The sequence below is a fragment of the Diaphorina citri genome, unplaced genomic scaffold, assembly GCF_000475195.1.
Source record: "Diaphorina citri unplaced genomic scaffold, Diaci psyllid genome assembly version 1.1 scaffold1208, whole genome shotgun sequence".
Lineage (NCBI taxonomy): Eukaryota > Metazoa > Arthropoda > Insecta > Hemiptera > Psyllidae > Diaphorina > Diaphorina citri.
Window position 1 is genome coordinate 1 of NW_007378637.1, and position 59,632 is coordinate 59,632.

The 59,632-nt window shown below is 41.0% G+C and overlaps 1 protein-coding gene across 1 annotated transcript; it reads right to left on the bottom strand.

The window, feature by feature from the left end:
- Nucleotides 1-36,453: 36,453 nt before the first annotated feature.
- Nucleotides 36,454-54,202, bottom strand: LOC113469741 (the record flags this gene model as incomplete). Its single annotated transcript, XM_026827608.1, has 4 exons — nucleotides 54,163-54,202; nucleotides 48,227-48,607; nucleotides 36,841-36,903; nucleotides 36,454-36,516 (listed from the first exon to the last, which is right to left on the bottom strand). Coding segments are annotated over exons 1-4 (525 nt in total), but the record flags the coding sequence as incomplete, so codon positions are not given.
- Nucleotides 54,203-59,632: the final 5,430 nt, after the last annotated feature.

The following is a 59,632-nucleotide window of genomic DNA, read 5'->3' on the forward strand; positions in this document are numbered from 1 at the left end:
CACTAGGTACTTTATCTATATTCTGCTACCTTTTTACTCGTATCTATTTCCTACAGCTACATAGATAATATTTATATTACTTATGTATGTTCCTGTGGTTTTCAGTACATCCCTATACCTGCCTCGGTAGTTAATAGGTACTTTTATACCTAGGTAGGTAAAATCTAGGTCAGGGGTTTCCACCTAGCGGCCCGGGGGCCACATGTGGCCCGCCAGACCATTTTCGTGGCCCGCGAAGCTTTTTGGGATCTGTACAAACTTACCTAGAAACTGACCCTCTTTAGTGTTCAGCTACAATTAGGAGAATACTTTTTGAAAAATTTTGCCTGCGGCGCTCAAAATTCGATCGGACTACATTTCTCAAAAGTTGGGAGGGAGGGAGGGATTCCTTCAATGCTCCCCTATGTACAAATGTGCCCCGCGAAGTACCTCCCAATGTAGCATGTGGCCCGCATACACATGGAAGTTGGAAACCCCTGGTCTAGGCACTCTAGCCCTAGGCAGAAGTAAGTAGCTACCTATCCAATGAAAGATACAAATACCTCGAGATGACCTTACTAGATTTTTCTAGCGCTTATGAGACTCGAACCCGAGCCTCTAGCTTACGAGTTCAACGTTCTACCGCTGAGCTACTGGGGCTGGCCAGAAGTTAGATACCTACCTATTTATGTATAGTATAGATAGAATACCTACTTACATGAGAAGTGTAAGTTATCTACTCTTGCCTACAAATGGTAGGTACAAGTAGGGGTTGAAGGTAAAATTTTAAGAATGGGGGTAAATTATGCGAGAATCGAACCCCGCTGATCACGAGTCAAAAATTCTACCTCTGAGTTACTTGGGTCCGGTCAATAGATAGAAACTTACCTATTTAAATTTTAAGAATGGGGGTAAATTGTGCGAGAATAGAACCCCAGCCCCGCGAATTACGAGTTCTACCTCCAAGCTACTGTGTCTGGCCAATAGATAGAAACTTACCTATTGATATAAAAAGAGTAATTACTCTTCCCTACGAGTAGTATTATAGGGGTTGAAGGTAAAATTTTAAGAATATGGGGTTAATAATTTACCCGAGAATGTATGTGAGGCAATAAATTACAATTTAACCCGTCTGCACTCTTGCTCACCCTTAACCCTTAACACTTTTCATTTCACTTCCCCTCCTGTAGTACCTAACTAGCTGTGTTTGTCATTCCGACGCGGGTACGATGCGAACTCGACGTGAACTGGATGCGTGTTTTTCATTCCCCCTCCCCTCCTGGCGTATCTATCTCTTCGTGTGAACGCCGTGTCCTAAATTCCGGAAGCGACTCTCCATCAGCATCAAGAACAAAATTGTTTTGTAATTTTTCCGCTAGATGTCATGTTCGTTGAGTCGAATTCATGGAAATTTTCTGGAATAGTCATGGAATTCCATTCCGGGAAAAGCGTATAAACCCTGCCAAAGCAGGAGTAGGTACCTACACTTACCGAGAGGTAGCTCATTCAATTTCGACTTTCTTTTTGTTAAGTTTTAATTAATTTTGTTTATTTTCGTCTTCTCCTTCTTCTTCGTCTTCTCTTTCTCCTTCTTTTCTTCTCCTTCTTTTTGTTGAAGTACTTCTTTCTAACTTTAGACCAGGGCACCCTACCCTACCTCCAGTTCTTTCAAACTTTCTCATTCTCTCTTGAAAACGAAAATTCAATTCAAAATTATTTTCTTTATTTGTAGGTAAGTAGGTACCTACCTAGCTACCGATAAAGTCATTTCAAATTCTCAGGAAGATTTCTTTCTACCCATATTTAGGGAGATAGATAGGTAGGTACCTATTTGTTATTTTCGTCTTCTCCTTCTTCTTCGTCTTCTCTTTCTCCTCCTTTTCTTCTCCTTCTTTTTGTTGAAGTACTTCTTTCTAACTTTCGACCAGGGTACCCTACCCTACCTCCAGTTCTTTCAAACTTTCTTATTCTCTCTTGAAAACGAAAAACGAAAATTCAATTCAAAATTATTTTTCTTATTTGGAGGTAAGTACCTACCTACCTAGCTACCGATAAAGTCATTTCAAATTCTCAGGAAGATTTCTTTCTACCCATATTTAGGGAGATAGATAGGTAGGTACCTATTTGTTTTGTTCTCTTTTACCTACCTACCTACCCACCCACCTACCTACCCACCCACCTACCTATGAATTTTGCTTGTTTTAGGGTAGGTACCAAAAAATAGTGTAGTACTAATGCCCACCCACTCACGCTCAGACTAGAGGAGGAGAACTATCGATAGTTTTGACTATCGAACGTTATCGATAGTTTTTTTTCTGCACATTTTTCGTTTGTTTTGGTCGTTTTAGAAGTGAAAAGTCAATGCAAATAGTCAGCCTTATATTATCCTTACTTTTTGTTCAAGCTTTTTTTTGTAGGTACCTATATTGTGTAAAAAAAAAGTAAAAAATGTTGAAATAAAACCCTGTGACCTAAAGACCTAATAATTTTCTTTAAATTAGGTTAGGTTAGGTCTTTTTGGGGGATAAGACCTTTAGAAACAAGGAAAATATATAATAAAAACTATCGATAGTTTTCAAAAAACTATCGATAACTATCGATGGCGCCGACTATCGATAGTTCTCCTCCTCTAGCTCAGACCGTTTCGTCCGTTTCACAGACCTCGGGTCTGTCAGACAATCGGAGCGTGTGTGACGGAAAAAGGTTGAGACCATGTCTCTCAGACTCTCTGTGAGACCCAAGCACCCAAGTCTGTCAGATAGTCAGAAGGTGTTTGGCAGAAAAAGGTACCTATGTCTCTCCTCAGACTATCTAACAGACCCAGGTCTGTGAGACCGCGGTCTGGCAGACCGTCTGATCGTGAGTGGCAGGCATCACGGTTCCAGTCAATGTCGATCGACTTCAGTCAATCAATCAGTCAACACTCAACCTTAGTGGAGGCGTACCTCAAGGTTCAAATCTAGCACCTAGATTCTGTTGTTGTGTAGGTAGGTAGTAGGTACTATTGTGTCAATTTTTTCTTGATTTTTTTTTTTCTCATTTGGTGGTCTCTTCTTCCGAAAGAGAGCAGATATTGGTAAACTAACTAAAAAAAATACATGCGTATTTTCATAATTTTCCTTTTCAAATATGTATCTATATCTACCTAAGTACTAACTTTTGAGCTGAATTAATAGTTAACCAGGTTAACCTACTTCTAACTTTTTTTTTTACAGATAGTTGGTATTTGTTTTGGTCTCTTTTACCTACCTACCTACCTACCTACCCACCTACCCACCCACCTACCTATGAATTTTGCTTGGTTTAGGGTACCAAAAAATAGTGTAGTACTAATGCCCACCCACTCACGCTCAGACTAGAGGAGAAGAACTATCGATAGCACTATCGAACGCTATCGATAGTTGAGGCTTGACTATCGATAGTTTTCCATTCTGCACATTTTTCGTTTGTTTTGGTCGTTTTAGAAGTAGACAGTTTTCATGTTGATGGCTACATAGTCTTATGGGCCTGTTGGCTTGTTCACACTTAAACTTTAAGTTTAATGAACAGGCCCATAAGACTACTATGTAGCCCTCAACATGAAAACTGTCGTATACTACAAGTTGCAGTCTAGATGTGAAATCCGCCTTACCCTACCCCATGCTGAAATCTTGGATACGACCCTGACCCTCCTACTGTGTTTACCGTTCCTGTATCATTCCTGTCCTGATATTCCTAATCCTCATGATATATTGTGTTTTTCCTTCTTCTGTGCTTTTCCTCCTGATTTCTTGCTTTTTTTTACTTTCCTTATCCTATAGGAAAGAAAGTAATGTAATCGGGCCAAATTTTCGAAGGTCAGTTTTTAGTGCCAAAACACGTTTTGAGGTCCCTAGAGCCTAAATCCAAAGTTTCAGCCATTGGTCCGTGTGTGATTTTTAGTGCCAAAACACGTTTTGAGGTCCCTAGAGCCTAAATCCAAAGTTTCAGCCATTGGTCCGTGTGTGTGTCTGTCTGTTTGTGTGCCTGTCTGTAAACAAAATATCTCGAGAACGTTAAGAGCTAGAGACTTGAAATTTGGTATGTAGTCTACAAATGTGAAAAGAGTACAACACAAAACTTTTTATTAACGTAGGTGCTGCGTTTGGCTGTATTTTACCGCTTTTTGACGGTTTTCGACCGCTTTTTGGCGGTTTTCAGCTATACTGACCAAACGGTTAGAGATATTGTAAAAGTTACAATAGAAGAACACCCAAATAAGCATCATTCAATAGGATAAGTAAAGTCGTGTGATTTCAACCTTTAAACAGGGCCTTTCACAGGGGGCCAGAGCTCCTCAAGGGGCCCGGAGCCATCAGTTTTAAAGGGAAAATAAATTACGATTACCTAAGTAAGAATTCTTGTTGAAAAAAAAAAAAAAAAAAAAAAAAAAATTGTAGGGGGGGCTATCTTTGTAAATAGCATGATCTGTAACCCGGACTTGACTCGGAAGATGTACCCTAAATAATCCTCTATTAAGGAGTATTAAGGAGCGCCTTAAATATATCTGAAGGTGTTTATTAAGGAGCATGGGTCGGATACTAGCAGGAAAATAGTAGTAAAGACAATATAAACCAGTCTAGTTTGCTTGAAAGGAAGCTGACCTGTCTTGTAAAGCCCTAGGCCGGCCATTCACCATCAGGTAGACCTGACAGGCGCTTCTGTTCAGGCGTACCTGTCAGGTCTAACTGCTGAGGTCTTGATCGTCCCGAAAGCGAAGAGGGAAGGAAGACAGGAAAGGAGAAAGTCAGCCGTTCCGAGAACGAACCCGATTTGTTTGGGATAAAATCCGCCCCGGGCGGGATTCGAACCCGCGGCTTAGTGCTCGTAAGGCAGACGCGCTAGCTTCCAAGTAGGTAGGTAGTTAAAATTCAAAAATAATTAAAAAAAAAAAAAAAAAAAAAAAAAAAAAAAAAAACGAGCCTCTGACTTACGAGCTCAACGTTCTATCGCTAAGCTACTGGGGCTGGCCAGAAGTTAGATACCTACCTACCTATTTATGTATAGTATAGATAGAATACCTACTTACATGAGAAGTGTAAGTTATCTACTCTTGCCTACAAGTGGTAGGTACAAGTAGGGGCTGAATGTAAAATTTTAAGAATAGGGGTAAATTATGCGAGAATCGAACCCCAGCCCCGCTGATCACGAGTCAAACATTCTACCTCTGAGCTACTTGGGTCCGGTCAATAGATAGAAACTTACCTATTTAAATTTTAAGAATGGGGGTAAATTGTGCGAGAATCGAACCCCAGCCCCGCGAATTACGAGTTCTACCTCCAAGCTACTGTGTCTGGCCAATAGATAGAAACTTACCTATTGATATAAAAAGAGTAATTACTCTTCCCTACGAGTAGTATAGGGGTTGAAGGTGAAATTTTAAGAATGGGGGTAAATTGTGCGAGAATCGAACCTCAGCCCCGCGGATTACGAGTTCTACCTCCAAGCTACTGGGGCTGGCCAAAAGATAGTTACTTACCTATTTATATAAAAAGTGTAATTACTCTTCCCTACGAGTAGTATTATAGGGGTTGAAGGTAAAATTTTAAGAATGGGGGCAAATCATGCGAGAATCGAACCCCAGCCCCGCGGATTACGAGTTCTACCTCCAAGCTACTGGGGCTGGCCAAAAGATAGTTACTTACCTATTGATATAAAAAGAGTAATTACTCTTCCCTACGAGTAGTATTATAGGGGTTGAAGGTAAAATGTTAAGAATGGGGGTTAATAATTTACCCGAGAATGTATGTGAGGCAATAAATTACAATTTAACCCGTCTGCACTCTTGCTCACCCTTAACAAGTTAACGACTGCTGAGGTCTTGATCGTCCCGAAAGCGAAGAGAGAAGGAAGACAAGAAAGGAGAAAGCCAGCCGTTCCGAGAACGAACCCGATCTGTTTGGGATAAAATCCGCCCCGGGCGGGATTCGAATCAGCGGCCTAGTGCTCGTAAGGCAGACGCGCTAGCTTCCAAGTAGGTAGTTAAAATTCAAAAATTAAAAAAAAAAAAAAAAAAATACAACAAGGTCGCGATCCCATAGAAAGTCGCTTTATCCCACTCTGTCTATGTTTGAACTTATAGCACAATGCATGTTACAATATACACTGAGAACAAAATTAATGGGATTAACTTTAAAGTTGGAAGAGGAAGAGGGAGAGAGAGAAGGGGAAGAGGGGGAGGAGGGGGGGAGGAAGGAGGAGGGGTTTCGTATAAAAGTTGGATAATGACTTACCTTATTTTATAATTGGCTAGGGTTCTTTGTGCAATTATAAATAAGGTAAGCCATTATCTAATTTGGGTGTCTAATATGAATCTAATTAATAATAAAAGTTGAAGTTATGGGTACCTATATGATGTCATTTTTGGTAATTTTGCAACGGGGTAAAAGTAAGTCTTATTATAGTTCATGCCCATAAATTCATATGTATTTAGCCCTTAGTCACTTTGTCCCATGTTAGGGGTCTTTAATACAACAAGGTCGCGATCCCATACAAAGTCGCTTTATCCCACTCTGTCTATATTCGAACTTATAGCACAATGCATGTTACAATATACACTCACACTGAGAACAAAATTAATGGGATTAACTTTAATGTTGGAAGAGGAGGAGGGAGAGAGAGAAGGGGAAGAGGGGGAGGAGAGAGGGGTCTTTTATACAACAAGGTCGCGATCCCATACAAAGTCGCTTTATCTCACTCTGTCTATGTTCGAACTTATAGCACAATGCATGTTACAATATACACTGAGAACAAAATTAATGGGATTAACTTTAATGTTGGAAGAGGAGGAGGGAGAGAGAGAGGAAGGAGAGAGAGAGAAGGGGAGGAGGGGGGGGAGGAAGGAGGAGGGGGAGCAACAGTTTGTTCTGTGGTTGGATTGAGTCCAGAAAAATGTAACGTTATACTTTTTTTTCTCTCTCTCTCTCCTTTATATCTCCTCCTTTGTCTGTCCCCCTCTTCTTCCTCTGACTCACTCTTTCTCTTCTCTCTTCTTCTTCCTCCTCTCCCGCCCTCCTCTGGCTTCCCCTTTCCCCCTCTGTCTTTTCTTCTCTCCTATTCTCCTCCCCCCAACCCTTCTTCCTCCTCCCCCCAACCCTTCCTCTCCGTCTCAGATGTAATACATATGTTCGGAGTTAAGCCGGCGTTTCTGTTTTCACCACAATACCTACATATCCATATTCCATTATGATTAACATGATGATTTGTGTTGCATAGAGTGCATCTGGGGCGTCGCCTTGGGCGCAATAGGTAGCGGTTCTTAAGCTGCGTCCACAAAGTGGACCGTGTTGGGCGCAGCGTTTGGTGGAATAGAATATACCGTTTATCCTGATCGAATGCTGAGACTAAGAGCTGCTATCATTTACCTGCTGTGTCCACACAGTTGACCACCTTGGGCGCAGTATTAGGTAGCGGTTCTTAAGCTGTGTCCACACAGTTGACCGCCTTGGGTGCAGAATTAGGTAGCGGTTCTTAAGCTGTGTCTACACAGTTGACCGCCTTGGGCGCAGAATTAGGTAGCGGTTCTTAAGCTGCGTGTACACAGTCGACCGCCTTGGGCGCAGTATTAGGTAGCGGTTCTTAAGCTGCGTGTACACAGTCGACCGCCTTGGGCGCAGTATTAGGTAGCAGTTCTTAAGCTGTGTCTACACAGTCGATCGCCTTGGGCGCAGTATTAGGTAGCGGTTCTTAAGCTGTGTCTACACAGTCGATCGCCTTGGGCGCAGTATTAGGTAGCGGTTCTTAAGCTGTGTCTACACAGTCGATCGCCTTGGGCGCAGTATTAGGTAGCGGTTCTTAAGCTGTGTCTACACAGTCGATCGCCTTGGGCGCAGTATTAGGTAGCGGTTCTTAAGCTGTGTCTACACAGTCGATCGCCTTGGGCGCAGTATTAGGTAGCGGTTCTTAAGCTGTGTCTACACAGTCGACCGCCTTGGGTGCAGAATTAGATAGCGGTTCTTAAGCTGTGTCCACACAGTTGACCGTCTTGGGCGCAATATTAGCGGTTCTTAATCTGTGTCCACGCATCATACGAAGTTCTTTTTGACCAAATTTCATTGCTTATTCTCTCTCATTTAATCACGTCAAATATTGCTTACTACCATGTGAAATATTTGACCGTTTGTTGAACGACTTGAACGTACTGTGAACGGATCATCCTGAACGGATAGTGGGAGTCGGGCTCTTTAGAAATAGAATTTCCATCCCCTCAGACCAACATTAATCCAACCCTCGGTCTTTTTAATGTAAAAGTTCTGAAAGTTCCACTTTTGATATAGGAAACTCTTTAATTTAAGCTAATGTATGTAGGTATTTTTAGAGCTAGGAAATCTATGTATGTATTTCGTAGTTAGACTACATATTACGTAGTTAGAAAATTTCACCCGATTACATTGCTATATATTTGACCGTTTGTTGAACGACTTGAACGTACTGTGAACGGAGCATCCTGAACGGATAGTGGGAGTCGGGCTCTCTAGAAATAGAATTTCCATCCACTCAGACCAACATTAATCCAACCCTCTTTCTTTTTAATGTAAAAGTTCTGAAAGTTCCACTTTTGATATAGGAAGCTCTTTAATTTAAGCTAATGTATGTATTTTTAGAGCTAGGAAATCTATGTATGTGTTTCGTAAGACTACATATTACGTAGTTAGAAAATTTCACCCGATTACATTGCTTTCCTTCCTTTGAGGAAAGTAAAAAGGGGTCCGCCCGTTCTATGTAAGAATAAATATATAAAAAACGTACATAGATATTAATAAATACATAAAGGATGGTTCAGCTTGTTACAATATTAATAACACCTGTCATCTAACATGTTAACAAACCCGTTCTATGTAAGAATACCTAAATAAATAAAAACGTACATAGATATTAATAAATACATAAAGGATGGTTCAGCTTGTTACAATATTAATAACACCTGTCATCTAACATTTTAACAAGTGACGGATGGGTTCCTCATAATGGGATTCTGATAAGAAGGAGGTTTCCTTCCATATTAGGAGTGTGCACCTACGTCTACAGTAGACTCTACACTAAAGTCGACTGAAATCGATCGATATCAAAAATTTGGGTAGATTGTGTGTTTGATTTCCGCCCGGGGAGCGAACTCTACCCTGAACAGATAAGGTTCTTTCCCGGAATGACCATCTTTCTCCTTTCCTGTCTTCCTTCTCTCTTCGGTTTTGGGGCGATAAGGCCCTAGCAGTTACAATTTCCTCTACCAAACACAAAGAAAATCCTTTAAGACGTGTGGTAAGGTCGGTCTCGGGCAAAAAGAGTTGGATATCAGATACACATGCAGTCCCTGTACATAGTTAACATAGATTGCTACACTTCCAGTGCTAATATTTGTTCAGCTTTCGAGCAATGCTTTCCATGGATTGTGTGGAACGTGTAGAACTGTTAACACTTCATCCTCACCCTTGTTAGGTACGTGATAGGACAAGACGTGAGTAGGGAGGTAGGTAGGTACTTGTATCTATGTAGTTCCTTCTATCTATGTACATTTGTACAAGGTAGGTATTGCATACAGTAGAACCTCGATTATTTCAACTAATTGGGACCAAGGGTATTTGAAATAATCGAAAGAAAGGAGCCATAAACCATTCTCAGAAAGGAGTCTTCACCAACTCCAATAAAAACGCTCGCATTGTAGAAATTTCAGAACACACAAATATCTGCCCCCTCTCCTGCTTATAGAGAGGAATTTGAAAAGGTGGTGAGACGGAGGAAACAAAAAATAGAGGAGAATTTGAAAAGGTGCGAGAAAACAAAAGCGGAAGAAAGAAAAATAAAATACCAACGGAGAGAAGGGAAGAGGGAAAACGAAGGTAAATAAAAAAACGGGTGTATAAGAGTGATAAAAGGAAAGGAGGAAAAAAAAATAGGTGAGTATGAGAAAGAAAAAGAAGAGAAGGAGGAGAAAGGAATAAGAAGGAGAAGAGGAGGAGGTGGAGAAAATGTGTAAAGAGAGAGAGAGAGAGAGAGAGAGAGAGAGAGAAGAGGCGAAGGAGGAGGAGGAGGAGAGAAATAGGTTGTGAAGTTATGAGGAAGGAAAAAGAAAGTGAAGACTAGGGAGGGAGAAAGAGGGAGGGAGGAAGAAATGGGAAATGAAATGCCAAAAAAAGTTTGACAGAAACTCCTCGAAAGCTCAGCAAATATTAATATGGCAAGCGAGAATGAGAATGCTATCCAAAACTCTTTCTAACCCTAACCCCATTCGAACATACAAGATACATCTTATATTATAAGAACAAGCACTCATTCACATTTCACACACTGATCGCTCTATCTCGAGAACCACAACACCTAGAAAGCTGAAATTTGGTAGGAATATTCCTTTTATGGTCTAGGTGTGCAATAAGAAAGGATTTTGCGAAAATCTAAACCGATCCTGAGATAGGTATGATCAATTTTTCATCGCTAAAATCTCCATAAGAAATACACAGAGTACAGAGACTGCGGGAGAGAAAACTTTTCCTCGCTCCCCTAATATTTGAGTTTCGTTTATGTTTTTAGTTTGACAACTACAAGTCCGGCCATGCCTTTTCCACAAGTTTGGCCATGCCTCGGGATGAACTAGCGGGATTCCGGAGCGAAGCGACGGAATTCAGCTAGTATTATATAAAATCGTCATAAGTACAAATAGTTACATACAGGGTTTATACGTGACCTGGAAAGACTGGAAAACCTGGAAAAGTCATGGAATCTAAAAATCGGCCAAAAAGTCATGGAAAATCGTGAAAATTTAAAGAAAACCTGGAAAAGTCATCGAATTTGCCACCCGGTAAAAAATTAAAAAAAAAAAATCAATTTAAATATCAAGTTTTTTTCCGAAAAATGATGGCCTGCGGCGCAATCCCCCTCATATTCCTTGACATTCTGCATATTGCATATTTTATTTAAATGAAGGGGTAATCTTACTGATTTTTGAGTACCTCCACCCCCTAATTTTCTGGAAAACTCATGGAAATTTTCTGGAAAAGTCATGGAATTTCATTCCGGGAAAAGCGTATAAACCCTGTACATACCTAAATTGATAGAAGCAACTATAGGTACATATCTAAGGCCAGCCATTCACTATAAGGGAGAAAGCCAGCATTTCCGAGGACGAACATTATGCGTTCTGGATAAAATCCGCCCCCGGCGGGAATCGAACTCGTTTTCCGCTTTACATTTCCACTTTTCCAGTGAAGGACCCTATTTCCTGGAATTCTACGAATATTTCTTCCTGCTAAAACAGCTGAACTCGCAAAAAAGGTATAGGTACCGTCCGTCCGTACCGTTCGTCTGACATAATTATGTAGAAATTCCCCGACTTCACTTGACATACTTTTCTGTTAAACTTGATACTTACCTTTCATATCAGATGACTAGCTACTTATCCTTCATGTACGTACCTATCTATATCTTACCCATACTTATTTTATATATACGCATGATATCTATGGTGATTGTACATCACTTTAATTTCCTTCAATGCCGTCATATCATGAGTGCATGTCGGTATAGGAGCATAGCTGTGAAGGACTTTCTTCTTTCATATACACCTTCCTTTTATCTACATTTTATAGGAGTAATCTAGGTGGTGGGTGTGTGTGTGGTTGGTGTGTGATGGATGTGTGTGTGTGTGGTGGATGGGTGTGATGGGTGTGGTGTGTGTGTGTGTGGTGTGTGTGTGTGTGATGGGTGTGGTGTGTGGTTGGTGTCTGATGGATGTGTGTGTGATGGGTGTATGTGTGGTGGGATGGGTGTGGTGTGTGTGGTGGGATGTGTGTGATGGGTGCGGTGTGTGTGTGGTGGATGTGGTGTGTGGTGGTGGGTGTGGTGTGATGTGTGCGATGGGTGTGGTGTGTGGGGGTGTGTTTGTGTTTGTGTGGTGGTTCCGTACAAAGGACGGGTCAACCACTAGTAGGAAATATATAATGTACCTAATACCTATGTAGATAGAGTATTACAGGATATGGGTAGGTATAGTGTGTCCAGATCAATGTGACAGCCAAAAAATAGGCATTGTTGCCAAACATGTCACATGTGCAATGGTAGAGAATCTTTAAAAGGGGAAGGTATATTGCACAGTGCTTCTTCCGACAGTGAAACAAAGTCAGGTAAGGCGATATCTACCTTACCTGTTCTGGAAACCAACCTCTGAACTTAGGGCTACCTCTGCATTCTAGAAGAGAGAGTTTATCAAAAATAGACCTTTACCTGAATTGCAACAATGTAAGGATTTCCTGCAATCTGATTGGTTCCCACATTGATCTGGATGAACTATAGGTACCAATACATATACCTACTTAAGGTACTTAGGTCTCTATAGTCGCGAGCAAAAAAATCTTCCGGAGTTGAATTTATTTACAAATTACAACCTTTTCTGGAGCGCTGAACCCAAGCTGAATTAGCTGCCCCGATTTTTTGCCGGTGAGTGTAGCGTATTCAAGCTAAACGCTAGGAATATCCACTTGAAGGGAAAACTGTGTCTACACAGTTGACCGCCTTGGGCGCAGTATTAGGTAGCGGTTCTTAAGCTGTGTCCACACAGTTACCGCCTTGGGCGCAGAATTAGGTAGCGGTTCTTAAGCTGTGTCCACACAGTTGACCGCCTTGGGTGCAGAATTAGATAGCGGTTCTTAAGCTGTGTCTACACAGTAGATCGCCTTGGGCGCAGTATTAGGTAGCGGTTCTTAAGCTGCGTGTACACAGTTGACCGAGCTGTGTCTACACAGTCGATCACATCAAATCATACTGTGTAGACACAACTTAAGAACCGCTACCTTGAGCGCAATATTAGCGGTTCTTAATCTGTGTCCACACATCATACGAGTAGTCGACGCCCGTCGATCGAGGAGGTGAATCTATGTTCTCGAGGCGTGTGGACGGTTTCAGTCGACATCGATCAACATCAAGCGATCTCTCTCTCTCTCTCTCTCTCTCTCTCTCTCTCTCTCTCTCTCTCTCTCGCGAGCAAAAAAATCTTCCGGAGTTGAATTTATTTACAAATTACAACCTTTTCTGGAGCGCTCAACCCAAGCTGAATTAGCTGCCCCGATTTTTTTGCCGGTGAGTGTAGCGTATTCAAGCTAAACGCTAGGAATATCCACTTGAAGGGAAATAAAAGAGAATATTAGAACAGTTTGAAGAGCAGAGTCTACTTGAGATTATAGCGGTTACCAACCTGGGGGTGTTAGGGGCCCACGGGTTTATCCTAAGGGGCCGCGAGATATTCCTTTGACGAGTCATTCCTTTGGAGATATTCCTTAAAGGGCCGCAGAGTAATGCTAAATAATTGGATTGTAGAGATGGGTAAAAAGTGAGTGGCGGCGCGAACGACATTAATTAACATGTTAAAGCGCCTCATTCGAAAAAAAAGTGAGTGAGTGAGCTTTAAGGAAGGACGACTCTTTTCAGTGAACTATACTCAGTCAATGAGTCAGTTCCCAACTCTCTTGTATACCTACCTACTTTTAGGGAGTTGAAGATTACCTTTGTACCTACATGTTTTTAAGATCTGCCTTATGTAAGTACTGAGTCACTCAGTCTTTCCTCATCTCTATATAGTATGGAGACCCATCTCTTGCCAGGGTGCCACTTGAAGGTTTTTCGCTGAAAAACAGAGGGTGCCGTGAGACTCAAGAAGTTGGGAACCCCTTTTTCTAAAGGACCATGATGAACATGACGAAGGGGACAAGGGAATTACCTCCTCGGAGATGTCTATGGGAAATGACCTAGTTTTTCTTCCCTGCTTTAGAGATAAAATTACCGAGCCACTTACCCTATATCTTGAGACGATTAGTATTACTACTACTGTTACTATTATTAGACTGTATAACTGCTTAGGTTTTTGTCTGGCTGAGGGACTATAAACAGAGAGTAGACCAGTAAAAAGTGAGTCAGTTTCAAGGAAGTACGACTCTTTTCAGTGAACTACTCAGTCAATGAGTCAGTTCCCAACTCTCTTGTATACCTACCTACTTTTAGGGAGTTGAAGATTACCGGTAAAAAGTGAGTTTTAAGGAAGGACGACTCTTTTCAGTGAACTACTCAGTCAATGAGTCAGTTCCCAACTCTCTTGTATACCTACCTACTTTTAGGGAGTTGAAGATTACCTTTGTGCCTACATGTTTTTAGGATCTGCCTTATGTACTGAGTCACTCAGTCTTTCCCCATCTCTATATATTATGGAGATGGGTTTCTCTTGCCAGGGTGCCACTTGAAGGTTTTTCGCTGAAAAACAGAGGGTGCCGTGAGACTTAAGAAGTTGGGAACCCCTTTTTCTAAAGGACCATGATAAACATGACGAAGGGGACAAGGGAATTACCTCCTCGGAGATGTCTATGGGAAATGACCTAGTTTTTCTTCCCTTCCTTGGAGATAAAATTACCGAGCTACTTACCCTATATCTTGAGACTGTTAGTATTACTACTACTGTTACTATTATTAGACTGTATAACTGCTTAGGTTTTTGTCTGGCTGAGGGACTATAAACAGAGAGTAGACCATCTTGAGACTATTCGTATTACTACTACTACTACTGTTACTATTATTAGACTGTATAACTGCTTAGGTTTTTGTCTGGCTGAGGGACTATAAACAGAGAGTAGACCAGCTTAGTCTGGCTGAGGGACGGTAAACAGGGAGTAGACCAGCTTAGTCTGGCTGAGGGACGGTGAACAGAGAGTAGACCAGCTTAGTCTGGCTGAGGGACGGTAAACAGGGAGTAGACCAGCTTAGTCTGGCTGAGGGACGGTAAACAGAGAGTAGACCAGCTTAGTCTGGCTGAGGGACTATAAACAGAGAGTAGACCAGCTTAGTCTGGCTGAGGCACGGTAAACAGGGAGCATACCAGCATGAAATTTCCCTTGCTAAAGAAATAGCAAAGGTTGAGTGCGAGGGGCATTCACTCGTAAAATTTGTAGCCGAAACCAGATGGTCTCAAAGCGATCACTCTAAAGCTGATTGATCATGGGAAAAGACGAAGAGAGAAGAGGAGACTGTATAGGTATACCTTAAACTCCTAAACTGCCCACCATCCACCATTTGGCGACAAGCTCTACGAGCTACCCCCCTCACTCAGCCTGACTGGGGCTGGCCAGCAGATAGTCACCCATACGGATACCAACCACGCGCAACATTGCTTCACTTCAGTGAACCTTTGGGAATTGGTGTATTTATCTTTCGTGTTTCTTCTCTTTTCCCTTTTTTTTCGATCTTGCTTCCGTTCAGATTTTTTTTAATATTTTAGGTAGGAAAACGTTTTTTCTTTCTTTAATTTCTTTTTTCATTTCCGTTCATTTTCATCGACCCATTCTTTATTTTTACCTCAGCGTATAACGTAGTCATCTAATATGATAGAACTAGGAAAAAGAAAAGAATGGAGAATAGACCTTTACTTTCCACGCAGACTTAGGTGGATTTCACACCTAGACTGCAACTTGTAGTATATACGGCAGTTTTCATGTTGATGGCTACATAATAGTATTATGGGCCTGTTGGCCTGTTCACACTTGAACTTTAAGTTTAATTGTGAACAGGCCCATAAGACTATGTAGCCATCAACATGAAAACTGCCGTATACTACAAGTTGCAGTCTAGATGTGAAAAATCCACCTATTTACTTCTTGCCTCTCTCTCTCTCTCCCTCCCTCCCTCTCTCTCTCTCTCTCTCTCTCTCTCTCTCTCCCTCTCTCTTTCCGTCTCTCTCATTTCCATCCCTATATTTTTTTCGCCTCTTCTTTACTCTCCCTGCCTTCTCCTCTCTCCTCCTCTTCCTATTTTTTTGTCCTTCTCTCTACCCCTCCCTCTTTCCTTTGTTCCTTCAAGTTTAATTTCTCTCACAAATTCTCTTGAAGCATGTGTGAGCGGTTGAAGCATGTGTGAGAGTGTGAGTGTGAACATAAAAACTATGTTCAAGTATTTGGGTGTATGGTGTGGTGTGAAACGGTCGAAAAATGTTATGCGTACAACGTACATAAAAAGAAAGTAAAGGAAGATAGGGGGGAAATCCTTATTCGAAACCTTTTCTTCATTCGTATACTCTTTTTTCATTCCTCGTTTTAAATTTTCCCTCTACGTCTGTCTGTACCCAAAATAGGCAAGATTATTCATTCTTCCTATCTCTTTTCCTCTTTCCCTCTCTCTCTCTCTTTCTCTCTCTATTTCTATATTCGTTATCTCTCTCTCCCTCGCTCTCTCCGTTGATTTATCCTTATCTCTTCTCACTGTTCTTTTAGCCCTCTCGTTCTCCAAATCTCCATATATCTTTCCTCTCTCATTCTCTCTCCATCCCCTCCTTCTCTTCTCTCTCTCTCCCTCCCTCTCTACCTCCCTACCTTCCTCTCTCTCTCTCTCTCTCTCTCTCTCTCTCTTTCGTTTACATTTATTCTTACCAGTAAAAACAAGCGGCCGGTCGTAAAAAACCAAAGGTCATTTTAAATTTAAGATTTTATTTTTCCACAACAACATGGTCATAAAAATGTACATGGGATGTCTTTTAATTCTTTCTTCCTCTCTCCTTTTATCTCTCTCTCCTCCTTGTTAGTCCGTCCTTCCTTTATTATTACAATAGTAATAAAAAAAGGTATAACTCCTCCAAATCTTTCCCCCTTTTCTAATTCACATCCCTTTCCTCCTCCTTTTCTTCTTCATCTTTCTTCTCCTTCTCCTCCTCTTCTTCCTCATCTTCCTCCTCCTTCTTCTCTTCTTCTTCTTCCTCTTCTTCTTTTTTCTTTTCCTCCTCCTTCTCTTCTTCTTCCTCCTCTTCTCTTCTTCTCCTCTTCCCCCTCCTCCTCCTCATCTGCTCCTACTATTCTGTTGATTTATGATGTATTTCTCCATTCTTCTCTTCTTCATATTTGTTTTATTCCGTTTTGTTTTCTTCGAACAAATAAATGCAAACACACCAAAATCTCAATCACAGTGTTATTTTGCAGTTTTTATGACCGTTGCGTTGTTTTTATGGGCCCTTGTCGTATTATGAGCTTATGGCATATTTGTGTTTTATGTATGCCATAAACATATGTATAGGATTATGTAGAATGTATAATATTTGTATGATTACTTATGTACCTACCTACATACATTATTTATCGAATCTCTGTATAGGCCTATAAATAGCGGAACTTTGGTCGGGAATAACGGCTGAACGGTACCTTCTGGAAACAGGGCCCAAGAATAGTTTTGATCTACATAATTTATCCGCCAAAAAGCGGTAAAAATACCGCCAACCGCAGCACCTATCTTAACCAAAAGTTTCGTGTCGCATCCTTGTCACGTTTGACAGCTACATACCAATTACCAACACACACACGGACCAATGGCTGAAACTTTGGATTTAGGCTCTAGGGACCTCAAAACGTGTTTTGGCACTAAAAACTCACCATCGAAAATTTGACCCGATTACATTACTTTCCTTCCTATAGGATAAGGAAAGTAAAAAGGAAAGGTGAGGAGGCGTTCTCTTCCCTTTTTCTACTTTGCTCTTGTATCATTTCCTTTCCTACTACCTATTTATTATTAAATCCCTAAATTTTGTCCCCCACTCCTATTTTGTTTTCATCATCTCTTTCCCATTCTTTTTTCTGACTTTCCCTCTTCCCTTTTCGTAGTTTATTTTCTTCTCACTTCCCCCTTATTGTATTTTGTCCCTTCTTGTTACGTTAGCTGAATTTTGTGACATGGGTACTTTCTCGCGGGATTTCTCCCTTCTCTCTTCTCTTTTTCCCCACACTCTTCTTTTTTCCCTCTATTGGTAGAGGTGTCACGAACATCCACTGATGTTTTTACTTCCTCTCCTCCTTCTTCTTGTTCTTCTCCTTCTTTTTCGTCATTTCTTCTTCTCTTCCCTCTCCTCTTTTTCTCCATTTTCACTTAACCTTTCACCTCCATTATCAATTTGTCTTGCCGTCTACTTTTCTTCTCTCACTCTCTCTCTCTCTTTGTCGCTCTAACATATTTATTATTAGATTTATTCAAGGATTTATTAGTCTTTCTCCCTCCCTCTCTATTTATTTTTTTCTTCTAAAATAGTTTGTGTTAGTGAGAATCCTATGAACGCCTTAAAACTTTTTGAGATATGCAATGTGCGAAGCACTAAGCATAAAATTAAACCTCTTATCACTAAAAGCCTTGGCACCTTTGCAGTTGCACAGTGACTTTTGAGCCTCGTAAAAAAGGAGATTTAGCTAGAGGGAAAAAATGGCACCCTGATCGAGCGATGCGCGCTTTATTACTCTGTGCAATAATCCGGTTTGTTTCAAACCTAATCCCTGTCGAAATAAAAACAATCCCACACCTGCCTGTTTTCCCTCCATTTTTTGTTTCAAAACCTAATCCCTGTCGAAATAAAAACAATCCCACACACCTGCCTGTTTTCCCTCCATTTTCCCTTCTGCCTCCTCTAGGTATTTCCCCTCCATTTCCTCTTAATTCTCCTTCTGCCTCCTCAATTTTCCCTCCAATTATCCCTCTGCCTCCTCTATTTCCCCTCCATTTCCTCTCAATTCCCCCTCTGCTTCCTCTTTTTTCCCTCCAATTCTCCCTCTGCCTCCTCTCTTTTCCCTCCGATTTCCCTTAATTCCCCCTTTGCCTGCCTCCTCTATTTCCCCTCCATTTCCTCTCGATTCCCCCTCTGCTTCCTCTTTTTTCCCTCCAATTCTCCCTCTGCCTCCTCTCTTTTCCCTCCGATTTCCCTTAATTCCCCCTTTGCCTCCTCTATTTCCCAAGGGAATTCCTAATCCTTTCACGTTGCTGAGGAAGCTAAAAATTTTACCTTAGCTTTTTTAATAGCTAAAAATTTACCTCAGCTTTTCAATAGGGAAGAATCTAGGTTTTCGCGAGTTGAAAAAGAAAAAGTTTAAATGAGCAAGCAAACATTTTGTTCTTAGAAAGGTGATTCTAATGTATTTTTTTAACGAGGGAAGATATCTGCAAGAGATATAAATAGTTAAATACATGTACCTACAGACTACAGCATAAGGAAGGAGGAGCAGGAGGGAGAGGAGAAAGCGGAGAAGCAGGATGAGAAAGAGATGACAAAGGAGAAGAAGGAGGAGAAAGAAATATAAAAAAAAAGAAGTAACTTAGGAAAAAGAGGTCTAGGAGGAGTAAAAATGATAAATAAGAAGGAAAAAGACCTGATAAAGGAGGAAGAGGAGGAGAAAGAGATGACAAAAGGAGAAGATATACGGCTGGTGGAAATGGAAGAAGAGGAACAAGAAGAAAAATTGGAAGTGGGAGAATGGGGACCAAGAAGGAAAATTATCTCCTCTCAAGCGTGATGGTAATCCTTCGAGACTTTTCACGTTTCACGGGGAAAAAAGTTTTTTCCTGCCTATTTTTTTCTGAGAAGTTCTGAGAATTATTCCAAGAAGTTACCTATAACTTATTCAACGGCAAAACTTATTCGACGTTAAAATAATCTGAAAGAGACGTTTTTCGTGTTTGTTTGACTGGCAGTAATCTGGTAGGTAACACCTGCTAGCGTATAACGTAGTTATCTAATGTGATAGAACTTAGGAAAAAGAATAGAATGGAGAATAGACCTTTACTTTCCACGCAGACTTAGGTGGATTTCACATCTAGACTGCAACTTGTAGTATACGTCAGTTTTCATGTTGATGGCTACATAGTCTTATGGGCCTGTTCACACTTGAACTTTAAGTTTAATTGTGAACAGGCCCATAAGACTATGCAGCCCTGAACATGAAAACTGCCATATACTACAAGTTGCAGTCTAGATGTGAAATCCGCCTTAAGGTATAGAAATAGAAACACACTACTATCACATCACGAACTCCATGTGAGCTCTTGGGGAGTCAGAAAGATGCAGTTCAAAGTTTTCCCCTAATGTTGTAGGTAATTTCGTTCATGATAGCCCTGTCCTCACGTGACGTGACGTGATAGTAGTGTGTTTCTACCTTTATGTTCTGTCTCCGTTCTGGATAAGTATGCTGTCGTGCATTGATTGGAACACATCACATGCCTTCAAGCACACACCGTTTTTCAAGGGTCCAGACTAGACTCTAGCCTTGGGATCAATTGAATTTGAAGGCCAGCCTAGTTAGCTTGGTTGGTAGTGCGTCTGTCTTGTAAGCGCTAGGCTGCGAGTTCGATTCCCGCCCGGGGCAGATTTTATCCTGATGGGATAATGTTCGTTCTCGGAACGGCTGGCTTTCTCCTATCCTGTCTTCCAAAAGGAGAAGATATACGGCTGGTGGAAATGGAAGAAGAGGAACAAGAAGAAAAATTGGAAGTGGGAGAATGGGGACCAAGAAGGAAAATTATCTCCTCTCAAGCGTGATGGTAATCCTTCGAGACTTTTCACGTTTCACGGGGAAAAAAGTTTTTTCCTGCCTATTTTTTTCTGAGAAGTTCTGAGAATTATTCCAAGAAGTTACCTATAACTTATTCAACGGCAAAACTTATTCGACGTTAAAATAATCTGAAAGAGACGTTTTTCGTGTTTGTTTAATTTCTCTAGCTCTCCTTCTCCTAGTCTCTCTCTATCTAAAAACTGTAAAACTCTACGGGCCCCCAGAGATCCGATCTGACCTCGAATTCAACCAGCGAATGTCCTTTATGTGACGTCGAATTCAACCAGCGAATGTCCTTTATGTTTCCCCCTACCCTTAAATATGGAGGTATGTACGTACCGTAAATCGAAGTTCCTCAAATGTAGGTTATAAGTTATAACGGAACAGCGATGAAAGTAAAAATAGAAATTCTTACTAAAAAATAAAAATTGATTACTAGCCCCCCTCTACCAAATGCTGGGCCTGCCGGCGACTCTACATTTGTAACAAAAGTCAGGTGTGCACATCACATGACTTTCCATTAGGTACTTTACAAGTTAAAAAAAAAAAAAAAATGACATGACATGGATCGATATCGAAAATTTGGATAGGTCGTGTGTTTGATTTCCGCCCGGGGAGCGAACTCTATCCTGAACAGATAAGTTTTTTCCCGGAATGACCATCTTCCTCCTATTCTGTCTTCCTTCTCTCTTCGGTTTTGGGGCGATAAGGCCCTAGCAGTTACAATTTCCCCTACCAAACACAAAGAAAATCCTTTAAGACGTGTGGTAAGGTCGGTCTCGGGCAAGAAGAGTTGGATATCGGATATCAGATACACATGCAGTCCCTGTACATAGATAACATAGATTGCTACACTTCCAGTGCTAATATTTGTTCAGCTTTCGAGCAATGCTTTCCATGGATTGTGTGGAACGTGTAGAACTGTTAACACCTCATCCTCACCCTTGTTAGGTACGTGATAGGACAAGACGTGAGTAGGGAGGTAGGTAGGTAGGTACTTGTATCTATGTTAGTTACTTCTATCTATGTACATTTGTACAAGTTAGGTATTGCATACAGTAGAACCTCGATTATTTCAACTAATTGGGACCAAGGGTAGTTGAAATAATCGAAAGTTGAAATAAAATAATTGAAATTCCGTATAAAACAATGGAAAAGGGGGCAAAGTTTAGATAGGTGCAAAAGAACAAAATGGTTACCATAAATACCATATTTTGAACTGATTTTGGGGTTGAAATACATAATAGAGAGTTGAAATAATGGAGGTTGAAATAATCGAGGTTCTACTGTACTTCTATCTATGGTAGGCCAGCCACACACTGATGTCAGGTAGACCTGATCATGTGTCAGGTATACCTGATAGAGTCGGGTATACCTGATGATCAGGTAGACCTGAAATTGGGATCTTTTCAGCCGTACCTGTCAGGTCTCTACTGCACCCCAGGGAAGATCATGAAAAATTAAAATGTGTCCTAAAAATTACTGTCAAGTTCTGGATAAAATCCACCACCAGGCGGGAATCGAGGAAAACACGGCCAATCTCATAGATTTCAGTGAAAATGAAAATATTAAATATTCTGTCTTCCTTCTCTCTTCAATTTCGGGACGATAAGACCATAAGCAGTTACAGTTCCCTCTGTCAAACCTCTTTTTTTAAAAAAAAAAAAAAAAAAAAAAAAAAGCGCTTGCACACTTTTCCTTTTCACACTTGCAAAGGTGCAAGCGTGCAAGGAAAGCAGCGTCTACAACTCTGCTCTGCGGTTGATCGCCAATTCGCCATCGCATGAAAACCTGAAACAAGCCCACACTCCAAACGTTTTTTACCCATCCCACCAAAATCCTTTGATCTTAGTCACTTTATGGGTTTCAGTTCCAACCTTCCAATCGATGGCGATTAACCCTCGTCGGAAACAATAGGTTGTATTTTTCTTTCGCAATTTCTCCTCTTTTGAGGCTCGTGAAACTTTTTCTGGTTTAGTAAATGAGGGTTTTCCCCATCCGTGGCACAAGCTCTGCTTATTGTGGCACAAGCTCTGCTTATACGGATGGGTATACCATTTATAAAAAAAATGTATGTTCTGAGTTTTTTTATCGATCAAAAATAAATGGAAACTTGTTAATAATAGTACAGGCTCTATCACGCCGAACAGGGGAAATGAGCTTAAGAAGAAGGAACACTCCGAGGAGGGGATGAAGAGGTTTGATAGAGAGAACTGTAACTGCCAAGGTCTAATCGTCCCGAAAGTGAAGAGCGAAGGAGCACAGGATAGGAGAAAGCCAGCCGTTCCGAGACCGAACATTATCCGTTCTGGATAAAATCCGCCCCCAGGCGGGAATCGAGGAAAATACGGCCAATCTCATAGATTTCAGTGAAAATGAAAATATGAAATATCCTGTCTTCCTTCTCTCTTCAATTTCGGGACGATAAGACCATAAGCAGTTACAGTTCCCTCTGTCAAACCTCTTAAAAAAAAAAATTCCAAGTTTTTTGTCCTTCTCTCTACCCCTCCCTCTTTCCTTTGTTCCTTCGAGTTTAATTTCTCTCACAAATTCTCTCACAGCGTTTGAAGCATGTGGTGAGAGTGTGAACATAAAAACTATGTTCTAGTATTTGGGTGTATGGTGTGAAACGGTCGAAAAATGTTATGCGTACAACGTACATAAAAAGAAAGTAAAGGAAGAAAGGGGGGAAATCCTTATTCGAAACCTTTTCTTCATTCGTACTCTTTTTTCATTCCTCGTTTTAAATTTTCCCTCTTAGTCTGTCTGTACCCAAAATAGGCAAGATTATTCATTCTTCCTATCTCTTTTCTCTTTCCCTCTCTCTCCTCTTTCTCTATCTCTGAATTCGTTATCTCTCTCTCTCTCTCTCTCTCTCTCTCTCTCTCTCTCTCTCTCTCTCTCTCGCATTGTAGTAAATTTCAGAACACACAAATAATTTCCCCTCTCCTGCTTATAGAGAGGAATTTGAAAAGGTGTGAGGTGTGAGACAGAGGAAAAACAAAAAATAGAGGGGAATTTGAAAAGGTGCGAGAAAACAAAAGCGGAAGAAAGAAAAATAAAATACCAACGGAGAGAAGGGAAGGGGGAAAACGAAGGTAAATAAAAAAACGGGTGTATAAGAGTGATAAAAGGAAAGGGAGAAAGAAGAATAGGTGAGTATGAGAAAGAAAAAGAAGAGAAGGAGGAGAAAGGAATAAGAAGGAGAAGAGGAGGAGGGGGAGAAAATGTGTGAAGAGAGAGAGAGGAGGCGAAGGAGGAGGAGGAGGAAGTGAAGGAGGAGGAGGAGAAAAATCGGTTGTGAAGTTATGAGGAAGGAAAAAGAAAGTGAAGACTAGAGAGGGAGAAAGAGGGAGGGAGGAAGAAATGGGAAATGAAATGTCAAAAAAAGTTTGACAGAAACTCCTCGAAAGCTCAGCAAATATTAGAAGAGAGAGAGAGAGGAGGCGAAGGAGGAGGAGGAAGTGAAGGAGGAGGAGGTGAAGAAGGAGGAGGAGGAGAGAAATAGGTTGTGAAGTTATGAGGAAGGAAAAAGATGGTGAAGACTAGGGAGGGAGAAAGAGGGAGGGAGGAAGAAATGGGAAATGAAATGTCAAAAAAAGTTTGACAGAAACTCCTCGAAAGCTCAGCAAATATTAATATGGCAAGCGAGAATGAGAATGCTATCCAAAACTCTTTCTAACCCTAACCCCATTCGAACATACAAGATACATCTTATATTATAAGAACAAGCACTCATTCACATTTCACACACTGATCGCTCTATCTCGAGAACCACAACACCTAGAAAGCTGAAATTTGGTAGTTACATACAGGGTTTATACGTGACCTGGAAAGACTGGAAAACCTGGAAAAGTCATGGAATCTGAAAATCGGCGAAAAAGTCATGGAAAATCGTGAAAATTTAAAGAAAACCTGGAAAAGTCATCGAATTTGCCACCCGGTCAAAAATTAAAAAAAATTTCAAATTAAATATCAAGTTTTTTCCGAAAAATGGCCTGCGGCGCAATCCCCCTTATATTCCTTGACATTCTGCATATTGCACATTTTATTTAAATGAAGGGGTAATCTTACTGATTTTTGAGTACCTCCGCCCCCTAATTTTTTGGAAAACTCACGGAAATTTTCTGGAAAAGTCATGGAATTTCATTCCGGGAAAAGCGTATAAACCCTGTACATACCTACATTGATAGAAGTAACTATACATATCTAAGGCCAGCCATTCACTATAGGGGAGAAAGCCAGCATTTCCGAGGAAGAACATTATGATTGCGTTCTGGATAAAATCCGCCTCGGGCGGGAATCGAACTCGTTTTCCACTTTAAATTTCCAGTGAAGGACCCTATTTACTGGAATTCTACGAATATTTCTTCCTGCTTAACCAGCTAAACTCGCAAAAAAGGTATAGGTACCGTCTGTACCGTTCGTCTGACATGTAATTATGTAGAAATTCCCCGACTTCACTTGTCTTTTTTTTTCTTCACTTGACATACTTTTCTGTTAAACTTGACACTTACCTTTCATATCAGATGACTAGCTACTTATCCTTCATGTACGTACCTACCTATCTATATCTTACCCATACTTATTTTATACATATATACGCATGATATCTATGTAGATTGTACATCACTTTAATTTCCTTCAATGCCGTCATATCATGAGTGCATGTCGGTATAGGAGCATAGCTGTGAAGGACTTTCTTCTTTCATATACACCTTCCTTTTATATACATTTTATAGGAGTAATAGGAAATATATTATGTACCTATAATGTAGATAGAGTATTACAGGATATGGGTAGGTATAGTGTGTCCAGATCAATGTGACAGCAAAAAAATAGGCATTGTTGCCAAACATGTCACATGTGCAATGGTAGAGAATCTTGTTAGTCCGTCCTTCCTTTATTATTACAATAGTAGTAATAAAAAAAGGTATAACTCCTCCAAATCTTTCCCCCTTTTCCAATTCACATCCCTTTCCTCCTCCTTTTCTTCTTCATCTTTCTTCTCCTTCTCCTCCTCTTCTTCCTCATCTTCCTCCTCCTTCTTCTCTTCTTCTTCTTCCTCTTCTTCTTTTTTCTTTTCCTCCTCCTTCTCTTCTTCTTCCTCCTCTTCTCTTCTTCTCCTCTTCCCCCTCCTCCTCCTCCTCCTCATCTGCTCCTACTATTCTGTTGATTTATGTATTTCTCCATTCTTCTCTTCTTCATATTTGTTTTATTCCGTTTTGTTTTCTTCGAACAAATAAATGCAAACACACCAAAATCTCAATCACAGTGTTATTTTGCAGTTTTTATGACCGTTGCGTTGTTTTTATGGGCCCTTGTCGTATTATGAGCTTATGGCATATTTGTGTTTTATGTATGCCATAAACATATGTATAGGATTATGTAGAATGTATAATATTTGTATGATTACTTATGTACCTACCTACATACATTATTTATCGAATCTCTGTATAGGCCTATAAATAGCGGAACTTTGGTCGGGAATAACGGCTGAACGGTACCTTCTGGAAACAGGGCCCAAGAATAGTTTTGATCTACATAATTTATCCGCCAAAAAGCGGTAAAAATACCGCCAACCGCAGCACTCATTTACTGATGAAAAATTGTAATGAAACAATAAGCACTGTAGGAGATCAAAGAGTCTCGGAAAAGAATGTGACGCAGGTTCTAATGAAACAATATGAAGCTCAGGTAGATAGATATTCATTTGTCGACACTTTGGTGAGAGAGAGAGAGAGAGAGAGAGAGAGAAATGAAAGATATCTAAAGAAGGTAGGGAGGAGGGAGAGAGATAGATGGAGAGAGGTAAAGAGAAGAAAAAGAGAAAGAAAATAGAGGGAAAGAGAGAGAGATCTAAAGAAGGAGGGAGAGAGAAAAGGGAAAGAGATCTAAAGAATGTGGCAGAGGGAGGTAGACGAAGAGAGAAAGAGAGAGAAGGGAGGGAGAGGGAGATTACAAAGTAAAAGAAAATGAAGGAAAAACAGCGCTATATCTTTTTTCAAGCTCAAACAGAGAGAACGCTTTATAAACGGTATGGTGTTTTCAGGAAGTTAATAAATGGAAGCAGCAAAAAACGTGTCGCATCCTTGTCACGTTTGACAGCTACATACCAATTACCAACACACACACGGACCAATGGCTGAAACTTTGGATTTAGGCTCTAGGGACCTCAAAACGTGTTTTGGCACTAAAAACTCACCATCGAAAATTTGACCCGATTACATTACTTTCCTTCCTATAGGATAAGGAAAGTAAAAAGGAAAGGTGAGGAGGCGTGAAAGAAGAAGAGAAGAGGGAGAAAAAGGAGGAGGACGAAGAGGAAGAAGAAGCAGAAGAAGGAGAAGAAAAGGAGGAGAAGAAGAAGAGGAAGAAGAAGAAGAGGAAGAAGAAGAAGAAGGTGAAGAAGAATAAGAAGAATAAGAGGAAGAAGAAGAAGAAGGTGAAGAACAAGAAGAAGAGCGTAATTCTAACAAAATACAAACAAAGTTAGAATAAAAACTTGCCTTCTATGTTTCCCCTATTCACTTTTCTCTCTCTCTCTTTCTCTCTCTCTCTTATTGTTTACCATTTCCTATCACTCCTCGTTCTTCTCTTTCTCCTCCTTTTTCCTCTCTTGTTTTCCTTTCTATTACTCTTTTTCCTTCTCGTTCTCCTCCTCCTCCTCCTCCTCCTTCTTCTCCTTTATCTCTCAATCTTCCCCGAGCAGACCTTTGAAATAATTTTCCCCGAAAAGTTTAATTGTAACAAAACACGGGGAAAAAAGTTTCGTGTTCTCTCCTGGCTTTTCTTTATTTAGACAACAGATTCTCAGTGGGAGGGAGGAGGGAGGGGAGAGAAAGGTAATGAAAAAGGGGAAAGGGGTTGGAAATAGAATAAAAAGTTAGGTTTGTTTTTAGTGGTCGGAAAAAAGGTTTGTTATAGGGTGTGTAGTAAATATTTACCCATCTAGGTACAATGGTTCTTTAGGTACGAGTATACCTACAAAATTAAAACTTTGGTAAGACCTCATTGCCAGTCTTGTAAGCGCTAGGTTACTGGACTTGTAAACGGTAGGTCGAAGGTTCGATATCCTTATCTCTTCGATTTCGGGGCAATGAGAGCTCGGTTCTTACAATCCCTCTTTGTGTAGTGGTCAAGGCAGGGTATATACCAGCTACCCGCCTATTCACATAACCCTCACACAGTCTGAATGAGCCAGGAAAAGCCAGCAGCACGCGATTGCCCAGATGGTCACCCATACGGATACCAACCACGCGCAACGTTGCTTAACCTCAGTGAATCTTTGGGAACTGGTGTATTTATCTTTCGTGTTTCTTCGTATTTATTTTTTAAATCTCTTTTTTTCGATCTTGCTTCCGTTCAGATTTTTTTTATATATATTTTAGGTAGGAAAACGTTTTTTCTTTCTTTAATTTCTTTTTTCATTTCCGTTCATTTTCATCGACCCATTCTTTATTTTTACCTCACAAGACACATTTTCCAACCTTCTTGCCTCTCTCTCTCTCCCTCTCTCTTTCCGTCTCTTTCATTTCCATCCCTCTCTCTTCTTTTATTTTTCTCTTTTTTCATCTCTCCCCTTTTCCTGTTTCTCTCTTTTCTCACTTCTCTCCTATATTTTTTTCGCCTCTTTTTTCTTCTTGCCTCTCTCTCTCCCTCTCTCTTTCCGTCTCTTTCATTTCCATCCCTCTCTCTTTTATTTTTCTCTTTTTTCATCTCTCCCCTTTTCCTGTTTCTCTCTTTTCTCACTTCTCTCCTATATTTTTTTCGCCTCTTTTTTACTCTCCCTACCTTCTCCTCTCTCCTCCTCTTCCTATTTTTTTGTCCGTCTCTCTACCCCTCCCTCTTTCCTTTGTTCCTTCGAGTTTAATTTCTCTCACAAATTCTCTCACAGCGGTTGAAGCATGTGGTGAGAGTGTGAGTGTGAACATAAAACTATGTTCAAGTATTTGGGTGTATGGTGTGGTGTGAAACGGTCGAAAAATGTTATGCGTACAACGTACATAAAAAGAAAGTAAAGGAAGAAAGGGGGGAAATCCTCATTCGAAACCTTTTCTTCATTCGTATACTCTTTTGTCATTCCTCGTTTTAAATTTTCCCTCTACGTCTGTCTGTACCCAAAATAGGCAAGATTATTCATTCTTCCTATCTCTTTTCTCTTTCCGAGGGAATAAGATATCTGCAAGAGATATAAATAGTTAAATACATGTACCTACAGACTACAGCATAAGAAAGGAGGAGCAGGAGGGAGAGGAGAAAGCGGAGAAGCAGGATGAGAAAGAGATGTCAAAGGAGAAGAAGGAGGAGAAAGACATATAAAAAAAAAGAAATAACTTAGGAAAAGGAGGTCTAGGAGGAGTAAAAATGATAAATAAGAAGGAAAAAGACCTGATAAAGGAAGAAGAGGAGGAGAAAGAGATGACAAAAGGAGAAGATATAGGTACGGCTGGTGGAAATGGAAGAAGAGGAACAAGAAAAATAATTGGAAGTGGGAGAATGGGGACCAAGAAGGAAAATTATCTCCTCTCAAGCGTGATGGTAATCCTTCGAGACTTTTCACGGGGAAAAAGTTTTTCCTGCCTATTTTTTTCTGAGAAGTTCTGAGAGTTATTCCAAGAAGTTACCTATAACTTATTCAACGGCAAAACTTATTCGACGTTAAAATAATCTGAAAGAGACGTTTTTCGTGTTTGTTTTTGTTGTTTTCCAAGTACAATACAGGGATAAGGAGGTGGGGGGAGGGGAGGGATGGAATTATTTCCTATTATTCCCTATATTCATCTCTTGCTCTTCGTTTGGTGCTCTCTGATTGCTCTCTCTCTTTCTCCTAATTTCTCTCCTCTCTCTCTCTCTCTCCCTCTCACTACACTAGTATACTCTCTCTCTCTTTCTCTACTTCCTTCTCTCTCTCTCTTTCTGCTTCCCTCTCTTTCTCCCTCTCTATCTCTCTCTCTCTCTTCTTCTTCTTCTTCATCTGCATATAAGTAGGTATGTCTCTATTTACTCTCTCTTTCCTCTCTCCATCTATGTATCTGTCCATCTACTATCTATGTATACATCTCCTCCTTACCTCCCTTCTCTCTCTCTCCCTCCCTTCTCTCTCCCTCCCCCTTACTCTTATCTATCTCTCTCCCTTCCTTCCCTCCTCAGTCTCTCTTCAATCATTGTTCTAAATAAGGAACGAACAGGAGCATTGTGTTTGAGTTGTGTCCCGCACGCAATGGCTATAACGAAAATTCACAGTTCGTTGATATTAATAATGAATTCACTCCCTCCTATTCCCCCATCCTTCCTATTTCTTTCCCCTTTCTTTCCTCCTATTCCTCTTTCTTCCCCTTCTCTTCCTTTCCCTTTTCTATCACTTCCCTCTATCATATTCTCCCTTTTTTCTCTCCTCTCCTTTGACTCGTTCTTGCAATATCACTCCCTCCTATTCCAGTTTCTTTCCCTTTAGCGTTTTCTCCTTTGACTTGTTTTCCCCCTCTATCCCCTAATCAGGGCCGTTTCAAGGGGGGGAGGGGCGTGTTTTTTTTTTTTTTTTTTTGAATTCTAAAAAAATTGGCCTCGAGTGGAACAAAATAATAATCGAGTGGACTCGAGTGAAGTCAAACTCGAGTCCACTCGAGTAAAATCATTCACTCGGCCCATCACTACCATATGCATGCAGTACTTTACTGAAGTCAAACAAGCTCTCTCAGACTCCCTTCCATCCTGGGGGGAAAACGAAAAGACGAGAGAAAATTTCTTGTAGTTTGATCCCTCGAAAGCTTTTGAAACAGTCGGACGCCAAAGGAATAGCTGTAGTTCTACGAAGAGTTGTTTTTCAAAAGGTGTGTAACAGGATACAATTAATTGCCGGGGTGGATTTGAAAGGCAAAGTTTTGCTGTCAGAGAGGAAGGAATTAACCTGTTTGCCTTAAGGTGGTGAAACACAGGGGTGTGTTTTGTTTCCCCGAAACGTTTGGGACATTTTCCTCGGTTTGTATATACGAACATCCCCCACACATGAGAGTGTTAAAGGGAAGAAAATGGGATAACAAAAATAAGGATGTGTAGAAAAAGGAGATTTACGGAAAAATAGGAAAGGAAAAAGGGTCAGAGGAGGAGAGGAAAATGGTATAAACAAAATCTGACCTTAGCTTTTTGATATTTTATAAGGGAGATATGGGATTTGTGGGAAAGGCACATTTTTAAGGTATAGAAATGGGAACACACTACTATCACATCACGAACTCATGTGAGCTCTTAGGGAGTCAGAAAGATGCAGTTCAAAGTTTTCCCATAATGTTGTAGTTGTAGGTAATTTCGTTCATGATAGCCCTGCCCTCACGTGACGTGATGTGATGGCAGTGTGTTTCTACCTTTATAAATGTTTTGTCTCCGTTCTGGATAAGTATGCTGTCGCTGTCGTGCATGGATTGGAACACATCACATGCCTTCAGGCACACACCGTTTTTCAAGGGTCCAGACTAGACTCTAGCCTTGGGATCAATTGAATTTGAAGGCCAGCCTAGTTAGCTTAGTTGGTAGTGCGTCTGTCTTGTAAGCGCTAGGCTGCGAGTTCGATTCCCGCCCGGGCCGGATTTTATCCTGATGGGATAATGTTCGTTCTCGGAACGGCTGGCTTTCTCCTATCCTGTCTTCCTTCTAGCGAATATCCTTTATGTGACGTCGAATTCAACTAGCGAATATCCTTTATGTGACGTCGAATTCAACCAGCGAATGTCCTTTATGTGACGTCGAATTCAACCAGCGAATGTCCTTTATATGACGTCGAATCTTTCTGCTACTTTCGCTCTTTTCTCTCTCTCCCTCTCACTGCACTAGTATACTCTGTCTCTTCCTCTCTCTCTCTTTCTCCTAATTTCTCTAGCTCTCCTTCTCCTAGCCTCTCTCTATCTAAAGACTGTAAAACTCTACGGGCCCCCAGAGATCCAATCTGACCTCGAATTCAACCAGCGAATGTCCTTTATATGTGACGTCGAATTCAACCAGCGAATGTCCTTTATGTGTGACGTCGAATTCAACCAGCGAATGTCCTTTATGTGACGTCGAATTCAACCAGCGAATGTCCTTTATATGTGACGTCGAATTCAACCAGCGAATGTCCTTTATGTTTTCCCCTACCCCTAAATATGGAAGTACATAAATATGTACGTACCGTAAATCGAAGTTCCTCAAATGTAGGTACTAGGTACCTATAACGGAACAGCGATGAAAGTAAAAATAGAAATTCTGACCGAAAAAATAAAAATTGATTATAAGCCTCCCCTCTACCAAATGCTAGGCCTGCCGGCGACTTTACATTTGTAACAAAAGTCAGGTGTGCACATCACACGACTTTCCATTAGGTACTTTACAAGTTGAAAAAAAAAAAAAAAAAAAATGACATGGACTGAAATCCATTTTGTCTTCGGTTTCCGAATCTGAAAATCTATTAACATAGAACTCACTCAGCCTGAGTGCGGCTAGGAAAAGCCAGCACGCGACTACCCAGAATTTCACCAATCTGGATATTTACCAGGGGCAACGTTGCTTAACTTCAGTGTTCCTTTGGGACTGGTGCATTCAATATGCTATCGCCGCTGATGGCTTTCAAAATTGTTGGCCAACAACTGAAAGCTTTCTCTCTGCAATTTACTTTCGCTAATTGAATCAGCGTTTTTTTCGTCTAGGTATTCATGTCGAATTCTATCAGAGTTTTGTCGTTTATCTGTGTCGAATTCTAGGACCGAAAAGCGTTCTAGACAGCTCCAAAGTGTTGACAAAAAGGCAACCTATAAAGGGATAGAAAAAAGTCCCTTTCCCCTTTTTCCGTCACTAGTGTGACAATAAACTCGACAATGTGACGTCGAATTCAACCAGCGAATGTCCTTTATGTGACGTCGAATTCAACCAGCGAATGTCCTTTATGTGACGTCAAATTCAACCAGCGAATGTCCTTTATATGTGACGTCGAATTCAACCAGCGAATGTCCTTTATATGTGACGTCGAATTCAACCAGCGAATGTCCTTTATGTGACGTCAAATTCAATCAGCGAATGTCCTTTATGTGACGTCGAATTCAATCAGCGAATGTCCTTTATGTGACGTCGAATTCAACCAGCGAATGTCCTTTATGTGACGTCGAATTCAACCAGCGAATGTACCCACCATATAGACAGCATCGGTGTGTTTTCCATTAAAAATTGTGACAGCGAATATTTAATTTTCCCAATGAATATTCATTGGTGGGGAAAAACGACATGCCTTCCTCCCTTTTGTTCTCTCTTTTTCCCTTTTCCTCTATTTTGTCCCATTCTCCTACTTTGTTCCTCTTTTCCCTTTCCCCCAATTTTGTCTCCTTTTTCCTATTTTCTCTTCCCTTTTTCTACTTTGCTCTTGTATCATTTCCTACTACCTGTTTATTATTAAATCCCTAAATTTTGTCCCCCACTCCTATTTTGTTTTCTTCATCTCTTTCCCATTCTTTTTTCTGACTTTCTCTCTTCCCTTTTCGTAGTTTATTTTCTTCTCACTTCCCCCTTATTGTATTTTGTCCCTTCTTGTTACGTTAGCTGAATTTTGTGACATGGGTACTTTCTCGCGGGATTTCTCCCTTCTCTCTTCTCTTTTTCCCCACACTCTTCTTTTTTCCCTCTATTGGTAGAGGTGTCACGAACATCCACTGATGTTTTTACTTCCTCTCCTCCTTCTTCTTGTTCTTCTCCTTCTTTTTCGTCATTTCTTCTTCTCTTCCCTCTCCTCTTTTTCTCCATTTTCACTTAACCTTTCACCTCCATTATCAATTTGTCTTGCCGTCTACTTTTCTTCTCTCACTCTCTCTCTCTCTTTGTCGCTCTAACATATTTATTATTAGATTTATTCAAGGATTTATTAGTCTTTCTCCCTCCCTCTCTATTTATTTTTTTCTTCTTCTAAAATAGTTTGTGTTAGTGAGAATCCTATGAACGCCTTAAAACTTTTTGAGATATGCAATGTGCGAAGCACTAAGCATAAACTTGTGGCTTGTGTATCAAAACTTGAAATCACACATGGTGCGTATTTATTCGATTTTGGTACCATATGCTCGATTTGACCAGGCCCGGAACAGTCTCCGGACATTCTCAGAGACGAAATCTCTTTTTTGATAGAGGGAACTGTAACTGCTAAGGTCTTATCGTCCCGGAATCGAAGCGAGAAGGAAGACAGGATAGGAGAAAGCGAGCCGTTCCGAGAACGAACATTATCCCATCAGGATAAAATCCGCCCCAGGTGGGAATCGAACCCGCGGCCTAGCGCTTACAAGGCAGACGCGCTACCAACTAAGCTAACTAGACTGGCTGACGAAAACTCGTGATATTATTTAGTCTGCAGAAAATCCCTTGGATAATAAAAAGCTAAAAAAAAGCAGTCCAAATCCAAAGGTAGGTAGGTACAGGTACCTGAGATGCTTTTCCATTTGGTACACATGTTAACATTGTTTACACATGCCTCTATCGACGAAGCTGTTTCGTAATGAAAAAGAACAAGAGGGAGGAGGAGGAGGAGGAGGAGGAGGAGAAAAAGAGGAATGAAAAGGAGGAGAAGGAGATGAAGAAGAGGAAGAGGAGAAGAAGAAAAGACGAAGAAGAAGGGAAAAAAGCATTTTCCTATAATGTATGCCACTACATACCTTCTCGTTCATACATTCTAATCTACTACCTATAACATATAGCAGGGGTTTCCAACTTCCATGTGTGTGCGGGCCACATGCTACATTGGGAGGTACTTCGCGAGCCACATATGTACATAGGGGAGCATTGTAGGGATCCCCCCCAAATTTTTCAGAAATGTAGTCCGAGTGAATTTCCAGCGCCGCAGTCTAAATTTTTCAAAAAGTATTATCCTAATTGAGGAGCTGGGTGTAAAAAGGGAAATATGGATTTTTCGCCCTTTTTGCGTAAAACGGTTTTTTTTTAATAGAACGTGGTGCGCTCTATCTTCCAGCGTTTGAACTGCAGTGATAACTTTTCTTTTTCGATGAGTTACAGCGTTTTTTGTAAACACACTTTTCAAGGATTTTGATGAAAAATTGAAAATTTTAAAGTTAAATATCTCAGTTTGATGATTTTCATTTATTGCCCTTTTTGCACACTAAGACCTTAGCTGTTACAGTTCCCTCTGTCAAACCTCTTCAAAAAAAAAAAAAAAAACATTATTTACTGATGAAAAATTGTAATGAAACATTAAGCACTTTAGGGGATCAAAGAGTCTCGGAAAAGAATGTGACGCACAGGTTCTAATGAAACAATATGAAGCTCAGGTAGATATTCATTTGTCGACACTTTGGTGAGAGAGAGAGAGAGAGAGAGAGAGAGAGAGAGAGAGAGAGAGAGAGAGAGAAATGAAAGATATCTAAAAAGAAGGTAGGGAGGAGGGAGAGAGATAGATGGAGAGAGGTAAAGAGAAGAAAAAGAGAAAGAAAATAGAGGGAAAGAGAGAGAGAGAGATCTAAAGAAGGAGGGAGAGAGAAAAGGGGAAAAAAATCTAAAGAATGTGGCAGAGGGAGGTAGACGAAGAGAGAAAGAGGAAGAGAGAGGGAGAGAGAGAAGGGAGGGAGAGGGAGATTACAAAGTAAAAGAAAATGAAGGAAAAACAGCTCTATATCTTTTTTCAAGCTCAAACAGAGAGAACGCTTTATAAACGGTATGGTGTTTTCAGGAAGTTAATAAATGGAAGCAAGGGAGGGAGAGGGAGAAGGGAGGGAGAGGGAGATTACAAAGTAAAAGAAAATGAAGGGAAAACAGCTCTATATCTTTTTTCAAGCTCAAACAGAGAGAACGCTTTATAAACGGTATGGTGTTTTCAGGAAGTTAATAAATGGAAGCAGCAAAAAAAAGGTTTAAAAATAGTACATAGGAGGTATATCTAGGAGAGAGAAAGAGAGAGAGAGAGAGAGGTTGGGGTAAAATGAACAAATGGAAATGTGTGGAGGAAGAGAGAAGAGAGATAGGTATTGGGAGATAGAGTAGGAAAGAGAGAAAGAGATTCCGTATGAAAAGGGCTTACGGGAGCAAGAGAGAGATACAGAGAGAGAGAGAGAGAGAGAGAGAGAGAGAGAGAGAGAGAGGAGAAAGGGAGAGATAAAAAAAGAGAAAGATATCTAAAGAAGGTGAGACAGAGAGGTATGGACGTATGGTGGGGATATTAGGGAGTTAGACAAAAGGAGATCTAAAGAAGATAGGAGACAGAGAGAGAGAGAGAGAAAGGGAGGGAGAGAGAGAGAGACTCAGAGAGGGAAATAAAGGGAGAGACATTCCAGATAAAAGGGAGAGAGAAAGCTTGTAAAAAAAGTACCTAATACAAAGGATTACCCCCTAGAGAAGGGAGAAAAAATGAGAGGGATGAATAATAGAGAAAAAGGGACATAGCAGGGAAAAAAGTTTTAAACTTTATTAATATATTCTTCACGTATAAAAAAACATACCATGTTCACAACATAATAGAAATTTAATGGAATATGAAGGACAGGTGAATGCAGAACGCCAAAACAAAAGGTGCCACAATTCAGGGGAGGAAGTGTGTTTTTGAAAGGTTTATTATTTTTTCAGTGGGTGTGATTTCTCTTTTGTGTTCAAATCCTCTTTGTGAAATCCATTATTCACCCTCAGATTGAAATGATTGAATACTCTCACTCCATAAGGCAGATTGAATCGAATAGTTATCTGTAGTATCGGTACCATATAGGATTTTAAGGGACAAGAAAATGGTTTTCGCAAAAATAGGGGCCCACGGGCCCACGATGAAGAAGATTATTCGTAGCTGAAGAACCTTGGAACCTAGTTCAACCAAAAAACCTGGTTGTTGGCAGCCAACATTCGAAATGAATAAGCAGGATTTTAAGGGGCAAGAAAATGGTTTTCGGAAAAAAGGGGCCCACGACGAAGAAGATTATTCGTAGCTGAAGAACCTTGGAAGTCTTGGAACCTAGTTCAACCAAAAAACCTGGTTGTTGGCAGCCAACGTTCGAAATGAATAAGCAATCACCCTGGAAATAATAAAGAAACTTCACCTCTTCCGGATAACAGACCCAGGACAACCGGCCCACAAGGTACAAGCCTTGAGTAACACCCACTCGGACATGAAAAATATTGACATTCCGAGATTTTAACTCACCTTCTGTGTCACTAGATTCAAAACCCCATTTGTCTTTTCAGCCAAAACCCCATAAGTCACTGCCTGGAAACGTGAGAAAGGTCATGACCTCAATGTCAAAAGTCAAAACTAAAGCCGTATTCAGGATTTTGCCGAGGGGGCCCGAGGGTCCAAACACTAATGGACGGGGGGGGATGGAAATTTTTGAAGTCTGGCCTACAGTAGAGGAGAAAAATGAAGCTCGAAGGTATGGAGGGGGTGTGGCCGGGTCCCTTCGACCTTAAGTTTTCGGAGTCGGACGTACAATAAAGGAGAAAATAGAGTCCGAGGGGGGCCCCCTTAAATACGGCCCTGGTCAAAACCCCTCGTGCAGTCAGTCGAAAAGATGGCCGGGCCATTTTAACTCACCTTCTGTGTCACTAGAGTCAAAACCCCATTTGTCTTTTCAGCTAAAACCCCATAAGTCACTGCCTGGAAATGTGAGAAAGGTCATGACCACAATGTCAAAACCAAAGCCGTATCCAGGATTTTGCCGAGGGGGCCCGAGGGTCCAAATACTAATGGACGGGGGGGGATGGAAATTTTTGAAGTCTGGCCTACAGTACAGGAGAAAAATGAAGCTCGAAGGTAGGGGAGGGGGTGTGGCCGGGTCCCTTCGACCTTAATTTTTCGGAGTCTGACGTACAGTAAAGGAGAAAATAGAGTCCGAGGGGGGGCCCCCCTTAAATACGGCCCTGGTCAAAACCCCTCGTGCAGTCAGTCGAAACGAGAAAATAGGATTGTAAATTGCGTCAATTGAAAAGTAAATTGCCAAAAAGTGAAAATATTGCCACACAGAAAACAAATGAAGTGTCGTGGAAAAAGGGCTGTGGAAACTATCGTTTGGCGAAAATTTTTCCCTTTCCATCTCGAAATCCCTTGTCCCGCTTCTCTGTCACATACTCTGCTTGATGTCCCAATAGCCAAAAACGAAATTATACCCTATTTCTCTCTCTCTTTCTTTTTACCTCCCAGTCTGTCCCTCCCTCCCTCTCTACATCTCGTCATTAACACAAGTTAAAGGCTCCTACACACGACGATTTACAGTCCAAATGGATTTGCCCCAAAAATGATGTCTACACAGGGCATTGCCACACACAAAACAAATGAAGTGTCGTGGAAAAAGGGCTGTGGAAACTATCGTTTGGCGAACAAATTTCCCTTTCCATCCCGAAATCCCTTGTCCCGCTTCTCTGTCACATACTCTGCTTGTTGTCCCAATAGCCAAAAACGAAATTATTCCCTATTTCTCTCTCTCTTTCTTTTTACCTCCCAGTCTGTCCCTCCCTCTCTATATCTCGTCATTAACACAAGTTAAAGGCTCCTACACACGACGATTTACAGTCCAAATGGATTTGCCCCAGAAATGATGTCTACACAGGGTAAGCCCATAGATCGCATCGTTGCCATTTGTCATCTCTCATGTGTACTGTTACCAAATGTCTTTTGTCTTTTGATTGGACCTGAATCTATCAGAGAGTCTGAGCGTGAGTGGCCGTAGATTCGTAGAACCTTAACCCATCTTTAAGGACAATTGCCTCTACATAGGTCCATGTAGAGGCAATTGTCCCACAGTGAGTGGTTGAAACCAAGGTATGTCAGACAGTCTGAGCGTCAGTGGCCGAAGATTCGTAGAAGTTTAACCCATATTTTGGGGGCAGTCGCCACTACACATAAGCCTCAGAGTGGGATTTTTGTGGAGTTAAGCTCGTTAGTGGCCGGCATTAGTGTGTTTGAATTACTCATCGTGTGGAGGCACCTTGACATAATGTCCTGGCAGTGTTGGAGTCCCTCAGGAGTTTTGCTGCTTTAGCAAAATAGAGTTGTTACTCTCGTATTCCACAGGAGACTCTGTATTCCTGTAAGTCTGTAAGATACGGCGGTAGACGGATTTTGTCTCGTTTTTGTTTCAGAAAAGGTTCACCCTATTTCCAACTCTCGGACGAGACCAGAAAGCGGAAAGTTTCTTTACCCCAGCAGTCTACTTTTTGTGTGACAGTCCCTTTGGGAATCACTCAGAGAACGCTCAGTAGATATTAAGTAGTAAACTGGAGTCTGAAGTATCTGAAATTCGGCATACCTAGCTGTATTAAAAATACCTATTTAGAAAACTTTCGAAAATAAAATTATCACTAGGCATTTCTTTTTTGGAGAGGTTTGATACATGGCCGTAGATTCGTAGAACCTTAACCCATCTTTAAGGACAGTTGCCTCTACACCTAGTGAGTGGTTGAAACCAAGGTATGTCAGACAGTCTGAGCGTGAGTTTTTTTTTATGAGGAGGAAAAATCTTTATGACTTCTCCAGCATGATGTGGAGGGTATGCTGGAGTCACGGCTCAGGGTATGGTGTTTCGCCCTTCTGTGGCACCATTCCTGGCCGCTCAACCCGCTAAAAAACCTCCCCGCTCTTCTGTCCCGGAACTTTTCTGTTATGACTTCGGGGCTGAGCGTGAGTGGCCGAAGATTCGTAGAAGTTCAACCCATATTTTGGGGCAGTCGCCACTACACATAAGCCTCAGAGTGGGACTTTTGTGGAGTTAAGCTCGTTAGTGGCCAGCATTAGTGTGTTTGAATTACTCATCGTGTGGAGGCACCTTGACATAATGTCCTGGCAGTGTTGGAGTCCCTCAGGAGTTTTGCTGTTTTCGCAAAATACAGCCCTTTTCACCTGTCTAATAGAGTTGTTACTCTCGTATCCCACAGGAGACTCTGTATTCCTGTAAGTCTCTAAGATATGGCGGTAGACGGATTTTGTCTCGTTTTTGTTTCAGAAAAGCTTTACCCTATTTCCAACTCTCGGACGAGACCGTAAAGCGGAAAGTTTCTTTACCCCAGCAGTCTACTTTTTGTGTGACAGTCCCTTGGGAATCACTCAGAGAACGTTCAGTAGATATTAAGTAGTAAACTGGAGTCTGGAGTATCTAAAATTCGGGATACCTAGCTGTATTAAAAATACCTATTTAGAAAACTTTCGAAAATAAAATTATCACTAGGCATTTCTTTTTTGGAGAGGTTTGATACAGAGACGTGTGACACTGAAGATCTTATCGTCCCGAAGAGACGATAACAGGACAGAGCCATTCTTCCGATTTTTGGGTCCCTCCCCTAGCTAAATTCATGGATACGAGCCTGCCTCCTTTGGTTCGTTCTTGCCTCTCTCCCTTTCTTTAGGATTGAGAACTCTCCCCTGCTTAAGGACGGAGGAGAATACTATCCCCTCCTATTTTTAGCCTCTCTCCATTCCCCTGGTTCCACTAATCATGCTTTCCCATCTTTTTCCCTCTCCTCTTCCTATTCCTCCCTCCTTTGTCTTTTTCCTCCCCTCTCTCCCTCCTTTGACTCGTTCTTCTCCTCTCTTCCTTTCTTTTACTTCTCTTTCTCACCTTCTTTTTCTCAATTTTGTTCCTTCTCTTTTTACTTTCCTTATCCTATAGGAAGGAAAGTAATGTTTCTTCTTTTTTTTCTGAATTCTGTTCCTTCTGCTTTTTCTTCTCTCTTTCCATTCTCCTCTGTGTCCTTCACTCCCCTATTCTCCCTTTGCTTTTCTGCTTTCCTTCCTCTTCTCTCTCTGCCTCATTCCTTCTCTCTCTCTTCCTCTCTTTCTCTTGCTCATTTGTTCTAGCTGGCTGCACTAGTAAGTTAAAAATACAATTTAGAACAGCGTGTCAGAGGTTCTCAAAAACAGCTCCTTAATTGTAGCTGAAAACTAAAGTGGGTCAGTTTCCATTCCATGACTCAATGATACCTACACTGGTCTTGTACAAATCCCAAAAAGCTTCGCGGGCCACAAAAATGGTCTGGCGGGCCACATGTGGCCCGCGGGCCGCTAGTTGGAAACCCCTGACCTATAGTATGTAACTGCATAGGTACTCGTATATGTATGTATGTACCTTAGAGGTCCTAGAAAAAAAAAAAAAAACAGTCAAGTGTTGAGTGTGCAGCAGCATTTGTTAAGTTTGTTTTGATAGCTGTTTCCAGCACCTACATCAGCATTGCTACATTACTATTGACTGTTACTTTTTGCTGCATGAAAGCTATAAGGAGGGATAGGTAGGTGTGCACTGTGCAGCATGGGAAGGTAGATATAGGTACAGCATGGGGACTGGGAAGGTATAGGAAAGGTAGATGTCAGGGCCGTATCCAGGATTTTGTCGAGGGGAGGACCGACGATCGACTATGGTTGGACACACCGGAGCTTACCAAGTAGCGGTTTTAATACGATAATACGTGACTGACTCGGTTGATAATCGTAGAATCCTCGTTTAATTTCAATCCTGACTTGGCAAACCCCGGCATCAAAGTGAATCCGGGACTCCCTGTCCCTAATTGTAATGTTGAAGAAAAACAGTAGAGATAGAAGGTAGATTAAACTAAAAAGAAGGTATGGGGTTAATAGCACAGCAGACACATAGCAAAGAAGACAGGAGACTGAAGGAAGAGAGGTAAAAAAAACGTAGAAAACAGAGGGAAGAATATAGAAAGAAGGAAGGAAAAAGGGGAAGGAGGAAAGGAAAGGGAGAGAAGAAAGAAAAAGGAAGATGGCATTTTATCAAATTACTCTGCTTGGGGACCGAGGGACAGGAAGTGACGGGAGAGGAAGTGAAGGAAGTGGAGGTGAAAGTGAAGAAGGACGAGAAGATTAGAGCGAAACATCCGCTTGCTTTTTGTCCTGTTTAGTGCAACATGTCATTTGTTGAACGAACGATGCGACTTCTATAAGTTTTCCCATACAGAAAGTAAAGTAAAGTACCAGTGCCACCTACCTATTGTAGAAGTTAAAAAAAGGAGATTTGACAGAGGGAACTGTAACTGATAAGGTCTTACCATCCCGAAATCTAAGAGAGAAGGAAGACAGGATAGGAGAAAGCCAGCCGTTCCGAGAACAAACATCCGTTCAGGATAGAGTTCGTTTCGGGTGCAAATTAAACCGAGTGGTTACAAGGTTGGCTAATACCCGCCATTCACGTTCAGACCATCTGACAGACCCAGGTCTCTCAAGCAGTCGAAACCTGTATGGTGAAATCTTGAGACCTAGGTTTCTCAGAAGGTCTGACAGACCCAGGCACCGAAGTCTCAAGACTTTTTAGCCTCATTCGAGCAGGATAAACAAGGTATATTCTACTGTCTATTCTATTCTAATCTATCCTATCCTATTCTATTCTATTCTACACTAGGCACCGGAGCACTGAAGACTCTTCCGATGCCCATACATGCCATTCCATTACTCCATTAGAAAATACCTTAACCTACAAACTTGCGAATAAAAAATAATATGGCTCCTAATTTGACGTGACAGCCGGTAAGGCAGGAAAATGAAAAGTTGAAAATTGAATAGGACATTATGACAGACCTGGCTTTTTCCTGGATTAGGCTTTGGGCCTTGGGGACTTTGTCGATCCTCACAGGTATACAATGTATAAGAGATTGATAACATTCAGATATTCCTGCTTGATGTTAAGGCGTGTCCACACAAAGTCGACACACCTATGTGTGGACTCACCTTTACAAAAATCAGCTTGTTAGCTTGGAACTCTTGGAAGGTAGCCTGCCTTTGTAAGCGGTAGGTTGCGGGTAAGATTTCCGTCCGAGGTGATAAGGTTCGTTCTCGGAACGGCTGGATCCAATCCTATCCTTCTTCTCTCTTCGCTTTGAGAACAATAAGACCTCCGTTGTTACAGTTTCCTTTATCAAAAAAAGTAAATTTTTTTCTTCTTCTTCTTCTTCTTCTTCTTCTTCTTCTTCTTCTTCTTCTTCTTCTTCTTCTTCTTCCTCTTCCTCATCCTCTCCTTCTTTTTCTTCTTCTCCGTCTTCTTCTTCGCCTTCTTTTCCTACGTCTCCTTCTTCTCCTCCTCCTTCTTTTCCTCCTCCTTCTTTTCCTTCGTCTTCTTCTTTATAAATCGTCCCTGTGCATAAGTTCATTCATGTGTGTCTACATGTATAAGTAGGTACACATAGTTATACAAACACGAGGTTTTTAGAATAGAAACACTCCTCATTCCGTAACAGTAGCTATGTTGTTTCAATGTGTACACAAGGAGCTTATACCTCCATGGTGTAACAGCACAGTACCTACCTACCTAGGTAAGTGGGTATGCTGTTTTCAATGTGTAACAGTAGGTAAGTGGGTATGCCGTTACAATGTGCTTTTGTATTTTTACGAGTACCTACCATGCAGCAAATGCTTATACCTTTCCTATAGTTTACACTTTCAATACCTCTACCAGGGCCGTATTTAGGGAGCGGGGGCGAGGGAGCCCGGCCCCCTCCGCCCCTCGGGCTTTTTTTTTCTCCTATACTGTAGGCCAGACTCCGATTTTTTTTTTTTTTTTTTTGAATAGGTTTGACTTGGGGAACTGTAATATTTGAACAATACGTTTCCCGTCCATCTATCCAAGTGATTTGATCGCCGCGAATTGTCTTCAGGTCTTGCTTGTTGGTAGATTTGTTGCTGACTAGTTGTCCGTCCTTGAACACGCCGCTATGGTACATGCCCAGCACTTCGTGTAACACAGCCATACCTGAGGAGAGATGGTGAGGAAGAAACATTTCAGAGCCATTGCGGTTGCATTGGAAGTGTAGTCGTGCAACTTTTATCCATTTTTTTTGTTTTTTTTTTTTTTTTTTTTTTTTTTTTTTTTTTTTTTTTTTTTTAAGAGGTTTGACAGAGGGAACTTTAACTGCTATGGTCTTATCGTCCCGAAATCGAGGAGAGAAGGAAGACAGGATAGGAGAAAGCCAGCCGTTCCGAGAACGAACATTATCCCATCAGGATAAAATCCGCCCCGGGCGGGAATCGAACCCGCGGCCTAGCGCTTACAAGGCAGACGCGATACCAACTAAGCCAACTAGGCTGGCTCCGAAAATTTGGAGCATTCAGCAACTTATGTTTGGACACACCTTTCGACTTCTTGTCTGTCGTAATATTTGTTCGTTGTTGTTCTTCTCTGGGTGTGAAACGAACCAACCTCGGGAATTTCCTGATACTCGTAGTAGACAATTAATGGGATAGAAAGTTTTGTGATTGGTGGTTGAAATCGAAGTTAGCAAAGAGGGAAGAAGAAGAATCAAGGAGGAGGAGGAGAAGGAGGAAGCTTTATCGAAGAACTGAAAAGATAAAAGAAGAGGAGAAAAAAAAGCGGGGGTAAAAATTACTTTTTTCATAGCTTTTCATAAAGTTGAATAAGTTAATCTATTATCCCTTAAGTAAGCAAAGCAAATGCAGTACCTACGGGTCTCTAATTACTCCTCTGCAGATTTCCTAATTAGAGCGCAAGGTATTTATACTTATTCCCGTCTCGCATGAGCTCAAACCGCAGTCTCTCGTGGCACTTCATTTTTGTTTGAAATAAGAGAAGCCATCAGTTCCCCCCCAAGCTTGAAGCATCTCTCCCAGCCCAGCGAAGCTTGAAGCATCCCCCCCAGCTCCTCGCCTTATGCATGCAGTACTTTGCTGAAGTCAAACAAGCTCTCAGACTCCCTTCCATCCTGGGGGGAAAAAGAAAAGACGAGGGAAAATTTCTCGTAGTTTGATCCCTCGAAAGCTTTTGACACAGTCGGACGCCGAAGGAATAGCTGTAGTTCCACGAAGAGTTAAGTTTCAAAAGGTGTGTAACAGGATACAATTAATTGCCGGGGTGGATTTGAAAGGCAAAGTTTTGCTATCAGGGAGGAAGGAATTAACCTGTTTGCCTTAAGGTGGTGAAACACAGGGGTGTGTTTTGTTTCCCCGAAACGTTTGGGACATTTTCCTCGGTTTGTATATACGAACATCCCCCACACATGAGAGTGTTAAAGGGAAGAAAATGGGATAACAAAAATAAGGATGTGTAGAAAAAGGAGATTTACGGAAAAATAGGAAAGGAAAAAGGGTCAGAGGAGGAGAGGAAAATGGTATAAACAAAATCTGACCTTAGCTTTTTGATATTTTATAAGGGAGATATGGGATTTGTGGGAAAGGCACATTTTCAGCGGTTCGTATTTCATATGACCTTTTACTTTTACCGTACCCATACTTCCCATGACGTCATCGTTCTAGTGAAGCAGGATAAGACTTTTCCTAAAATGTAGGCATCGGAAGTTGAGGTTGTTGGAGATATGGGGCAAAGTACGGGCGGGCCCAATAATTTGACCCCATATTTTTATGTGTTAAAAGATGCGTATGTCGACCGCAGTCTATGTCGATCGACCATAGATCCATTTAGGTTTATCAGACAGTGGGAACGTGTGTGGCAGAAAAAGATTGAGACCTAGGTCTGTCAGACCGTCTGAGACTGCGGTCTGAAACTTTTTCCGCCACATGCGCTCAGACGGTCTGAGTATAATAGCTGGCATTAGATTTTTAGATTCATAGTCAAAATTTCTGTTTTTCAAATCGTCGTTACAGAACTCTTTCCAAGTTCTGTATGAAGAGCGTTCTTAATATGTATGAATCTACGAATGTCTAGATTTTGAGATTTAGAGCCCAAATTTCAGCTTTTCGTATACGGGAGCAGAACTTTTTCCCCGTTCTGTATATATGAAGCTATGAAGTCTTGTTCTGCTAATGAGAAAGTAGCAAAATTCCATTTCGTAAATCCCCATACGTTATTTCTCTTTCTCTGCGAAATTCTCTCCCCGCTTCTCAGTATTTATGGAACTCTACATTTTATGGTACTTTGCACGGTTAAATTGTACACGTATGAGTAAATTGTATACGTACATCGTACATACAGTATGTAAATTATGGTCACCCTATACATACTACACATACCTACATATTATAGCACTTTACACGACTTGAGATGTAGAATTGTAGACACAGGTCTACAAACTCTTCTTAATGTAATGTAAATGCAATTTCTTTGTGTTATTATGTCACAACTTTGGTGCTCACTGCAGCATTGTAGGATTTTTCCCAATACATATCTCAATCCTAAACAAACAATGTTTACTTACTATGCTGGCACCGGTCGCTATGCCCATTTACATGTCATAGCTACTCATTTTCCTCACGAGGCTGAGTGGGCCCCGCAACAGCCAGTCACGGGACCAATCATTTGCATGATACAAATTTCTTGACCCCGCCAGGAATCGAACCCGGGTCTCCCGCGTGCAAGGCGAGTGCAATGACCACTACGCCATGGGAGCTGACTCAAACTCTTCTTAATCTCACTGGAGACAAAATATACGTAACTAAGGGAGCCCTTAAAGAGAGCTTTCTGTTATGCCTCTCACACTCAGACCGTCCCACAGACCAGTGTCTGTCAGACAGTCGGAATGTGTGTGGTGAAAAAAAGCTTGAGACCTAGGTCTTTCAGATGGTCTAGATTTTTCATTCACTCAGGCTCAGACTATCTCACAGACCCAGGTCTGAGCCTGAGTGGCGGGCTTTGAATGACCAACGGAAGGAGGACAGAAACAAACACGCAAAATTGCAAATCCGTGCAATTTGAACTTTTTTAGAGCCACCTATAAAAATTTCCTGATGGGATAATGTTCGTTCTCGGAACGGCTGGCTTTCTCCTATCCTGTCTTCCTTCTCTCTTCGATTTCGGGACGATAATATCGATATTCGGGATCTGGATTGGGATGACTACTTGGAGACCTATGTGCGGGGGACCATGGTGTATCATCTGCAGGATAGCTTTGACCCGGACGTCAGGAAGAAGGCCCTGGCGCGGTATTATCGGTAAGAACAAGCAATAATTATGGGTTTAGGACCGGTTCCCGTTCGATATTCGGGATCTGGATTGGGATGACTACTTGGAGACCTATGTGCGGGGGACCATGGTGTACCATCTGCAGGATAGCTTTGACCCGGACGTCAGGAAGAAGGCCCTGGCGCGGTATTATCGGTAAGAACAAGCAATAATTATGGGTTTAGGACTTTTTTTTCCAAAGGAAGATATGAAAATACCGTCTCAGTTCTGCATTGCATTACTTCGAGACAGTCCTTCTCTCTTTTCTTAGACTAGACTACCGTCTCAGTTCTGCATTGCATTACTTCGAGACAGTCCTTCTCTCTTTTTTTTTAGACTAGACTTTCTCTCTACGAGTCTCTCTCTATTCTTAGTCTGTCTTTTATAATTTTATTTCAAGTCTGTCAGAGTCAATCGGGGTCTCTTTGGAAATCTCAAAGAGACCTCAGGACACTGGAATTGTAAACATTCATGGAGGATATATCTCCCATGGATGTCCCCACCAACAGTTAATGGGTTTAGACAGTTTGCGGAGAATGCATGGGTATACTAGGGGCTTTGTTTCCACATGAGCTCAGTTCCTCAGTTACTGCAGTTAGTTTGCAACAAAGTGGTAACAAGTGACAAGACTAACAAATGTGACACTCCTAAGAAAGCGTAGATATCCAGGGCGGAGGAGTAGAACGTATCTATATAAATAAAATTGTAGATTTGTCTGTACATTGCTTAGAATCGTGAAATTTTTAGTTATTCTTACTCCTTATGCATCCAGAGTACAAGAGGCCAGTATAGTTGTTGGCCTTCGTGTAACCCAGTCATCAATAGATTCAGCAATTGGTGTCCAGAAAATGAAAATATATGAGTTCGTACAGCAACCAAACTCAAATTCCCTAGGTCGCGGTTTCGGTAACGTTCGATCTCGGAACGGCTGGCTTTCTCCTAGGCTGTCTTCCTGCTCTCTTTGATTCCGGCACAATAAGACCAGCAGTTACAGTTCCCTCTATCAAACCTCTCGAAATAAAATCTCGAATTCCAGTGAGCTCCCCACTATGATGGGGAAGAAAATCGATGGATCACACAATAGAAATTCCATCACCCCTTCAAATATTGTTGTTTGAAGCAATATAATATTTATTATTATCACTCGTATATATTTCTTGTTCTTAATTTTCTTTTCACACTTCGTTCCTCTTGAATAGAACGGGTAACGGTATAGTAGAAATGCGTCGTCAGCAATCCAAACACTAACAGTTGTTGGACAAAGCAGTAGACGGCTTGCAACTTGTTTTTCCATGGTTTGTCTTTGGTGCTACGAATGCACTGGTGTGTAGTGCATGGGATGCTAGTAACAGGTGACAATGTAACATGGTTAGAGCTGATCTTACTACGAATGCACTGATGTGTAGCCCAAACGACTCAAGTATAGCTGTCAGAAACGTGGCGCAAGATGATATTTTTTGATTAGAATTCATGATAATTTTGATAGGTTAGAACAAATAAAATTAAATGGAAACACGTCCTATACTATTCACGGAGAAACTCTGAATGATTACACCGAACATCAGCCCGACAGAATGCACTCTTGTGCTTGGAGAGACGCGTCAGCGCGGCGTCACTTCGTGTCACTTCAAGAATTTATTACTTTCTATTATTATTACATTGCAATACAATGTGTAATGACAAGGACAAAGTATTGCAATCGGTTCAAATTTGTCAAAATCTGTAAATGGGTAGAAATATCAACACACAAACAAATAAACATCTAAACCAAATGCAAAATGGTGGAGTTAAAACATAAGTTTAGAAAAGACGTTTTATTTAGGTCCTCTTCTCTCTCAAGCCTTGAATTTCCAGTACTCCGCGATGTAGAGGGCGCGGTCGTTTGCTGCTAGTAGGTCATTTTGGGTGCACGTCTGTTGTAGTTGTCCACAGGTTAACAGGTGGGCGTTAGTAATACTTACTTACTTTATTTAGGTGTGGTACCTATTTATTTATTTAAATCTTTTTAAAAAAGCCTGAATAATAATGACAATATCATTGTGTCTGCCTTTTGGCCCTAATTCTCATGAAGCTCACGAAATTGTACGCGATCTTCACAACCTTGAGGAAAAGTTCACGTCTCAATTGAAAGAAGCCTTGACCGAATTTCAAGATATTCGGCCGCTGTGCCCTTCTCAGGAGCATCCAAATGTCTTTCCTCGTGTCACTATCACAGTTAATCCACTTGCTGTTGCGTATTGCCGTACAAATCATAATGTTGCAGTCATCCAGGAGATCAGAGCAGTAGCATGCAAAGTAACACTGAGCGCAATAGAGAGACAACTCTTCGGCACACTTGAACAAGTGAAAAAAGGACATGGTTTCGAAACCAGAAGTCAACCGATGTAGACACAACGCAATGACGATGAAGTTTGTAGAAGTTTGAACGAATGCGTTCACTTCAAACAAGTCTGTCATCTGAAAACAGAGTAGGTACAAGACATATAAATGTACAAAATTGCTCAAGCCTCAAATAGGACTAAAATTTCAGCAGTAGGCTTACTAGGTATTTTATCATTGGCAATGTGGACAAAGTTAACGTTTCAGAAAATTAAAGAAAACGTGACAAGATGTCTCCACCGTGCTGTAGGTAAGTACCTACATAAAGCAGCAGATTGCGAAAATGAAATCAAGACACATTAAACAAACCTCCTTTTGAAATATCAACAATTTCTGATGGAATTTGATGATTTGCTTCAAATATTCCTTCTGGTAGATTTTCTTCAGTCTTGGTGAGTGTTTGGTGTTTGAAATATTTGCCCCAAAAGGGAGCCAAATGTCCATATTTCTTGCCTTGGATTCGTCTATTTTGCTTGGATGTGAATATGTAAAACCATTGGTTTCAATATCTGTGTAGAAAATTTCTTTCCCGACCAAGTCATGGTGTTGGGATCCCAGTTTGACAATGTATTTGCACAGTATTTCGTATTGTCCTATGAGGTAGATAATCATGATAGGTATATAACTGACAACAACAATAAACAAGGTGAAATACAGTATAATGAGGTATAATTGGATGAAGAAACATACTTCGTAATACTCAGTCTCGTCTATGAATGGAATATTTACTAGGAAAAACATTTCTGTCATGACAACCATTATAACCAAACTCAAAATCACAATCTTTACTTTCCGTTCGAACCTCAACAGAACCGTCTTATCCGGTTTGACCACTGAATTTTCTAAGGTGTGTATCAGTTTTTCGAACCTCTTGAAATTTCTGCTCAGCAGATATATTTGAAGGTCAATAGTGGTACAAGAGATATCTTCATAAATTCGTTGGATAAATTCCGGAGTGTAATGAATAGAACGGGTAACGGTAAAGTAGAAATGCGTCGTCAGCAATCCAAACACTAACAGTTGTTGGACAAAGCAGTAGACGGCTTGCAACTTGTTTTTCCATGGTTTGTCTTTGGTATTAGGGTTTACAGCCCCAAACGATTCAAGTATAGCTGTCAGAAACGTGGCGCAAGATGATATTTTTTGATTAGAATTCATGATAATTTTGATAGGTTAGAACAAATAAAATTAAATGGAAACACGTCCTATACTATTCACGGAGAAACTCTGAATGATTACACCGAACATCAGCCCGACAGAATGCACTCTTGTGCTTGGATAGACGACTATTCTATTTCTTTTTTAAATTATTCATAAAAATATTGACAATGATTATAATTTGTATGAAAAGATACCACCACGTTCTTTGAATTGTTGCGCGACACAAATGATAGTAATTTCATACAAAAAAAATCTGGTGTGAACATCACACGACTTTCCTTATCCTATTGAATGATGCTTATTTGAGTGTTCTTTTACCCTGACTTTTACAATATCTCTAACCGTTTTGTCGCTATTACTGAAAACCGCCAAAAAACGGTCGAAATCTGTCCAAAAGCGGTCAAAATACCGCCAAGCGCAGCAACCATCTCAACAAAACGTTTTGTGTTGCATCCTTATCACATTTGTGAACTACATACCAAATTTCAAGTCTCTAGCTTATACCGTTCCCGAGATATTGTTAAATTACACCGAAAACCGCCAAAAAGCAGTAAAATGCCGCCAAGCGTTACACCGGTCTTAACCAAAAGTTTCGTGTCGCATCCTTGTCACATTTGACAGCTACATACCAAATTTCAAGTCTCTAGCTCTTACCGTTCTCGAGATATTTTGTTTACAGACAGACACACACACGGACCAATGGCTGAAACTTTGGATTTAGGCTCTAGGGACCTCAACACCGAACATCAGCCCGACAGAATGCACTCTTGTGCTTGGAGAGACGACTATTCTTTTTTAACTTATTCATAAAAATATTGACAATGATTATAATTTGTATGAAAAGATACCACCACGTTCTTTGAATTGTTGCGCGACACAAATGATAGTAATTTCATACAAAAAAAAAATCTGGTGTGAACATCACACGACTTTCTATTACATTAAACTTCTCAACTGTAAGTCGGACAGTTCTAAAAGTTTCACCGCCCGACAGTGCACTCTTGTGCTTGGATAGACGACTATTCATTTTTAACTTATTCATTAAAATATTGACAAGGTCAAACTTTCTTGACTTGGCGGGGCGGAGCGCTACCGCGCTCCTTAATGATTATAATTTGCATGAAAAGATACCACCACGTTCTTTGAACTGTTGCGCGACACAAATGATAGTAATTTGATACAAAAAGTTTAGATTCCAAAGTAATAGCTAAGGGTGGATTGGATCACATGGCCACAGCGACATAGTATTAGCTTTTGTTGAAAAGGTCATCTATGACATCTCTCTCTCTCTCTCTCTCTCTCTCTCTCTCTCTCTCTCTCTCTCTCTCTCTTTCTCTCTCTCTCTCTCTCTCTCTCTTCTTCTTCTGTCCCGGGCTGGATTGATAACCTGTACGGACCCACCGGTATAGTGACAGGTGTGGAAGCAGGACTTATCCGTACGGTCCATTGTAATCCAAATGTAACAGGTGACATGGTTCCAGCTGATCTTACTACGAATGCACTTGTGTGTAGTGCCTGGGATGCTAGTAACAGGTGAGTCAGACGTAACAGGTGACATGGTTCCAGCTGATCTTTGTAATGTGTCTTCTTCTTCTTCTTCTTCTAATATCTATTCGTTTCTTCCTGAAGAACTTGGAACATCCGAACTACAGGGTAACTGGGCACTTTGTGGATCACCCGAAGGTCCAACCGGGCAAAAAGACAACAAATTAAAGGTTCTTACAATAGAAATATATATAAAAAAAAAACAACCGAAAGGAGAAGACTGACATAATTGGAAACCAAAGATCCCTCCACTTTGAGAACGTCTACTCCGGTGCTCGGGCTGATGTGTAGTGCATGGGATGCTAGTAACAGGTGAGTCAGACGTAAAAGGTGTCTTGGTCTCAGCTGATCTGTGTAATGTGTTTGCACTAGTAACACTGGGTCACAAGAGCTCAGTTTTCACGAACAATACCGTCTGTCAGCGCGGCGTCACTTCGTGTCACTTCAAGAATTTATTACTTTCTATTATCATTACATTGCAATGTCAGACGTAACAGGTGTCTTGGTCTCAGCTGGTCTGTGTAATGTGTTTGCACTAGTAACACTGGGCCACAAGAGCTCGGTTTTCACGAACAATACCGTCTGTCAGCGCGGCGTCACTTCGTGTCACTTCAAGAATTTATTACTTTCTATTATCATTACATTGCAATGGGGGAAAACCATCATTAATATTATTTGTTGTAAGGTTTAAAACTTATTCCGCAAGACCGCATAGGTACCTACATAATCTGCGAGTAAAAAAAGAAAAATCAAAAACAAGGATCAGTTTTTTGCTGAAAATTAACGTAACTTTTTTTCTCCTCAATATTTTAACACCATTTTTGAACCAGGTGCTTTAGAAAAGAACACAGAACAATGATTTACTACTGGTAAAAATTAGAAAAATTCCCTGGGCCCCAACCGGAACTTTTTAAAGATCGTTCCCTTTTTACCATTAGTTGTATAGGGCAAAAATCTGGTGTGAACATCACACGACTTTCCTTATCCTATTGAATGGTGCTTATTTGGGTGTTCTGTTGTAACATTTACAATATCTAAAAATAAAATAACATAATAGGTGTACAATTATTAATATATTCGAACCTCTACATATACCACTACAGAACCTTCTGGGAGGAACGTTTTTCCTCTCTTATATACTCTCACGAGTTAGTAACCACTTGTACATTACATTATTCTGATAAAGGGTTGGGGGGAACCCCTGACAGAGGGGCCCTAGAGATTACATTTGCTTCACTCCATGTGGTAAAGAGCATTATGGCATCGATATATTATTGACTGAGGTGGCGCGACTGGAGAGATGGAGACGGGATGGGTACTCAAAACTCCAAGTACCTACAACTCCTACGAGTATACATTTATATGTATTTAACTCGACAAAGAATAATACTTGTACCTGTACAGAGATCTTGTAGAACTCACTCAAAAAAGGGGCCTTTACGCGACCCAAAAGCTGGACCATATATATAGGGGAGTCCCCGTCCCTCTTGATCTTCATTTTGCTCCTTTATTGTAAGCCAGACCCCGAAAATTTATGGAGCATCCCCCCGGCACATCACTGTTTGGAGTGTTTGGGAGACTCCTGGATACGGCCCTGTCCGAAAGGTGTGATAAAGTCCAATTTTAATGAGACAATACTCGAATGTGTCGAATATATTTGCCAGTATTCTTTTCACCAAAATATTTCATAAAATGCTCGACGATTTTAAAGCTTTTATTCCGTCGAGACTTCATTAATTATTTCGTGGATCTTTACACCCAAAGTCACTAAAGTGTCAGATTTCCGAGTCGCCATTTTCTTTCCGCCATGTTGAAATTTTAATTACATCTCATCTTCATGTCAACTTCACTATGTTGCATCACTTCAGTAACTTTACATCAAAACATCCCCCTCTCTATACCTTCCTTTCCCCTGCGTTCCTATCCTTTTCCTTCCCATTTTTATTTTCCCCTCCTCTCTCTTCGTTACTTCATTTCTCTCCCCTTCCTTCCCACCTTAACTTTATTCTCCTCCCGTCCTCCTCCTCTTCCTCTTCTTCCTCTTCTTCATCTCTTTTTCTTACTTAAGTCTTTTCTTTCCTACGTTTCTCTAATCTTCCTTTCTATCTTTCTTTGTCCCTTCTTTTCCTCTTCCCCCTAAACTCTTCCCTCGTCATTCCTTCCTTTCCCTTCATTTCTCTCCTTTTCCTCCCCATCTTGCCTTTCCCCTTCATCTTCGCTTCTCCCCAGTGGCGTAGCGTGGTCTAAATTCAAGTGTAAGGCGTGCAGGGTACTAATTTCCATCATCCATGCTCTTCATGTATTGGCATAGACAAGTATAACTAGGTACCTACCTACCTTCCCATTTCCACACTTGGAGTGTATGGCCGCCATACACGACCTACATGGACGCTACGCCACTGCTTCTCCCTAAATTATTTCTTTTTTATTTCTTCCTTTCCCTATATTTCTCTTCTTTTTATTATAAGCTTACGGCCAGGGTCACTGAGATTTAAGATTTACCCTACCTAATCCAACGGGATTAACTTTTAACTTTAGATTTGAATTAATCCGAAATAAGAAGCATTTTATAAGATGTAATATTAACCAAATAATAACAAGCTGGGCCCGTCCCTCCGGGAAAAAAGGAAAAATGTTAGCGTGTTGCAATTGAATGATTTTCACACACTCTTTGAGGTAAATTTAAGTTGTAGCCTGTAGAATACTGTAGATAGAGTGATAAGTTGTACCTACCTATTTGTGTGAGTGATGATTGCGAACTCTTTTTCAAGGTTTCGGCCTTAAATAGCAGAACTTTGGCCCGGAATAATGGCCAAACCGTACCTTCTGGAAACAGGTCCACAGGGACACATTTCATCTACACCATTTTATCGAATCTCTGCGCTAAGTTTGGCCGAAATCTAGAGGCCTGACAATTGTGCACTTACCTTCTCAAAACACATCATCCCTCAGGGTTGATCGAGTCTGAAACAAGGACCAAGAAAAAGGAATTATAGCACTCGATTAATGCATTAAATTTTACGACCAGACTGTGACAAAGGACATGCATGCTGACAAGTCTCTGATCATGCTACTAGTACTCACAGAGATCCACAAACATCTAGGCCAGCCACTCACTATGAGGTATATAGGTACCTGACAGGTACATCGTACATCTGCTCAGGTCCGCCTGTTAAGTCTACTTGATAGATTGTGGTGCTCATCAGGTATCAGGTAGACCTGAATAGGTATACCTGTCAGGTCTACCTAAATATTGTAAAGTTCTAATAAAGAGTTATATAATAATAATACATCTGATCAGGTCCGCCTGTTAAGTCTACTTGATAGATTGTGGTGCTCATCAGGTATCAGGTAGACCTGAATAGGTATACCTGTCAGGTCTACCTGAGGTGCTGGTCCAAAGGCCTAGGCTTCATATTTCTGCTTTCTATTTTCACACTTGGTTTCTCTCATTGTGTACGTATATCAGTCAGTAGAACTCGCTTTCTCACTCTAAAATATTTATATTCTGGATTAATATTTTGCCGCGTTGACATTGCAATTACCTATTTCGCATACAGGGAGAAATGAGCAGGCTGAAGTTGTGTCTGTACTACAATCGGCCGAAGTCAATCGACAACACCTCAATAACGGAATGATAGGATATTAAAGTTCCATGTCACTGCGACCTGAACACCTGATTATACGCGTATATCTTTGGTGACTTTCTTTTCCCCAGGTGGGCGGTTCCTTCTGGACTTCAAGGTTCTTTTGGACTCAAAGTTCAAGGGGGAGGCCCCTTGAGCGTTTCAACTTATTGTTTCATTACAAATTTTCTTCAGTAAATGGTTTCTTCAAATTAAATCGATCCCAAGGGCAAGGTAAATGTGATGTGATGTGATGTGTCGAGGGATGATTCCACGAGGGACACCCTCGAGGGTAGAGATTCATAGTAAGGTAGAAAATTGACGAATTCCCCCTTAACCTAAATAGTTAATATCTCCTAATTTAGGCAAATCATCAGAATTAGAGAGGACAAAAAGAGGTACTTTTCTATAAGGAGAGGTTCTTTTGGACCTCCTCCTTGAGGGTCGCAATTTGATTTTAAAAGTGGCGACAATACAGTCCTACAGAAGTACGGTTCTCATGGTTTGTCTAATTCTAATATGTACAATAAATTGTACACTACCAGTGTTCTTACGGGACTACCACAAAAAATCCCAGACAAATCCCAAAAAAAATCCCAGAAATCCCTTATTTTTTTTAATCCCTTAAAATTCCCTTAATCCTTATTTAATAAATTTCTTAAATTAGTACCTTCTACTAGTTCTACACTTCTACTATACGTACCTAGCAGTGTTCTTGCGGGACTATCACGAAAAATCCCAGACAAAGCCCAAAAAAATCCCAGGAATCCCTCAATTTTTTTTAAAATCCCTTAAAATTCCCTTAATCCTTATTTCATAAATTTCTTAAATTAGTACCTTCTACTAGTTCTACACTTCTACTATACGTACCTTATCCCACCTCCCTCATCCCTCCTAGTGCCTCCCATACAAGGTGTTTTGTTCGGTACAGGATCAACGTGTGACGTTAGCGCGCGTCGCAATTTGACGGCGAAAGGGACACCCCATATTTTTTATTTATTCCATTTTCATTTCAATTCTCTCCCTCTATTGCACGCTCGCTCGGATTTATTTTAATTTTCCTGAAAGCTGAGGCAAATCCCAGATGTGTGCTTCTGATATCATTCTTATCCCACCTCCCTCATCCCTCCTAGTGCCTCCCATACAAGGTGTTTTGTTCGGTACAGGATCAACGTGTGACGTTAGCGCGCGTACATTCGTACCTAATCTGTTCGGTCTCCGTCCCAAATGCGTCCCATCTCCGTCCCTAGTACCCACCTACATTTACATTACATTGAAATGGGGGTCTTTTCTGACGAAATTCCCGAGTGCGGAGTCCAGTATATGTTAGGACTATATTGCACCCCATACTTATTGACTTCACCTAGCCTGAGTGCGGCCGGGAAAGGTGGTCACCCATCTGGGCAATCGCTAGCTTTTCCCGGTCCCGTAGATTCGTAGAAGCTCAACCCGTCCTACCGGGCTGTTTTCCCCTACACCTAAGCCCCAAGGAGGACTTTTTGTGTATGGAGATAAGGTGGACTGACTGGTCCCACTCAGACTGGATGAGATTAATGTGAGGACTCGAAACTTACCAACTTGTCACCGAATGAAGGGTAAAACCCCCTTCACCAAAGACCTTAGCAGGTACAGGGTAACGTTAATCCTCTGTTAAATCAAAATACTTTACTTTCCTTCCTATAGGATACCTAAGGAAAGTAAAAATCACTCCGTTAAGTTTTTGAACACCCTGCATATTTTTCAATCTTGTAAACGAGCAGAGTGTACCGTCATACCCAGGATAAGATTTTGCAAAGGTTTGCACAATGCCAAAGCGATTATGTTCGCTGGTTTCGCGTCCCGAATCGACATTTTGGATATTTGGCAAGCCTACGTATGAAGTCTCTCGAATAGTGTTTTCCTTTCGGAATTTTCCCTCTTCTGAAGCTCGTTTTCCCTCTTTTGGTGTGATACCTGTAGGTACTAAATCATTATAGGAACGTTCACAAAAAGCCCACTTAGAGGCTTGGGTGTAAGGGCGAACAACCCTAAAGGATAGCTTCTACGAAACCATTGGAAACCCAAGAGGGCGCGCCATCGGAATCGTTTCCGAAAAGAAAAACAGCTACATTTGGCGTGATACTGATACCTGTACTAAATCATTATAGGAACGTACACAAAAAGCCCACTTAGAGGCTTGGGTGTAAGGGCAAACAACCCTAAAGGATAGCTTCTACGAAACCATTGGAAACCCAAGAGGGCGCGCCATCGGAATCGTTTCCGAAAAGAAAAACAGCTACCATAATCTCTTGGAGGGTTTCAGCAGTCATTATAGGTATATAAGTTCTGTGGGTCAACTTGATAAGGAGAACCAAAAAGGCAGATAATATGTTTTGCAGAACTTCAAAGAAGTTCCTTTGAAGTTCTGCAAAATATGTCTGCCTTTTTGGTTCTCCTTATCAAGTTAAACAGCTACCATCATAGAAAAAACTCTTTCCATAGGGGGGAAAAAAAGACTTTCCCGGTCCCAATCAGTTAATGTGGTAAGCGGATAGCCCAATGGAGGGTAAAATCCCCGTCACTATAAAGACCTTAGCAGTTATACTGCGACTTTAGAATGTTTTGCAGAACTTCGAAGAAGTTCCTTTGAAGTTCTGCAAAATATATCTGCCTTTTTGGTTCTCCTTATCAAGCTAAACAGCTACCATCATAGAAAAAACTCTTTCCATAGGGGGAAAAAAAACTTTTCCCGGTCCCACTCAGTTAATGTGGTAAGCGGATAGCCCAATGGAGGGTAAAATCCCCGTCACTATAAAGACCTTAGCAGTTATACTGCGACTTTAGAATAGAATAGAATTCAGAGGCTACAAGACAAAATAATAATAATAATAATAATAATAATAATAATAATAATAATAATAATAATAATAATAATAATAATAATAATATAAAAATTAGATTCCAAATTAATAGCTAAGGGTGGATTGGATCACATGGCCACAGCGATATAGTATTAGCTTTTGTTGAAAAGGTCATCTTTGACATCTCTCTCTCTCTCTCTTCTTCTTCTTCTTCTTCTTCTTCTTCTTCTTCTTCTTCTTCTTCTTCTAATATTTATTCGTTTCTTCCTGAAGAACTTGGAACATCCGAACTACAGGGTAACTGGGCACTTTGTGGATCACCCGAAGGTCCGACCGGGCAAAAAGACAACAAATTAAAGGTTCTTACAATAGAAATTAAAAAAAAAAAAACAACCGAAAGGAGAAGACTGACATAATTGGAAACCAAAGATCCCTCCACTTTGAGAACGTCTACTCCGGTGCTCGGGCAACATTTTCAATTGAATGAAGTGCAAAATATTCCACATGCATCCCTGCTATCCGAACAAAAAGCACTCGGGATTTCTTTTTATTTCCTGCCTCCACTTGAAAACATGCCCCCGTTCATCCTACGAGAGGGAACCTCCCTGCTTCTCCCTTGGAGTTTACAACCAGTGGTTCCGAACCTGGAATGTGTCCCCCCCAAAAAGGACCAAGTACCTACTTTAGTTTTTCTGGAATCTCTGGTTATCCAAGGGGTAAATAACTCCAGCATCATGAGCACGTTGCCATCTAGAAAGATGCTAGACAAAGTGTTCAACAAGAAATCACTGCGCTCGTGAGCCCTTAACGACCGATTTCGACATTTTTTCCGAAAAGTTTTCACAGGATGCCTGAAAGACTATTCCCTTACTTGCTCTTATAAATTTATGGTTCTCGAGATAGAGCGATCAGTGTGTGAAATGTGAATGAGTGAATGGATCTTGTTTTTATAATATAAGATTGATGGCTTGATTGAAAATTGAAATAGTTTACTTTATTATTAAAAATAACATAATAGGTGTACAATTATTAATATATTCGAACCTCTACATATACCACTACAGATACTACAGAACCTTCTGGGAGGAACGTTTTTCCTCTCTTATATATACGCTCACGAGTTAGTAACCACTTGTGCATTATTCTGATAAAGGGTTGGGGGGAACCCCTGACAGAGGGGCCCTAGGGATTACATTTGCTTCACTCCATGTGGTAAAGAGCATTAACGTCTCATCTCTGTCCCCAATACCCACCTACATTTACGTTACATCGAAATGGGGGTCTTTTCTGACGAAATTCCCGAGTGCGGAGTCCAGTATGTTAGGACTATATTGCACCCCATACTTATTGACTTCACCTAGCCTGAGTGCGGCCGGGAAAGGTGGTCACCCATCTGGGCAATCGCTAGATTTTCCCGGCCCCGTAGATTCGTAGAAGCTCAACCCGTCCTACCGGGCTGTTTTCCCCTACACCTAAGCCCCAAAGAGGACTTTTTGTGTATGGAGTTAAGTGGACTGACTGGTCCCACTCAGACTGGGTGAGGTTAATGTGAGGACTCGAAACTTATACCAACTTGTCACCGAATGAAGGGTAAAACCCCCTTCACCAAAGACCTTAGCAGTTACAGGGTAACGTTAATCCTCTGTTAAATCGAAATACTTTACTTTCCTTCCTATAGGATACCTAAGGAAAGTAAAAATCACTCCGTTAAGTTTTTGGACACCCTGCATATTTTTCAATCTTGTAAACGAGCAGAGTGTACCGTCATACCCAGGATAAGATTTTGCAAAGGTTTGCACAATGCCAAGGTAAAAACAGGAAAGATTTGAGTCTTACCCGAGAAGATTGTGAGAACTATAGTTCATCCAGATCAATGTGACAGCAATGAGTCATCAACCCAAAATGAAGGAACCAATCAGATTGCAGGAAAT